General features: G+C 45.5%; 1 protein-coding gene across 1 annotated transcript; it reads left to right on the top strand.

Annotated features, from left to right (window-relative positions):
* The first annotated feature begins 31,025 nt into the window (after window positions 1-31,025).
* On the top strand, window positions 31,026-57,588 carry LOC147100297 (uncharacterized). Its single transcript, XM_085967849.1, has 11 exons — window positions 31,026-32,386; window positions 34,688-34,812; window positions 39,436-39,463; window positions 39,559-39,623; window positions 40,509-41,182; window positions 42,368-42,473; window positions 43,972-44,118; window positions 44,250-44,310; window positions 44,775-44,941; window positions 48,398-48,505; window positions 56,608-57,588. Exons 1-11 carry the CDS (start codon window positions 31,975-31,977, stop codon window positions 56,641-56,643), a joined length of 1,929 nt encoding a protein of 642 aa, XP_085823975.1. The 5' UTR covers window positions 31,026-31,974; the 3' UTR covers window positions 56,644-57,588.
* Window positions 57,589-72,089: the final 14,501 nt, after the last annotated feature.

Below are 72,089 nucleotides of genomic sequence, written 5' to 3'. Positions count from 1 at the left end.
TCAGGGGTACGGTAGCACAGTGGTTATGTTACTAGACTAGTAATCCAGAGGCCTGGACTATTGATTCAGCCTAGTTCAAAATCCCACCATGGGTAGCTGGGAAATTATCTAATTCAATGAATTAAATAAAAATCTGGAATAAAAACCTGGAATTTGTAATGGTCACCATGAAATTACCAGATTGTTGTAAAAATCCATCTGGTTCACTAATGTCCTTTCGGGAAGGAAATCTGCCATCCTTACCCGGTCTGGCCTATCTTGAGTATTGTGTGCAGTTTTGGTCGCCTTATCTGAGGAAGGATGTTCTTGCCATGGAGGGAGTGCAGTGAAGATTCACCAGACTGATACCTGGGATGGCAGGAATAACGTATGAGGAGAGATTGGGTCGATTGGGCTTGTACTCGCTGGAGTTTAGAAGGATGAGAGGGGATCTCATTGAAACTTATAAAATTCTAACAGGACTAGACAGACTAGATGCAGGAAGGATGTTCCCGATGGTCGGGGGAGTCCAGAACCAGGGGTCACAGTCTAAGGATAAGGGGTAGGCCATTTAGGACAGAGATGAGGAGTAATTTCTTTACCCAGAGATTGGTGAACCTGTGGAATTCTCTACCACAGAAGGCAGTTGAGGCCAATTGATTAAATATATTCAAGAAGGAGTTAGATATATTTCTTAAGGCTAAAGGGATCAAGGGATATGGGGAGAAGGCAGGGACAGGGTACTGAGTTTGGATGATCAGCCATGATCGCATTGAATTGCGGAGCAGGCTCGAGCGGCCGAACGGCCTACTCCTGCTCCTATCTTCTATGTTTCTATGTTTCTATCTATATGTGACTCCAGACCCACAGCAATGTGATTGACTCTTAACTGCCCTCTGAAATGGCCCAGTGAGCCACTCAGTTGTATTCAAGGAGGCGGCTCACCACCACCTTCTTGAGGGCAATTAGGGATGGGCAATAAATGCTAGCCTTGCCAGCGACGCCCACATCCAATGAATGAATTAAAAGAACAAGAACCAGGTCCCATGCCAAACTTCACCCCCCACCCCGGACAGAGATGTGTCCTTGTTGCATCCACTTAAGAGTAGGAATTTCAGGACTGATGTTTGATCTTCGATAGCCAACTGTCTTAAAGTTGATTTAGTTTCAGAGTAGACAGGATGTGGTCAGCATTAATACCTGTACTAAGTCCTTACCCTCCACCACATCAATTTTAAAATCCCTGTCCTTTAAACCTCACCTGCGGGTAATTCTCCATTCCTACCACTAGCGTTCCCCTTCCACGTGCTTCATTATCATAACTATGCAAAGTTTCAACTGCATAACTGCGATGGTGACATTAACACACAAAATTGGGTCATCGGTGAAGCTGTTTCAAACCTGTCAGGTGTAAACCACACCTATATTGGAAAGTCTAGGCCATTGAGCGATGCTTGCTTTTTAAGAGTGACACATTAAAACAGTACAGCCCAAAACTATTTTACTCCACTCCTGGCTGTCCCTTGCTGGGAGCGAGTGTAGGCCGGAAAACTGGGAGCAGCGTTCGGTTCACCTGATGTGCTGTGCGACCAATTTTCCACCTCCTGCAAAGTCGGGAGCCCCACAAATAAAAGACATTGGGCCGGATATTCCGATCTCTACAGGTGTGTACGAGCTGTGTACACACCCGTAGGAGCCTCGCAAGTGCCGGTTTCAGGCGCGCGAAGCACACGCGCTAAAACCCGGCCCTTCCGATCTGTCAAGAATCCTCTGGACAGATTCTCCGTCTGCCTGGGAGAAGGGCCTCCGCGGGGGGAGAGTTCCGCTTTCTGCACAACCTCCGCCCGCTGAAAACCTTTAAAAATCTCACACCTGGTAAAAGCAGGCGTAAGGCCTGCTTTTACCGGCATAAGAGTTTTTAAAAAATGTAAGAAAACATTTTTTTCATTCATTTATAATTTTAAAATACTTTTAAAAAAGGTATGTTTATTTTTAGCCCTAATTATTTTTTTTCAAAAAATAAAATTTTTGTTTAAAATATTTAATGTAATGTAATTTTAACTAATTTTAAATATGTCATTAAAAAAAAATTATTTAATGTTTTAGTGTGTTTTTTAAGTGATCCCCATTCATACTTTTGACAGATCCGTGCGGAGAGACCTGTCAAAAGTGTGCAGGGGGATTCCCCTCTTTGTTTGGTTCCCCATGGCCCACTTGATCCCAGGGACGCTTGCGAACCGCCTGCGCCCCTGGGATACCTGGGCCTCTGCCCGCGCGCACCAGGAGAGGCCCAGGATCGGAAGTCTCGGGACCCACGGAGCCAGTGCGTAGGTTTTCCCCGATCGAAGGCATCCGCCCGCAGGAAGCCTCCGATCAGAAATTAAGATAATGGCCCGGAATTTGCAGTCAGCGGCGAAGCAAAGGCATTCGCCACTGGCCCTGAAGTCAGCTTCCCGCAAAGATAGTTCGGCTTCTCCGACGTTCAGTTGAGACCAGTGTAAGTTCATGGGGAATCCCCTAGTGCGAGCTGCTGGGATGTCAACAAGCTGTCTAAGCAGCCAATCAAAACACAAAATTCTCACAGACAGCGATCAAGGAAGTGAGTGAGCTCTTAATAGTCTAACTTTTTAAAAATGTTAGAGAGAGCAAAACAAAGATTGGGGCTCTCACATGGGGAAAAGGCAAACCTGTTTAAAGTTTCTTAAAAATTTTAATTTTTATTAAAATGGATAAATTTGACACTGCACAAAATTAAAATTAGTCTTCCAGACCCATAACATTTGTTTTGCAGTCAGTACGCTGTTAAAACACCGAATCACTTTGGGTCTAACTTTTAATGGGGTATTTACGGCGGTATTACTGCGGAAGAACCAAAGTTTTCGTCAGTTTCCCTGAGATTTCACTAATTGTCGGCTCTGTGGGGGGGGAGGGGGTTTAGTGGGGGGTCGCACAGCGCAGCCTGTGGGGGAGCAGTGAATGACTGACCGCAACTTCAGGATTTCCGCGTTAGGCTGCGCATGCGCTAAATCCTGAAGTTGCGGTCAGTTTCAAAGGCGAACTGACGGCGAATGCTGCCAGTTCACCGTTAACGGGACCGCAAATTCCGGGCTATTACTGACATGAATCAGTCATTCATGAAAGAAAGACTTATGAAATAATACTGAGCGGCCTGCGGGTGGCGCTGTCCAGGGAGAGTATAAATACTCGGGCACGGGCCCAGCTTGCGCAGGAAATTCTTAACAGGAACTAGTGAAGGACACAACTAGACCCCCATGTTGTAAAACAGTTGATTAAAGCTTTGTTTAACGCTTAAACCAAGTGCCTAGTAGTTTTCTTACGTCAATTACCTTGTATCAAAATGGATGGATGATAAAAGGCGGGCTCCTGATCACAATTGTGAATAATTCCCAGCAGAGGAGAACCAGCGTGGCTGAATGTTTAAAATCACCTACAATAATCTAGAAAGCAGATATAATCGACATAAATTAATTGGAAGCTCTAGAAAAGCGACAGTGGGTGTACCAGCTCATCCCAGAGGCAGAACCATAAAACCAAGCTATAATTTATGTGCCTTCTCTCGATGGTTAAGAGTATACGCACAGTACTGAATGCTCTGCCATAGTTGACCAGGAGAGGGAGCTCTAGGACAAAGCACAGAGATCTTCAGACTGGAATGCGACTGTGCAACTCCTCAGCGACCCAACCTGCATTTACACTGTAACTCTAGTGTCGGGGCAAAGCCTTTTCAGTAAGATGTTGTCATGTAAATCCAGAGTCAGAACCTGATCCGACTCTGGGCTGAAATGCAGCGAGAGTACCTGCTCCAGTGAAACCACTTCACACTGATGCTGCAATTGTATAAATGAGCTTTAAACGGGCAGAATTATATAAGATTTACTGCACAGAACAGGCCATTCAGCCCCACAGGTCCTTGCCAGTGTTTATGTTCCTCCCACCCTTCTTCATCTCACCCTATCTGCATATCCTTCTATTCCTTTCTCCCCCATCTGTTTATCGAGCTTCCCCTTAAATCAATCTATACTACTCACCTCAACTACACCATGTGGCAGCGAGTTTCACATTCTCACCACTCTGGGTAAAGAAAGACTTGCATTTCTATAGCGCCTTTCATGACCACCAGACGTCTCAAAGCACTTTACAGCCAATGAAGTACTTTTTGAAGTGTAGTCACTGTTGTAATGTGGGAAACGCAGCAGCCAATTTGCACACAGCAAGCTCCCACAAACAGCAATGTGATAATGACCAGATAATCTGTATTAGTGATGTTGATTGAGGGATAAAAATTGGCCCAGGACACGGGGGGAGAACTCCCCTGCTGTTCTTCGAAATAGAGCCGTGAGATCTTTTTCGTCCACCTGAGAGAGCAGACGGGGCCTCGGTTTAACGTCTCATCTGAAAGACGGCACCTCCGACAATGCAGTGCTCCCTCAGTACTGCACTGGAGTGTCAGCCTAGATTTTTCTGCTCATGTCCCTGAACCCACAACTTTCTGACTCAGAGGCGAGGGTGTTACCCACTGAGCCACAGCCGACACAAAGAAGTTCTCCTAAATTCCCTCGTGACGATCTTATATTTATGGTCTCTAGTTCTGGTCTCCCCCACAAGTGGAAACATCTTCTCTACGTCTACCCTGTCAAACGAGTAAAACTTCCAGCAATTTACAAAAATGACCCGGCTGGATTTCCATAAGGGAAAGGAATATTTTTATCTAAAGTTGGGTAAACTTGCAGAAAGGTGGAAATGGTAGTCTTCACCTGCTTGGAAAACAAAAGTAAATATTATCTCTTTTACATCATCACAGTTGGCCTAATTTATTCAGATATTGGGCCAGTAATTCCGGTCCCAATGCGTGAGTACGGACGGGGTACTCACGCGTGGGCCGGTTGGAAGTGCCGGATTTCAGCATGCACAGCGCATGCGCGGGAAACCGCATTTCCTCTCCATCGAACCAAGGGGTTAAGAGGCCGGCACATCGCACTAACTACGCCGCTGGATCAGGCAAGCACATCGCGCCGTCATCGGAACCGGGCCAGTGACAGGAAATGCAAGCAGGCCCGGGCTTCAGATGTCGGCGCGCAGGGTGAGTGCACATCGGGGGCTTGCACGCGCGGCAAGCACCCGATCCTAATTTCTGGCCCATTGAGTGCGGAGGTGACAGGCAGACTGAACGAGGTGGGCCGTGTCCCCTAAAACTCCATATTATCTGATGTATGGGGTTGAGATGCATAAACCGCTTACCCATAGCTCTGTAAGTTTTTAACTTTGAGTCTCGGGTATTCAAAGTATTTGATTTTGGTGGATATTCTGGATTAAGAATAAGTAGAAGAGTGGAAATGCAACGAAGTTAAGATTTGAGAATAAGGATCTCTGAGAATAAGATTGTGTAAGCTAATTGTATTTTGAACTATAAAAGTTGCGATTGAATCAACAGCTGTTAACTGAATGTCGGCTCTTAAATAAAACTATATATTTTTAGAATTGTCTCACAGAGTATTTCTGTATCAACCTCGTGAACCCACATTTCTGTACACTCTTTTGTAAGGAGTTGCAGAATTCTGGGGGGTATTCCGGACCCTCATAATATCCGGAAGGTTACAGTCTAGTTAAACTTATTAAAAGTGCTATCCGGAGGATGGTAGAAGCCCACACTCCAGTCTAGAAAGAAGGGGGATGAAGGGGGCAACCTCAATAAGGTACAGAAAATATCAAATGGTACAGTTAAGGTAAACCCAGAATATCAGTTCAAATTAAGCCACGAAGGTAGGAGCAGAGGACATAAATTTAAATGTGTGAAAAGTACATTTAGAACAAATATTTGGAAGATCTTCTTTATTCAAAGATTAATCTCCTCAGCGCAATGTTGTAGGACCGTGATTGCAATTTTCAAGGAGAAATGGACAAACCATGCACAGCCAGTCCTACTTTCTCCAACTGTTAAGAGGCCGATACAATGGTCCTTAAAGAGACCACTGGCGGCCTCTCCCAAAAGGTACGTTTCTTTTTAAGTTCTCCTCTAGGCCCCACAAAAATCTTCCAGCTCACTGCCACACAGCCGAACCTACTCGCCAGCACCAACCCCCCCCCCCTCCCGCCCACCCCACAACTCCCCAACAGGCCTTCCCTGGTGGCTTGATAGGTGCAGAAGCCAGCCCGGCGACTTACAGCATTTGGTGTCTGCAGCTCCCCGATAAAATGTTAATGAGACCCCAAACCTCATGCTTTACATTGGAATAAAGAAAACGTTAAGGTTTGGGGTGAAGTTTTTGTCAATTCTGATGACGATTCTTTCCAGTTATTGCTGGAGCTTGCAATGTACATCCAATTATTTTATGCTATTTTTTATACAATGCAATTAAGTAATGTCTTGTGACATTGGAGACGTCTTAGTCGCTTAGGTGCACGTTTATGATGTTTGCGAACTTCTGCTATTTTGCACTGTAAGGAATAAAAAAGTGACAAAGTTTACAAGTATTCCTGAATGAGCAATAGAAGCAGCCCTGTGCTGCGATCAGTTCAGAGAGACCCTTTTGACAAATCACAGCCTATAAATATATCTACTGCACAGGCATCACCAATAAAGCAGGGTCCGTGTGCAGATGCATGACATCCGTTTATTTCCGGGAGCAATATTTTGGAACGTGGGCAAAAATCAATGCCCCACTCCATTAGTACCGAATTAGCACACGGACTAGCTCTAACGCACCGAGGAAATGAAAGCCACCCCTAGGGCTGCTAAAGATTTGGGGCTAGAAGTTCATCTCAGGGCGGTGGCACAAAAACTGGGCGGTAGTGGATTGACCGCCCGTTGCACGCAACGTCTGATATTCAGTTCCATTGACTGCAAGAATATCAAGCGCTGCGTGTAATGGGCGGCCGATTTGTTACCACTCGTTTATGCGCCACCGCCCCGAGACTAGTTTCTAGCCCTGAGGCTAGTCTGTTGGGTGGATAGTGAGGGCAAAAACTTTGAAGGATGTTCATTGGATGCTACAGGGGGAGTTTAGTTGGATAAGCTTGAACGTTCTTTTCCGGCCCTTGACTTTCCTTATATTCTGATGAGAACTACTTCATGGGGAGGCAGAATCATTTACGTTGGATAAACAGTTACCTTGGGGAAGACAGTTTTCATAATGTAAATAAGTCTGCTGTGGATTTGTTTGTGTTTTGCATTGATTGCATGTTCACTCAGACACAGTACACTGTACCTTTTGTTTGGTATCCTAAACTGGATTTTATTACCACCACTTTCTATTTGTAAGTTGTAACCAGATAACTTGCTCTTTGGAAGTCAATGAATCAAGTGCCAAAGAACGACATTGTTGGCTGATACAGCAATTCAACCACCCAAAGAAGAACCATTCACCTTTAATCTAAAGAGCAATCATGAAATTCGACTGAAAAACACCTGGATCTGGGCCAGGACCATCATTTTGTCTGACGGCATTTCAGGGAGCAGCACTTGTGTGTTGGCACCGTAACAGGCTGTTCCCATCCCTTAGGTACGGAGTACAGGGAAAGACGTACTAGGCTCATTGTTTTATCCATCATTGTGTAGGTCTGTCTTTTTGTACAGGTCTGACGGGCTTGCTGTATATTTCCAGCTTTTCTATGTTTTTACTTAATAAAACTAAAGTTTTTCTTATTATCCTTGGATTATAATAGGGACATAGCAACAGGAGTAGGCCATTCAGCCCCTCGAGCCTGAATTCAATTAGATCATGGCTAATCTATATCTTAACTCTATTTATCTGCCTTGGTTCCATATCCCTTAACACAATTGCCAAACAAAAATCTATCAATCTCAGTTTTGAAACTTTCAATTGACCCCCAGCCTCAGCTTTTCGGGGGAAAGATTTTCAGACTTCTTCTACCCTGATTTCACCCCTGAATGGCCTAACTCTAATTTTAAGGTTAGACCCTTGTCCTGGGCTCCCCCACCAGAGGAAACAGTTTCTCTCTCTCTACCCTTTCAAATCCTTTAATCATCGTTAACACCTCAATTAGATCGCCCCTTAATCTTCTATATTCAAGGGAATACAAGCCCAGTCTATGCAACTTGCCCTCATAATTTAACCCTTTTAGCCCCGGTATCATTCTGAGCCTTTGAATGAAATGTATCATGTGTCTGGCCACCAGTATGTCAAAGATAGATACGCACTAGTCTTTGAAGTGGAATAAGTCACGTACAATTAAAGCAACTTATTTGCCATATGTTCCTGGCAATGTGCCTTGACATTCAGTTTGTCTGATGAATCAACTTCTCAAATTATTAAGCTATTTCTAAGTACTGGCTTGTAACCACACCCTGTCCATTTCCTGCTTCACATTTACAACAAAAATTGCATATACATAATGCCCTTAACATAGATAAACACCCTGAGGTATTTCACCGAGGCATAAGCAGACAAAAATAGACCTGGAACCTATGAGGACAAGTGAGCTTAGACAAGAGGTAGGTTTTAAGGAGGGTTTTAAAGGAGGAAAGAGAGGTGGCAGGGTATAGGGAGGGCATTTCAGAGCATGGGGCCTAGACAGCTGAAGGCAGAACCGCTAATGTTGGGGCAAAGGGAGGGAGGGCTGGAGAAGGTTACAGAGGTAGAGAGGGAAGAGAATGTTAAAGTTGAGACACTGGGTGACTAGGAGCTAATCAGGTCAGCATGGACAAGGGTGTTGGGATAGGATACAGGCAACATAGTTTTGGATGAGCTGGTTTACAGAAGGTGGAGGATGGGAAGCCTGAAAGGATATTTACTAGTCCGCCCCTCTGGGGCTATCCCGGATCAGGTGTATTTCTCAGATGTTCACTTTCAACTAAAGTTTGAGGTAGCCGAATCCTAAAGACGCGTAATTGGGTCTAAAGGTCTGAGCTATCTCTCCCTAAAGGAAAGGAACAACCCGAGAATGTTACCGTCCTCCAGATAGCGCTTTTAATAAGTTTAGCCAGACTGTAACGTCCCGGATATTATGAGGGTCCGGAGATCTCCTTCAGAATTGTAACTCTTCACCAAAAAGTGTACAGAGATTGAGTTCACAAGTTATTGATACAGAAGACTTGTGAGACAATTCTAAAAATATAGGGATTTATTAAAAGAACCAACATGCAATTTACAGTTGCTGAATCAGTCGATCGCAACGTTAACAGTTCTAAAAAGAGAAAAAATATGATCTTATTTTTAACAGAGAATCTTACTTTTAAACCTTAACTTTGCTACAGTATTACAGTTCTTAAAGTTTTCTATACAGGATATCCATCAATATCAAAATACCTTTGATCCCCGAGGTACAAAGAGTGGAAGGCCACAGAGCCACCTCTGTAGTCGAGAATCGGTTTGCCCGATTAAAACAACTCTGCTATCTCATCTGAGACTTCAATATTTATACCCCTTTTCAGTTGTATTTCCTTTAAGGTTTCTGCTGATGCAAGTTAATTATCACTGCTCATCGTTCTGTTGACCTCTGCAATTCTTTACTGCCACATCAGCTTGTAATATTCCAGAATCTGCCGCATCTCCAGGTGTTCTGGGTTCACCATATAAAAAGATGTGAAAAGCAGGTGTCCCTTATCTTATGTGCCATCTTTACGAAGTTTAATTTATACCACATAGCCAGGGTTGATCATTGTGTTGTTCTCACTCGGAACCATCGCATTCTTCTGTTTCAATAAGGTTATTTATTCAGGGTCAACAACTTATCCTGTTTCAACAAGGCCAGAATTCTTTCATAAGATAGTGTATTTTTCTAAAAAGGCTATAGTATATTCCTTCACAAGCCAACCAGGAGAACATTGGAATAGTCGATTCTGGGGGTGACAAAGGCATTTCAGCAACAGATGGGCAGGTTTACAGAAGGTTGGAGGATGGGAAGCCTGAAAGGATATTTACTAGTCCGCCCCTCTGGGGCTATCCTGGATCAGGCGTATTTCTCAGACGTTCACTTTCAACTAAAGTTTGAGGTAGCTGAATCCTAAAGACGCTTAACTGGGTCTAAAGGTCTGGACTATCTTTCCCTAAAGGAAAGGAACAACCAGAGAATATTACCATCCTCCAGATAGCGCTTTTAATAAGTTTAGCCAGATTGTAACGTCCCGGATATTATGAGGGTCCAGAGATCTCCTTCAGAATTGTAACTCTTCACCAAAAAGTGTACAGAGATTGAGTTCATGAGTTATTGATACAGAAAACTTGTGAGACAATTCTAAAAATATAGGGATTTATTAAAAGAACCAACATGCAATTTACAGTTGGCGAATCAGTCGATCGCAACGTTAACAGGCAGGGTGGAGTTAGAAGATGTTACGTTTATTGTGCAATCAAAGTTAATATTTGGCACTACTTTACATCTGACATAATTTGACATCCATTAACCCAAACCCATTCAAACTGAAAAATGTGCTGGCTGCCCATTTCAAATCCCGCTCAAATATTAAGTCAGGCCGGTCTTGGGTGGCCAGTGAGCGGTAGGTCTATAAAAAATGTTTGTCTACCTACCGCCCCATTTTTCAGTGTGAATGGGGCGGAAGGCAGATGAAAATCCCCACCCTACCCACTCCCCCATAGACCTGTGATCTGCATCTGCCTTGCATCCGTCAAAAAAACCACTAGATTTGTTTGCAAAGATTATGGAGAGTATTTTCCCAGCCCTGGGGAGGCGGGTATGGAGGCGGGACTTGCAGGAAAATGGCAGAAACTGAGAGCGGGTACCGACCCCGCTCCCAACCCGCCTCTGTGCCATCTTCCCAGGAAGCGGGTCCCCGAGTCGCGCAGGGACCTGTCTCCTCGAGGCGGGAAGGGGATTAGAGCCAATTAATTGCCTGTTAATAGGTAGTTAACAGGCAGTTTTGAGGCTTTTCCCCATTTTACGCCTACAATTGCGGGCTTCCCAGCGGCTGTGAACCTCGCCAGGGTCAGCGAGACAAGCAGTGGGTCTGCGGGGGTGAGGGGGGTCGAAATGTCAGCTGTAGTGGTGAGTGATGGGTGCAAGTGTGGACAGGTAAGTATGAGAGGTGAGTGTAAAGTGTTGGAAAAAGTTTCCTTACCTTTGCTTCTTTCTGCAGGCTTCAACCTTTGAGGATCCGGAGGTGCCTCATCTCAACGGCAGAGATGACAGAATGGCTGCTGCATTCTCAGATGTAGCAGCCATCTGCTTTCTGCTGAGGAGAAAGGTCTTGATGAGCCTGTGTGCAAGGGCTCACCTTAGAACAGAGATTGTCAGTGTTTGACAGCTTCTCAAAGCTGTCAAACGCTGACAATTCATCTGTCGAAAAATTATCGACAGATGAAGCGTCATACGCTGACGTCATCTGTCACCGGCTTTCCCTTAATTGGCCGGTAACAAGGCTAATCAAGGTAAAATAGCATGGGTTGGTCAGACGTCACTGGGGGCGGGACTGAAACCAGAAGTCCCGCCTCCAGCACGTCTCCATTGAGAAAATCCAGCCCTTAGTGTTAGTAAAGATAAACTCCTGATCGTAAGGGACATCGGGGATGAAATTGGGCATAGGCCTGTTTGGGATGCTTACTTTTGAAATTTTAAAAATTTAGCGGCAGGCGCTAAGAATTCTGAACTTCTACTGGATTGGGTGTTAGCGCCCCAGGAAGGAAGTGGGGCGCTGAATCAAGCTCTAATGACCTCAGTGGGGCGCTACAGGGGCACTACCAGCAGAGCGCTAATGAATTTCAGGTGCAATGCATTCAGCAATGATCCTTCACACTGGTTCCTTCCAGCTCTTAAAGGGAAGGTTGCATCATTGTGCAGATGCTTATTTTCAGCATTGCTGGCATTGAGGTGACCTGCGAGCAGCTGAATCCCCCGATGGCTATGGCTGTTCCCACTCCCATGGAGAGAGCTCGTCAGTTCACAGACGTGGCATTGGAGGCACTGGTGGCTGGAGTGGAGCGAAGGAGGGCAGTGCTGTTCCCGGCCACTGGAAGGAGGCCATTGTTGTGTATGTACCTTTAAGGGAATAACTGGTCTTAGACTGCAGTACCGGCAGTGACCACCCCTGTATTAAAGGCCCTAGCAGGCTTCTGTAGTTTCAGTTTCAAGCTGCCTCTTGTTCAGTAAAGTACCTGTTAAACTGTTCTCCCGAAGTCCGTGTATTATTGAGGCGCGGACTTTACAGTGGCGACGAGTAAGTTCGAACTCACCTGCAGTGTGGCATCATCTCACGGGGATCTCGCCTGAAAGGAAGGTCCTGGAAGGTCGTAGTCTGAGCAATGGGCGTCGACCGAGGGCAACCGCCCAAAGAATCCATCGGTGTTTGGAGAATTGCGGGAGAGACTGTGGTTCCAGCGAATCGTGCTGGTAGCAGGTAGCGCGCTGACCCTTCCAGACTGCGGCGGGCTCAAACTCGATCAAGCGGCTCTACAAATCGGGCCACGCAGCGTCGCCGGGAAAAGAAAACAAGAGAGAGAGGGTGGAGTGCACAGGGCGCGGTCGGTGCTCGAGAACAGGATAGCGGAGAGAAACTAAACGGGGGGAAGGAAAGCGAGATGCGCCGAAGCTGCGGGTCGCCGCCATTACCCCGTAGAACGCTAGGAGCAACGTGGCAGTAAGGGGAAGAAGCAAAAGCGCGGGAGGCGCCTGTAAAGTCTGTGGGTTGTGCAGTTAATAAATACACAGACTTCAGAAGTAACAAACAAAACAGGTCTTTACTATTCGAAGGTCCGGGCGAATCTGCCCCAGCAATCCTGCTACAACACTTATATACTGGTGTGGTCACTATCGGTATTACAGTATACAGAAGCCAAACAAATAGTGCCACACCGAAAGTAGTTCCCTTAAAGGTGAACGGTTACATTCAATAGTTCCCTTAAAGATAGACGGGTACATACACTACAGCGCCATTTTATCCCATTGGGGAAGAAGCAAAAGCGCGGGAGGCGCCATTTTATTCCATTGGGGAAGAAGCAAAAGCGCGGGAGGCGCCATTTTAAATCGCCCAAGATGCCGAAAAGTGGCAGTATCACTGCTTTCGACAACGAGGTAGAAGACTGGACCACGCATGTAGAAAGAATCGAAGTGTACTGCAAGGCAAATGAAGTGGCCGATGGAAAGAGGGCATCGGTATTATTAAATCTGATGGGTGCGAATACGTACGGCCTATTGCGGAATTTAATTACCCCAGCTAAACCAATGGAGAAAAGTTTTGAGGAGATTGTTCATATCTTACAGGAACACCTAAGCCCTACACCACTGCTGATAGCAGAAAGATTCAAGTTCCATAAAAGAAACCAGCACAAAGATGAGAGCAATGCTGACTATCTTACGGAACTACGCAAGTTATCGAAGCACTGCCAGTTCGGAGCAGGACTGGCAGACACCTTACGGGATAAGTTTGTCTGCGGGCTCCAGAGTGAAGGAACCCAGAAACGACTACTTTCAAAAAAGGACCTGACACTAGAACAGGCTTTCAGCGTGGCAGTATCCTACGAAGCAGCAACACGGGGAGCTGTGGAAATACAACAGAAACCACAAGAATACAGTGCTAACGAAATGGCGTATGGAGCCGAAAAAGTGCTATCGCTGCGGCAGAACAACCGATGAGCAGAAGGACTGCTGGTTTAAAGACAAAATATGCAGGCAATGCGGGAAGATGGGACATATAGCAAGAGTCTGCAGGTCGGGAAAGAAGACCAACACGACAAGAACTACTAAGGAACAGTACAGGAAAGTAAAGAAACTGACAGATAGTAGTTCAGAAGATCAGGAGAGTGATAAGGACTCCGGGAGCAGGCGACTAAGTTGTTTAAAGTTACACAACGTGATCGCATTTGGGTCACCCTCATGATAGCAGGGTCCCCAGTGAAGATGGAATTGGACACAGGATCAGCCCTAACTCTCATGAATCGACGAGACTATGAGCGGCTATTCTCACACATACCCTTAAAGGACACGTCCATTGTATTGAAGACATACACGGGGCAAAAGGTCTACCCCAGAGGAAAAATAAGGGTGCCAGTTGAATATAACGGAAAGGAAACACAGAAACTATATATGTATATACTACAAGATGGAGGACCACCATTATTGGGACGTGAATGGATCCGAAGACTACAATTGGATTGGCATTCCATTCTGGCCCTAACTGTGACTGACAAAAAAGATGATGACGTCGCACCTGGACGTCTGTCACAAATTCTATCTGACGTGGAAGTGGTGTTCCAACAAGGACTTAGGACTCTAAAAGGAGTAAAGGCAACCATAAAGATTGAGGATAACGCAACCCCAAAATTTTTCAAGGCCAGACCGGTGCCATACGCGATACGCCCAGCTGTGGAAGCTGAACTGGAGAGTCTGGAGCGTTCGGCGGTGCTGTCTAAGGTGGACTGGAGCGAGTGGGCCACACCCATCATTCCTGTAATGAAGAAAGCATTGAGCAGCACGCCTGGGGAGCCAAGGAAGGTTCGCATCTGTGGGGACTTCAAGGTGACTGTGAACCCAGTCCTGCACACAGTACAGTATCCGCTTCCGCGGATAGAAGATATTTTCGCCTCACTATCTGGAGGGAAACGTTTTACAAAGATTGACCTGGCTCAAGCGTATCTACAAATGGAGGTGGAAGAAGCATCTAGGAAATACCTCACGATAAACACTCACAAAGGCCTTTACCAGTACAATCGACTGGTATCTGGGGTAGCATCGGCCACGGCTATGTGGCAGAGGGCAATGGAACAAGTCCTGCAAGGGATCCCGGGGACCCAGTGTTATTTGGACGACATCCTGGTTACGGGCGAAAATGACAATGAACACCTTGCCAACCTGGAACAGGTGCTCACGAGATTGCAGGAATATGGGCTACGAGCCAACCGTCCCAAATGCGAGTTCTTCAGGAGACAAATCTTGTATTGTGGCCACATGATTGATGAGGAAGGGTTGCATAAGTCGCCGGACAAGATTGAGGCTGTAGTCAAGGCTCCAGCACCAGAAAATGTGTCGCAACTGAGGTCATTCCTCGGGTTGGTGAACTACTACCATAAGTTCTTGCCGAATTTATCTACAATTCTGCACCCACTGAACGCCCTCCTTCAAACTGGTGTAACATGGAAATGGAGTGATGAGTGTAAGCGTGCCTTTCAGGAATGTAAATGCCAAATCACTTCAAAAGAAGTATTGGCCCACTACAACCCAACACTACCGATTCGGTTGGCATGTGATGCGTCACCTTACGGCATTGGAGCGGTGCTGTCACACAAATTCCGTGACGGTTCAGAGAGGCCAATAGCCTTTGCATCGCGCTCGCTAACCTCAGCCGAGCGTAACTACGCCCAGATTGACAGGGAGGCCCTCAGCCTGGTGTGGGGGGTGAAGAAGTTCAATCACTATCTGCACGGGCAGAAATTCACCCTACTGACTGATCATCAACCCCTGGTCTCAATTTTTAACCCAAAGAAGGGCGTTCCGGTGATGACGGCACAACGGCTGCAAAGATGGTCACTTTTTCTAGGGGCACATCAGTACGACATAGAGTACAAAGGTACGAAACAACATGGAAACGCTGATGGGCTGTCGCGCCTACCGTTGCCTACGGCGGAAGAAGCACCTGCAGTGGACCCTGTGGAGATATTCCATGCGACCATAGTCGAATGTTTGCCTGTTACAAACGCAAGTATTGAGAAGGAAACCCGAAATGACCCGACACTCTCTCGGGTCTATGATTTGACGGTGAAGGGATGGCCAGCATATGGCGACTCACTGTTGCCAGCATTCTCGCCAAGGAGGGAACAGCTGTCAGCGTGCCGGGGAACCTTGATGTGTGGATCCCGAGTGGTAATTCCACCCAAGTTGAGAGATAGAGTACTCAACGAGCTTCACGAGGGTCATCTGGGAGGGGTAAAAATGAAGAGCCTAGCCAGGGCGTTTGTGTGGTGGCCGGGAATCGATAAAGAAATCGAGGATATGACCAAGAGAGGCACAGGATGCCAGAAGGTCCAAAACGTTCCACCACAGGCCCCGCTACATCCATGGGAGTGGCCCTCATCTCCATGGCAAAGGGTACACATTGATTTCGCTGGTCCATTTATGGACTCAATGTTTCTAATCGCTGTGGACGCCCATTCGAAATGGCCAGAGGTCATTAAAATGTCCTCCACCACCACGGAGAAAACTATTGCAGTCCTAAGGACCATCTTCGCCAGGAATGGGTTGCCAGAACAGATCTGTTCCGACAATGGGCCACAGTTTGTGTCTGAGGATTTCCGGAGGTTCCTGAAGAATAATGGGGTGAAACATTACACATCTGCCCCATATCATCCAGCCACAAATGGATTGGCTGAGAGGTTTGTTCAGACCTTTAAAAAGGCCATAAAGGCAATGTATAATGACGACATACCACTGCAACACAAGGTGGATAACTTCCTGTTTGCTTACCGGAATGCGACACATGCAGTAACTAACCAAACTCCAGCCGTACTGTTTTTCAACCGGAGACTAAGATGTCGCTTGGATTTGCTCAAACCAAACATAAGACGAGATGTTGAGGATAAGCAGTTTCAGCACATAAATGAGAAGCCAACCAGGAGCTTCAAGATAGGGCAACCAGTCTTGGCCCGCGACTACCGAACAGAAAAATGGCAGCCAGGCACGATATGCACACAGCAGGGACCACTAATGTACACAGTGGACGTTGGAGAGAGCATCGTGAGACGCCATGCTGACCAGATTCTAGAGTCACAGGAACAAGCCAAGCCTGTACCACAAGCATGTGCACCTGGTAATGAGCCTGAAGTACAGATTGCGTCTACCTCAGAAGCAGGGGTATTGGAAGCTGACGAACCAACCAATGACAATGAGCCAGAATTGACTCCACCACCAGAACAGGATACTCGAGAAAGGCGCTATCCAGTCCGGATCAGGAAGCCTCCTCAAAGACTGAACTTATAAATGATTATTTCAGTTGATGTATATATTACTGAGAAAATTGTAATTGTAATTAGTTATTATTTAGTTGTTAAATGAATGTTATGTACTGTTTAGCTAAAAGGGGAGGAATTGTTGTGTATGTACCTTTAAGGGAATAACTGGTCTTAGACTGCAGTACCGGCAGTGACCACCCCTGTATAAAAGGCCCTAGCAGGCTTCTGTAGTTTCAGTTTCAAGCTGCCTCTTGTTCAGTAAAGTACCTGTTAAACTGTTCTCCCGAAGTCCGTGTATTATTGAGGCGCGGACTTTACAGCCATCACCTCAGGTGTTCAGGGCAATGTGGAGGGAAGTGGCCCAGGAGGTCTCGGCCAGTAGTGTGGTTGTACGCAACCTTACACAGTGCTGGAAGAAATTCATCGACCTTGCTCGGGTGGTCAAGGTGAGTACATGCTTCAACAGCTCCTACATAGCAGCATCTGACCCTCAGTCTGTGCACACTGCGCAAACCACCACACCCCCACCACTCACCCACCAAGCATCTGCACCTACTCAAACTCACATCCATATCTCACGCCTTGCGTACAATCACAGCTATACAACGACGGCAGGCATATCTCCCAAACACATAGCTGGGCTCTGACTCACACATTGGTTCTTGGTTCAGCCAAGGGAAACAATCTCCCAGCATCCATCCTATCAAGCCCTGTAATCATTTTGTATGCTTCAATGAGATCCCCTCTCATTCTTCTGAATTCAAGAGAATACAGGCCTAGTTTATTCAATCTCTTCTCATACGACAGTCCCGCCATCCCAGGAATCAATCTCGTGAACCTTCATTGCACTCCCTCTATGGCAAGTATATCCTTCCTTAGGTAAGGAGACCAACATTGTACCCAGTACTCCAGGTGTGGTCTCACCAAGGCCCTATATAATTGGAGTAAGACTTCTTTACTCCTGTACTCAAATCCTCTTGTAATGAAGGCCAGCATACCATTTGCCTTCCTAATGGCTTGCTGCACCTGCACATTCACTTTCAGTGACTCATGTACAAGGACACCCAGGTCCCTTTGAGCATCTGCATTCCCCAATCTTTCACCATTTAGGAAATACTCTGCCTTTCTGTTTTTTCTACCAAAGTGGATAACTTCACATTTATCCACATTATATTCCATTTGCCATGTTCTCGCCCACTCACTGAGCCGGTTGAGATCCCCTTGAAGCCTCTTCACATCCTCTTCACAACTGACACTGCCACCTAGCTTTGTATCAGCAGCAAATTTGGAAATATTACATTTAGTCCCCTCATCCAAATCATTGATATAGATTGTGAATAGCTGGGGCCTAAGCACCGATCCTTGTGGTACCCCACTAGTCACAGCCTCTCATCCTGAAAAAGACCTGTTTATCCCTACTCTTTATTTTCTGTCTGTTAACCAATTCTCAATCCATGCTACGTGTAGTATATTATCCTCAATTCCATGTGCCCTAATTTTGTTCACCAACCTCTTGTGCGGGACCTTATCGAAGACCTTCTGAAAATCCAGATACACCACATCTACCGGTTCCCCTTTGTCTACTCCACTAGTTACATCCTCAAAGAACTCCAATAGGTTTGTCAAACAGGATTTCCCTTTTATAAATCCATGTTGACTCTGCCCAATCTTACTATTAGTTTCTAAGTGCCCAGTTATTGCATCCTTTATAATAGATTCCAACATTTTCTCAACTACAGATGTGAGGCTAACAGGTCTGTAGTTCCCCATTTTCTCTCTCCCTCCTTTCTTAAATAACAGGGTTACATTTGCTATCCTCCAATCTGCAGGAACCGTTCTAGAATCTATAGAATTTTGGAAGATGACAACCAATGCGTCCCAATGGCCACCTCTTTCAAAACCCTAGGATATAGGTCATCCGGTCCTTGGGATTTATTGACTTTTAGCCCCATTAATTTTGCTAGTAGTTTTTTTACTAATAATAATTTCTTTAAGTTCCTCATTGTCATCACACCCTTGGTTTTTCTCGTATTTCTGGGAGGTTTTTTCTGTCTTCCTCCGTGAAGACAGAAACAAAGTATTTATTTAATTTCTCTGCCATTTCCTCATTCCCCATTATAAATTCTCCCATCTCTGACTGTAAAGGACCGACATTTACCTTCGCCAGTCTTTTCCTTTTCACAGAAGATTTTACAATCCATTTTTATATTTTTCGCTATATGTGCTCATATTCCATTTTCCCTTTCTCTATCAATTTCTTGGTCCCCCTTTGCTGATTTCTAAAAAGATCCCAATCGCTGACCGCTTTTTCTGGCAACATTATAAGCTTCCTCTATTGACTTAATACTAGCTTTAATTTCTTTTGTTAGCCATGGTTGGATCACTTTTCCTTTTGGGTTTTTATGCCCTAGAGGAATATATGTTTGTTGCAAATTATGCATTATTTCCTTGAATGTTAGCCATTGTATGTCCACCTTGTAGTCTTCCAATCTACCATGGCCAACTTGTCCCTCATACCCTTGTAGTTTCCTCTGTTTAGATTGAAGACCTTAGTTTCAGATTGGACTACATCACTCTCAAACTTAATGTAAAATTCAATCATATTATGGTCACTTGTCCCTAAAGGCCCCTTTACCACAAGATTATTGATTAGCCCTTTCTCATTACACAATACCAGATCCAGAATAGCCTGTTCCCTGGTTGGTTCCTCCACATAAACCTCCAGGTTTGGTTCCTCCAGGAAACCATCTCGCATGCATTCCAAGAATTCGTCCTCCACACCATTAGTGGTAATTTGATTTGCCCAGTCAATATGTAGATTAAAGTCCCTCATGACCTTGTTACATGCACTTCTAATCTCTTGATTGATACTGTGCCCTACATTACCATTACTGTTTGGTGGCCTATACACAACTCCCACCAATGTTTTCTGCCCTTTGCTGTTTCTTAGCTCCAACCAAACTGATTCCAGTTCTACATCACGATCTGCCAAGCCAAGATCTTTTATCTCTACCGTACCGATCTCATCCCTTATTAACAGCGCTATGCCACCTCCTTTTCCTTTTGTCTGTCCTTCCTAAATGTTGAGTACCCCGGAACATTCAGTTCCCAGCTTTGGTTACCCTGCAACCATGTCTCTGTAATGGCAATTACATCATACCCATTTACTTCTATTAGTGCCATTAATTCATCCACCTTGTTGCGAATGCTACGTGCATTTAGATAAAGTGCCTTCAACTTTGCCTGTTTAATATTTTTCTGCACTTTGACCCTCTTTACTGTTGGCCTTTGTTTCTGCTCCCTACTAGTTTTGCTGTCTACTTTTCTAACTTGCACTCTCAGCTTTGTTTCTCTCCGTTCTGGGCCCACACTTAGGTTCCCAGCAGCCCCCTGACAAACTAGTTTAAATCCTTCCCAACAGCACTAACAAACCCCCCTGCGAGGATGTTGGTCCCGTTTCTGCCGAGGTGTAACCCGTCCAGCTTATACAATGTTATGGCTTGAGGGTACAAGCATGAGTGTGTCTGCCCTATACAGAAGAACAATTCCAAGGTGGTGTGTTCTCTTTTAATTTTAGTTGTAATCTAAAGACTTGATAAACAAAGTCAGATGTGGAATATTTTGACCAGTTCCCACTGGAGTGACATTTGGCCATATGTCTTCAGCGCTTGTGCAAAGGTAATAGTGGCAGTGGAAACAGATTCAGTAATAACTTTCAAAAGAGAACTGCATGAATACTTGAAGGGGAAAGTTATTGCAGAGCAAGGCGTTATCAGCAAAATGTCAACAGAAATTATTTATTATTCTTGATAAAGTGCACACAAAGTGTCTGAGTTAAGTATTTCAGTCTGAGCTGATTACTCTTATCTGCCCATTTCAGGCATTATCAGTATCATTTTGGTGGAAGCGAATTTTGCATTCCAACCACCATTTGAGATCAGTCTATCACATCGCAGAATGATACAGCGAATGATATGGGAGGCCATTCGGCCCATCGTGCCTGGACTGACTCTTTGAAAGAGCCATCCAATTAGGCCCACTCCCCTTGCTCTGCAATAACTTTCCCCTTCAAGTATTCATCCAGTTCTCTTTTGAAAGTTATTATTGAATCTGCTTCCACTGCCCTTTCAGACAGAGTGTTCCCGATCACATAAAGTGACCTTTAAAAATCACCTGGAATAGAAATATCTTTACTTCAAAATCCAGGAACAAATAATGCAAAACAATGCACTTCATTTCTAGGAACTAATCACAATAGATGAAAGGAGAGATCTGATGAAAAGGGTTCTGTAATTCCTTAACTCTTTCTCTGCCCTATTTTGTTTACAGAAACATTTTGAGCCCTGTGTTGGGAAGATTGTATTTTATTGGGTGTGGCGGGGGGGTGGGGGGGGGGAGGGGGGAAGAAGGAGAGAACATGCACAATTATTTTTATTTGGCGTGGAAACTGTATATCAAGACCATTTTCAGAAGCACTAAGTGCGTGGGTAAATGAGGAAGCGGTTCAATTTAAAAAATGGGTACAAAATGTTGGCCCTGAAATTACGGAGCTGGGTGAGGCAGTTTAGTGGCATAATGCCCATGGAGGGCAGGGGTCATACAATCATAGATTCATAGAATCATAGGATGGTTACAGCACAGAAGGAAGCCATTTGGCCCGTCGAGCCCGTGCCAGCTCTCTGCAAGAGCCCTTCAGCTAGTCCCACTCCCCTGGCCTTTCCCCATAGCCCTGCACATTTATTTCTTTCAGATAGTCACCAAGAAATCCAATAGGGAATTCAGAAGAAACTTCTTTGCCCAGAGAGTGGTGAGAATGTGGAACTCGCTACCACAGGGAGTGGTTGAAGTAAATAGTATAGATGTATTTAAGGGAAGGCTAGATAAGCATATGAGGGAGAAGGGAATAGAGGGTGATGCTGATAGGGTTAGATGAGGAAAGACGAGAGGAGGTTCCAGTGAAGCATAAACACCGGCATGGACTGGTTGGGTGAATGGCATGTTTCTGTGCCGTATATCCTATGTAATCATATGTAATAATATTCCACTCCTCTTGAGCAGGTACTCTCATTGGCAGGATGTGACTAGTGGTGTCCCACGAGATCTGTGTTGGGTCCTCAACTATTCACTGTATTTATTAATGACTTAGATGATGGGATAGGAAGCCATATATCCAAATTTGCCGATGACACAAAGATAGGTGGCATTGTAAGCAGTATAGATGGAAACATAAAATTACAAAGAGATATTAATAGATTAAGTGAATGGGCAAAACTGTGGCAAATGGATTTCAATGTAGACAAGTGTGAGGTCATCCACTTTGGACCTAAAAAGGATAGAACAGGGTACTTTCTAAATGGTGAAAAGCTAGAAACAGTGGAGGTCCAAAATGACTTTGGGGTCCGTGTATATAGATCATTAAAATGTCATGGAGAGGTACAGAAAATAATCAAAAAGGCTAATGAAATATTGGGCTTTATATCTAGAGGACTAGAATACAAGGGGTAGAAGTTATGCTACAGCTATACAAAGCCTTGGTTAGACCACACCTGGAGTACGATGTTCAGTTCTGGGCACCACACCTTAGAAAGAATATATTGGCTTTGGAGGGAGTGCAGCGCAGGTTTACCAGAATGATACCTGGACTCCAAGGGTTAAATTACGAGGAGAGATTACACAAACTAGGGTTGAATTCCCTGGAATTTAGAAGGTTAAGGGGTGATTTGATCGAAGTTTTCAGGATATTAAGGGGAACAGATAGGGTAGATAGAGAGAAACTATTTCTGCTGGTTGGGGAGTCTAGGACTAGGGGGCATCGTCTAAAAATTAGAGCCAGACCTTTCAGGAGTGAAGTTAGGAAACACTTCTACACACAAAGGGTGGTAGAAGTTTGGAACTCTCTTCCGCAAACGGCAATTGATGCTAGATCAATTGTTAATTTTAAATCTGAGATTGATAGATTTTTGTTAACCAAAGGTATTAAGGTACAGTATATGGGGCAAAGTTGGTATATGGAGTTAGGTCACAGATCAGCCATGACCTCATTGAGTGGCGGAACAGGCTCGAGGGGCTAAATGGTGTTGTGTATGTACCTTTAAGAGAGAACTGATTTTATACTGTAGTACCGGCAGTGACCACACCTGTATATAAAGCTATAGCAGGCTTCTATACTTTCAGTTTAAGCTTACCCTCTGTTCAGTAAATACCTGTTATTATTGTTCTCCTGCAGTCCGTGTATTATTGATACTCGGACACTACACTGGCGAGGAGCAGGTTCGAACTCACCTGCAGTACTGCATCACCTCATGGGGATCTTTCCCTGAAAAGAAGCTTCTTGGAGGTCGAAGTCAGAGCAACGGGCGTCGACCGCGGGCAACCGCCCAGGGATCCATCGGAGTTCGGAGAATTGCAGGGGAGGCTGTGGAGAGCTGGGCTTGGCTCCCCAGTCGAGGTGTTCCAGCAAATCGTGCTGGAGCAGATAGTGCGCTGACCCTTCCGGACTGCGGCGGGCTCGAGCTCGATTGAGCGGCTCTGCAAAGGGGCCGTGCAGCGTCGTCAGGAGGAAAAGAGAGAGAGAGAGGGTGGAGCGCACAGGGCACGGTCGGTGCTCAAGAACCGGGCAGCATAGAGAAAATAAAACGAGGGGAAGGAAAAGTGAAATGCGCCGAAGCCGCGGGTCGCCGCCATTACCCTGTAGAACGCTAGGAGCAGCGTGGCAGCAAGGGGAAGAAGGAAAAGCGCGGGAGGCGCCATTTTATTCCATTGGGGAAGAAGGAAAAGCGCGGGAGGCGCCATTTTATTCCATTGGGGAAGAAGAAAAAGCGCGGGAGGCGCCATTTTAATCCATTGGGGAAGAAGAAAAAGCGCGGGAGGCACCATTTTAAACCACCCAAGATGCCGAAGAGTGGCAGTATCACTGCTTTCGACAACGAGGTAGAAGGCTGGGCCATGTATGTGGAAAGAATTGAAGTGTACTGCAAGGCAAATGAGGTGGCCGATGGAAAGAAGGCGTCGGTATTATTAAATTTGATGGGCGCGAGAACGTACGGCCTATTGCGGAATTTAATTACCCCAGCTAAACCAATGGAGAAAAGTTTTGAAGAGATTGTTAATATCTTACAGGAACACCTAAACCCCACACCGCTGCTGATAGCAGAAAGATTCAAGCTCCATAAAAGAAACCAGCACAAAGATGAGAGCAATGCTGGCTATCTTACGGAACTACGCAAGTTATCGAAGCACTGCCAGTTCGGAGCAGGACTGGCAGACACCTTAAGGGATAAGTTTGTCTGCGGGCTCCAGAGTGAAGGAACCCAGAAACAACTACTTTCGGAAAAGGACCTGACGCTAGAACAGGCTTTCAGCATGGCAGTATCCTGTGAAGCAGCAGCACGGGGAGCTGCGGAAATACAACAGAAACCACAAGAATACAGCGCTAACGAAATGGCATATGGAGCAGAAAAGTGCTATCGCTGCGGCAGAACAACCCATGATCAGAAGGACTGCTGGTTTAAGGACAAAGTATGCAGGCAATGTGGGAAAATGGGACACATAGCAAGAGTCTGCAGGTCGGGAAAGAAAACCAACACTAAAAGAACTACTAAAGAAAAGTTCAAGAAAGTAAAAAAAATGACAGACAGTAGTTCAGATGATCAGGAGAGTGATAATGACTCCGGGAACAGGAGACTAAGTTGTCTAAAGTTACACAATGTAATCGCAAAGGAGGATCACCGAACCATTTGGGTCACCCTCATGATAGCAGGGTCCCAAGTAAAGATGGAATTGGACACATGATCAGCCCTAACTGTCATGAATCGACGAGACTATGAGCGGCTATTCACACACATACCCTTGAAGGACACATCCATTGTATTGAAGACATACACGGGGCAAAATGTCTACCCCAGAGGAAAAATAAGGGTGCCAGTTAAATACAACGGCAAGGAAACACAGAAACTGTATCTATATATACTACAAGATGGAGGACCACCATTATTGGGATGTGAATGGATCCGAAAAATACAATTGGATTGGCATTCCATTCAGGCGCTAACTGTGACTGGCAAAAAGGATGACGACGTCACACCTGGACGACTGTCAAAAATTCTAACTGACGCGAAAGAGGTGTTCCAACAAGGACTTGGGACTCTAAAAGGAGTAACGGCAATGATAAAAATCAAAGATAACGCAAACCCAACATTTTTTAAGGCCAGACCGGTACCGTACGCGATCCGCCCAGCCGTTGAAGCAGAGCTGGAGAGTCTGGAGCGTTCGGGTGTGCTGTCCAAGGTGGACTGGAGCGAGTGGGCCACACCCATCATTCCTGTAATGAAGAAATCATTGAGCAGCACGCCTGGGGAGCCGAAGAAGGTTCGCATCTGTGGGGACTTCAAGGTAACTGTGAACCCAGCCCTGCACACAGTACAATATCCACTGCCACGGATAGAAGGTATTTTCGCCTCACTGTCTGGAGGGAAACGCTTTATGAAGATTGATCTGGCCCAAGCGTATCTGTTGTGTATGTACCTTTAAGAGAGAACTGATTTTATACTGTAGTACCGGCAGTGACCACACCTGTATATAAAGCCACTACACTGGCGACGAGCAGGTTCAAACTCACCTGCAGTGCTGCATCACCTCACGGGGATCTTTCCCTGAAAAGAAGCTTCTTGGAGGTTGAAGTCAGAGCAACGGGCGTCGACCGCAGGCAACCGTCCAGGGATCCATCGGAGTTCGGAGAATTGCAGGGGAGGCTGTGGAGAGCTGGGCTTGGCTCCCCAGTCGAGGTGTTCCAGCAAATCATGATCCCCTTGGGAACAACAATGGTTTGTTCATCCCTACTCCTTTTTCTCACATCCCACTTCCCCCTCACCCCACAAGCATTTCGCACTTTCCAGCTAATCATGCTGTATGCATGCATTTCTCCCTTCCTGCTCCCCTCCCCTCACCTTAAACTGATTCTCATGCCTTTGTGCTTTCAAATAATCAGCAAGTACCTGAGCAGCCTGTCCCTGAGGGCATGGTAGAAGAGGAGGAGGAAGAACACCTCAATGGGGAGGCCTTTAGAAGAAGGGTGATGGGCATGCACACGGAGATGATAGGTGCAATGGCAAGGGAGCCCGAGAGCCTCTCAGCAATGATAAAGAGCGTGGAGGAGTCCGCCTCCAACATTGCACAATGCTCTGCGCACACCATGGAGCCCATCATTTACTGTCTGCAAAGGATGGTGGACTCCTAGAGAGACCGTGACGACCCAGACCTGATGCTGCATGTGATGGGCAATCTGGCAGCTTCCATTGCAGCACTGGCGGAAGCGACGCAACGTTTTAGTGCTGTAATGCAGTCTATGCTTGGTGGCATCAATTCTCAGACTGCTCTCATGCAGTCTCAGCTTGATGCCACGCAAGCTCTGACTGCTGCCATCGTGGCTGGGTCTACCACCGTCAACCGGGGTTTCACGCTGACGCAGCAGGCCAGCAATCTGTGCTCCAGCAGATTGGTAGTGATGCTGAGGTGGTGACCTGGGGGAGTGGCAGTAGGTCAGTGGAGCAGGAACCTGCTGTCCTCTCTCAGGATGACAGCATTCCTGCGCCCACCACTGCCACTCCGCCATTGCCCTTGTCGCTGCCTGTCATCCAGCCAGCCCAGACTGCTGCCGCCCATACTGAGGTGGTGCAGTCTAGAGCCGGGCCTTCCAGGTCCAGAGCTGGTCGAGGACGTGTGCAAGGCCATCTGCATGGACACTCAGCAGCCTTCCACCAGCCGTGCTGCAGCCACTGGGCCAACACTTCATAGGAGCACTAGAGCAGGTAAAAGCACTGTAACGACAGGCACTAAGGAATTGCACTAGGGAGAAAAGTAAAGTGTAAATATGTGTCCACTACTTTTTGATAAAATGTTTTGCTCTATACTTACCATTCTTTTGTGGTGTCTCTCATTTCAGCTTTGCGCTGCGATATGGCCTGTGAGAGGGATGGAATTATGGGGATGTGGTGAGCAAAGGGGATCTGGGCTTTAAGTCATCCTGGTGTGAGGCTGGAGGTCTGTTTGGAGGAGGTGGCAGAGTTCTGTGACCACCTCCTTGGTGAAGCGGAGCCATCTAATATGCTACTGCTTGCTTAATTGAAGGCAGGAGAAGTGCTCTCGGAATACCCTCGGAGGGTAAGGCCTCCTGCTGAGAGCCCTGATGTCCCTCCTCCTCCCTCTGCGCACACGTGTCCGTTTTTCTCACTGCCTACGCTCCCTCTGCTGTAGATCCTGGAGGGTGAGGTGGCATGCCAGTATAGCCCCCATTAATGTCACCAAGTGCAGCAATTTGAATCTTTGAAGAATAAATATAGCTACTTTTTAGTAGCCAGAAGACTCCTGATACAACAGAACTTTGAAGGATTTTCTTTGACTAAAGTTCAGGGATAGGTTTTGAGGGTTTGGCTGATGCAAGGATCCTCGTACCTAATATTCGAAACCAGCTAAACTCCAACAAAGTTTCTACGCTGAAGATGGCTACAAAAATCCTACCTGAAATGGCCTTTGGCAATCTCAGTTCATTTTTCCCTAGGTGTGACTGTATAGTAGATAATCACCCATAATTTGACATTATTTGCCAATTACACTCAGAGAGAGAGACACACTAAGTGTCTTAGTGTGGTTATGCGTGCTCTTCTCAGGCTGTAGCAGCTAAAGAATGTCGATGAGGCAGAATAGCGTGAGCTTTATATATCTAAGCATGTAATTAACTTTTTCCAATGAAATACAAATGGGTGTTTACATTTGCCAATTGCCTGCCTTGCATTTTTAAAGATCTTTTTGGTTTGTGTCTATGACAGTAGGGGGCACAGTATTCCTTCCTATCTGGCATCAGATAGAAAATAATCTGCATGAAATTCCATAGTGTGATGCGCAATTTGCAAAAGATTTACATACTTTTTGAGCTAATGCTTAAAAGGAGTCTTCTCCACTGCCCTACTGCAGTGGTTGACTATTATGCTAATGCTGAGCTTTGTACTTATCACTCTGAAGGAAGGTCTACAGATATTTAAGGCACACCAAAGACAGATATTGGGGTCAGTAACTCCTCCATATCAAGTCACATTCTAACAGTCCTTCCTCCAGTGTGACTGAATGCAGTGTTTTGCTAAACATAGCACCGTAGATGAAAAACAAAGGTCTAGGCAAATCATTTTCAACCATTATCCTCATAGCGTAACCACAAGTGCTTTGTATTTTTGCTTCATATGTAAAGCTATCAACACCTCTGCCGTGCAAGTTTATCAGTTGTGCCTGTGTAAGATACTACATTACAACCAGCCATCCAACTAAATCACACATCAGTGTTGAGAAATTTCCCTGGTATTTAATGATTTTTTTTCTTCCAATAATTTTTTTAAAATTTAAATTTAAATGTAGGCATCTGTTTCCACAAAGGCAATGTGGTATCCTATACTGCTTCAGTCAAGGGTGGAAAATTCCTCTTGCCCACTAGACTGAGACTGAGATCGAGTGAGCCGCAAAACACAGCCAACCTTTCATCTTGCGACTAACGTCCTTCCGTTTATTGTTCAATTGCAAATCCTTTACATTCCTTCTCCACCATCTTGGCATATCTGATCTTACGTTAGTTGTTTCGGCACAGTGCTACTGCTTAGCAAAAGTCAATTCCGTTCTCTTCTGAGGAAGCATCTCCTTGGTTTAAAGTTCAAGTCATAAGGTATTGGGAGCCTGAGTGATGCAGTTGTGGTTGATCTTCTGAGGCCATAGTGAAGAAACATTGATGGGACAGAGTAGAATGAACCTGATTCTCTATCTGGCAATCCAGCACCTATCTTGGGAGAGCTGATCTGAACATTCATGGGGGAAATTTTAAGGCCTCCCGCTCGGTGGTAGCGCCCTAACAATGGCGTGAAAGGACTTAGCACCCCCACTGCCGCCATCGCTGTGGCCACATCCATTTTGCTGGAGTCCTTCAAATAGGCGGTCTGGGCAGGTACCTGAAAAGGGCGCACAGTTAATTTAAATATTTAAATCCGGATCCTATGCCAACAATGAGACCCTGAAGCCATTTTAGGACTGAATGGGGCGGAGCTCTGCCCAGTATCAGCTGAAGATTACTAAACCTGCCACAAAAAGACCATCTCACTAAATAATTGCACAGTGCTGTGCGCAGTGCATTCAGTTGCACGATCAGGTCCTAGCTTAAAGGTTCTGCTCTAAATGTTTTTGATCAGTGAGAAGTTCATCTGGATGAGTTTTTAAAATAAAAACAAGCTCAACTCAGAAATTAAAGAACTTTTCAAACAATTTGCCAGCCTTCACTTTGATACAGTGATTCGCGACACAGCATTTCAGTGTCTAGAAATAAAAACTTACATTTATATAGTTCCTTTCATGACCTCAGGACACCCCAAAATGCTTTACAACCAATTAAGTACTTTTGAAGTATAGGCTCTGTTGTAATATAGGAAACGCGGCGACCAATCTGCGCACAGCGAGACCCACAAACTGCAATGAAATAACTGACCAGATAATCTGTTTTAGGTATTGGTTGTGGGATAAATGTTGGCCAGGACACTGGGAAAACTCCCACGCTCTTCTTTCAATAATTCCGTGGGATCTTTTAGATCCACCTGAGAGGGCAGTCGGCTTAACGTCTCCTCTGGAAACGGCACATCCAACAGTGCAGCGCTCCCTCAGTACTGCACCAAAATGTCAGCTTAAATTATGTGTCCAAGTCTCTGACATGGGACTTCAACCCACGACCTTATGCCTCAGCGGTGAGAGTGCTACCTGAGGCAAGACTGACAACTTCTAGTAAGTTATGTAACTTCCAGTGAACTGTTTAACACTATTGCATAATTCATCTAACGCCCAACATTTGGCTATGTTTAACAACAACAGCATGCATTTCTATAGTGCCTTTAACATAGGAAATGGAGCGGGCCTTTGGCGTAGCGGTGGCATCCCCACCGCTGGGCCAGAAGGCGTAGGGTTTCGAACCCCGCTCCAGACAGTCCCGGCAAGTGGAGTCGAAGCTCCGGCTCTAAATTCTGGGTTGACATCCAGCGGGATACTTGCGTCCGTGGGTGTGGGTGGCCCCCCCCCCCTCGTATGGGTTGTGGGAGCCCGTTAAACCCTCCCACCATAGGACTAACCACCCTAATGGCTGGTATGAAGATGGTTACGGTCACGGAAGGAGCATTAATCACGGCCAGAAATCCTTCCACCACTTCATACAGTTCCCCAAAGGGAACAGTGTGAAGACACGTACGACGACGAACATAGGAAATCATAGAATGTACACCACAGGAACGGGCCATTCGGTCCAACTAGTCCATGCCGATGTTTACGTTCCACACAAGCCTAATAAACAATACCTCTATACAGTTACACAGTGACTAACCCTTACTCTGAATTAACAGTCCCAAGGTGCTTCGCTGGAGCGTTATCAGATAAAAATTGACACCAGGCTTTAGTATAAAGACTGATATAGCACCTTATTGTGTCATCAATAGGTCTCAAAGTGCTACACACCATGGGCCAGAAATTAGGATCGGGTGCTTGCCGTGCGTGCAAGCCCCCGATGTGCACTCACCCTGCGCGCCGACATCTGAAGCCCGGGCCTGCTTGCATTTCCTGTCACTGGCCCAGTTCAGCTGTCGGCGCGATGTGCTTGCCTGATCCAGCGGCGTAGTTAGTGTGATGTGCCAGCTGGGATCAGGTGAGCACTCTCCAGCCAATCAGGGGAGGGGAAACTCATTCATGAGTTTGATAGTAAAGACTGTCAAACTCATGAAAAGTACGGGCACCCAAAAGACTAGTTTAACTTTAATTAAAATTTAAAAAAAATCCCAATAATTAAATAAACTATAAATAACTTTTAAAAACTATTTAAAGCAATTAATAAAATTTTTGAAAAAATATTTTTTTACGAAATCAGGTCTAAAAATAAACTTACCTTACTGTAAAGTCCTTATAAACAATGAATCTGTGGAAAAAATGTAATAATTTTAAATAATAGACCACTTACCTTCAAGAATCCACTCCTTACGGTTCCTTTTTTCATTTCTAAAAAGTTCAGGCCCTTGCACACGCGCAAACCTGTCAAAAAGAAGAAAGTTCAACTCTGCGCGCACGTGTTGGACCTCTTATAACCCCTTGGTTCGATGGAGAGGAAATGCCGGTTTCCCGCGCATGCGCTGTGCATGCTGAAATCCGGCACTTCCAACGGGCCCACGCGTGAGTACACCGTCCGTACTCATGCGTTGGGACCGGAATTACTGGCCCCATAAGTTAATTTGAGTAGAGTGACTCTGTAATGGAAGCTGCTGGGGCTTGAGTTGTACGTGAAGTAGGAGATAGTTAGTTGTAAACTACATACGTTCAGAGTAGAAAGTCTTGCATTTCTATAGCGCCTTTCATGACCACTGGATAACCCAGAGTGCTTTATAGCCAATGAAGTAGTTTTGAAGAGTAGTCACTGTTGTAATGTAGGAAACGCCGGCAGCCAATGTGTGGACAGCAAGGTCCCACAAACAACAATGTGATAATGACCAGATAGTCTGTTTTTAGTGATGTTGATTGAGGGATAAATATCGATTGGGACACGGGGAGAACTCCCCTGCTGTAGCATCACTGTGCAAGTAAAGTTGTATGTAAATACTGGTGAAGATTTCTTCTAAGTGACAAAATGAAAGCTCATTCCCTATAAATGGGTTTATGATTCTATGACACCTGAAACAAAGGAAATATTTAGCCCCAATTCTTGTGCAGCATAAGTTTAACTTAAGTGATAATATTGCACAACCAACCGGATGAAAATAATAGTCTATGAACAGGTTTGTAATAAAGTTGATTATGATGAGATTTTACTGTCAAAAAGTGTGCATTTATCGTGGTTTTAGTAAAGGGCATATGTGCGTCTCGGAAAATACTGCATTAGGAATCCTCTTGTATTTATACGCCAGAAATTGATTTCCTTTGAAAGGTGATCAAAACTGCGTCACGTTCAGTGCAAGTCAATCGCTGCAACCAAATATTTGGGCTAAATTCGAATGACAGGTGCAGAAATCAGCAGGAAGCTGACGCAGGTGTTGGCGTCAATGATCATATTTCAGATCCCTCCCCTTAAATGAGCCTGTTTATATATAAAAAACGGGAAAGAAGACATCAGTCAAGAGTCAGGGTTTACAGTTTCCCCTCCTCAGTGGATTGCTACAGTAGGGAGGATTCACCTGGTTCTTACCTGTCCAGGTGTGGTCCAGGTGTTTGCAGTGTGCATCGCTTCTTACTGGGTGCATCAGCATACAACATGCTCTACAAGGTGTTAAGCCCGGATAGCCTATACGATCAGAGCAGCAATGACAGTGGCATCGATGATTGCTTGCGAGGGAGCAACCGCTCTCCTCTGGTCGGGGAAGTGCCAAGTACTCCCGGCTACAGCTCGCAGCCAAGCCCCTCCTCTCCCACCGAGGGAATGAGCGAGCTCTGCAACCTGGAACAGAACAAGACCACGCCAGAAGCTGCAAACGAGACCCTCGCTGGTAAGATACCTGCACAAAGTTATCAATGCAACCACTGCCTCTTAAGCACAAGTGGAGTGTAAAAATATGATTTCTAATTGTAGCACTAAAATGTTGCATCAGCCGCAGGTTTAAAATATAGCAACAAACTGCAATGTGATATTGGAGTGCTGGAATTTTTTTTAACGACAAGCACAACGGGTCCTTGGCTAGGGATGGGTTTTAATCCGATTTTATCATTCTCGAGTGAAAATTGCAAATAAACCAGTACTTTCCGTAAATGAATAGTGAAACGAGGATATGTAAACTGCACATGGACAGGGACTGATTGGAAAGCAAGTTATTACAGTGTTTATATACACAGTAAAATTATGAACTAGAAACTGATATCCAACCAAACAGAAGCAGAATTCAGCAAACGAGACTTTTTTTAGATGCTAGTCCAGTGTCCTGGCCAATACTTGTCCCTCAACCAACATCACTAAAACAAATTATCTGGTCATTTATTTAATTGCTGTTTGTGGGAGCTTGCTGTGCGCAAATTGACTGACGCATTCCTTACATTACAACAGTGACTACACTTCAAAAGTATTTCACTTGCTGTAAAGCGCTTTGGGACGTCCTGATGTTGTGAAAGGCGCGCGATATAAAATGCAAGTCTTTTTTCTTTCTAGTTGTATGTACCAGAGATCAGAGTTTTATGCAGGCGTTGCTTCATTATTTGCAATAGTATAGACACATTTTTGCTTTGAAGTGATCTGAATAGTGGCCGTACCAATGAGCAGTAGATGGCTATTGCTGTGCGCAGTGCATTCAGTTGCACGATCAGGTCCTAGCTTAAAGGTTCCGCTGTAAATGTTTTTGATCAGTGAGAAGTTCATCTGGATGAGTTTTTAAAATAAAAACAAGCTCAACTCAGAAATTGAAGAACTTTTCAAACAATTTGCCAGCCTCCACTTTGATACAGTGATGCGCGACAGCATTTCAGTGTCTAGAAATAAAAACTTACATTTATATAGTTCCTTTCATGACCTCAGGACACCCCAAAATGCTTTACAACCAATGAAGTACTTTTGAAGTATAGGCTCTGTAGTAACATAGGAAACGCGGCGACCAATCTGCGCACAGCGAGACCCACAAACTGCAATGAAATAACTGACCAGATAATCTGTTTTAGGTATTGGTTGCGGGATAAATGTTGGCCAGGACACTGGGAGAACTCCCACGCTCTTCTTTCAATAATTCCGTGGGATCTTTTAGGTCCACCTGAGAGGGCAGTCGGCTTAACGTCTCCTCCGGATAGGGCACCTCCAACAGTGCAGCGCTCCCTCAGTACTGCAACAAAATGTCAGCTTAAATTATGTGTCCAAGTCTCTGACATGGGACTTCAACCCACGACCTTATGCCTCAGAGGTGAGAGTGCTACCTGAGGCAAGACTGACAACTTCTAGTGAGTTATGTAACTTCTAGTGAACTGTTTGACACTATTACATAAATCATCTAACGCCCAACATTTGGCTATGTTTAACAACAACAGCATGCATTTCTATAGTGCCTTTAACATAGGAAATCATAGAATGTATGCCACAGGAACAGGCCATTCGGTCCAACTGGTCCAGCCGGTGTTTACGTTCCGCACAAGCCTTGTGTCTCCTTGGATTCCCTTTTCAGATTTCACAGTTGGGTAAGAGTGTCCTCAGTTAAGTGTTCAATGCTCTTCTGTAATTACTGGGGACGATTTCTTTGCTGATACAACCTCTTGGTAAATACAGAACAAGTTGTATAACATAAGGTGCTACGCTGTGTAAAATGTGGAACACCGAAATCCTGCAAAACATTTGGAATTGGCCCAACATACATATCTTTGAGCAGCTACGTCAGGGAGAATTTTAACTCTGCTAAATTTCAAGACATTTTCAGTAAGGTTAGCGTCTCCTTGGATTCCCTTTTCAGATTTCATAGTTGGGGAAGAGTCTGTCCTCAGTCAAGTGTTCACTGCTGTACTATAATTACTGGGGAAGATTTATTTGCTGAATCAACTTCTTTAATTAATATTACGGCTACAATATGGGGAAAGTCATTTTATTGTAACATTCAGTGCACCTTAACAAGGTGCGAACTGATGAGTAAGTACAGCTATTTCTGCCTGAAATAAACGGAGCGCTTAAGATGCTCAAACCAGCAAATTTGACGTTAATGCAAATGGATAATGGTTATCGTTTTTTGGGCTAATATAATCAGCTGACCATTTAAAACATTTTAGGCGGTGGGGACTGTGCCAAATTCTTGTACTGGTTTTTAATCAAACTTTATTTTTCTTAGGCTCAAAGAATCATATAAAGGCAGAGACTCAGAAGAAGTACTTGGGAGTAAGAGTCCGTCAGCCAGTGCGAGATCTCCTTCGCAATTATCGCATAGCCAGAGGTGAAGATCCCAATGACATCCAGGTATGAGGATTAAGTCCACTGCACCTGCACAGAGAGAAAAAAATCAATTTTCAGTCTTGTAACTATTAAACTCCACATGAAACATGATGTTAGGAGGGTGTGGTAAACCACTGTATTGTATATTGCCACCTCTGGGTGGCGCTGTGTATGGAGGTATGCCTCAGCTGACTCCACCCACCACTGTGTGGGTTTCGTTCAGACTTGTTCAGTCACTCACGAAGAAGCATGGTCTCTTCTTAGCTAATAAAAGCCTTATTCATCTCTTCTTTCGACTCATCATCTCTTCTTCGACTCATCACCTTTTATGAAGTAATTGATAAGCGTATCAATTTTATTAGCTAAAAGTTAAATGGCGACACCTGAGGAGCAACAACAGCAATGGATACAGCAGACATTGCTGAGAGCCCTCAGACCACCACGCCTGGACCTCGACCCTCAAGATGTGGGTGCATCAGCCAAGTTTGAACACTGGCTGAGCTGCTTTGAATCCTTCCTCGCAATCTCACAGGTTACAGAGGAGGATCACAAACTGAAAATTTTGACCGCCCAGGTGAGCCATCAAGTATATATGCTAATCCGGGACTCTAATACGTACGTGGCGGCCCTCGAGCTACTAAAAGGGCAATATACGCGCCCAGTGAACACAATTTACGCCCGACACCTCTTGGAATCCCGCAGGCAGCAACCGGGAGAATCGGTAGGGGCATTTGCACGGGCGCTACTGGCACTCTGCAGAGACTGCGATTGTAAAGCGGTAACGGCTGTGGAGCACGCGCAGGGACTCGCCTGTGATGCCTTCGTCAGGGGCCTCCAGTCAGACCACACCCGGCAGAGACTGCTAGAAAGCAAGGAACCCGACCTGAAGACGGCCATTGCCCTTGCGCTCTCGTTAGAGGAGGCCCACCGAAACCTCGAGGCATACCCCCGTAACGGCGCCGAGACATGGCAATCGAAACCGTGGGACACGGGACCGCCGCCCCCGGCACCAACCGCTGCAGCGACCCAACCGAGACAGCAGCCTCCGGTAAGAACTGCTTCGATGCCCAGTAACCAGGCCCAAAAATGCTATTTCTGTGGCCAGTTAAAACATCCCAGAGCGCACTGCCCAGCTAAGACAGCTACCTGCTCGGGCTGCGGGAAGAAAGGCCATTACGCTAACGCCTGCAAGGGGAAGCCAGCCAGCAGCGCAGCGTGCGGGCCGTGGGAGCAGCCATCTTATCCGCCATTTTGTGTACCCCCGGCCGCATGGCATCCGCCGCCATCGTATCCAACGCACTCAACCGCCATTTCGTCACCGGAACCGACCACCGTCTCGGCGGATGACTATAGTGACTCACTAAGCCACATACTGGCCTCCGTGACGCTGGATCAAGGCCACCCTCACCATCTATCCAGCTCCATGATGGATATCGCGGTAAACGGCCGCGCCACCAGTTGCCTGATCGACAGCGGGAGCACAGAGAGTTTCGTCCACCCCGACACGGTACGTAGCCACTCCCTCACGATTCTGCCAACGCACCATCGCATTTCTATGGCGTCCAAGTCCCAGTCAATGGACATCAGCGGCTACTGTGTGGTGACCCTGTCAGTAGGGGGCACTGAATATCAAAAATTTAAACTGCTAGTCCTGCCCCGTCTTTGCGCTGCCGTCCTGCTAGGGTTGGATTTTCAGTGCCACCTTAAGAGTGTCACACTAGCATACGGTGGACCCCTCCCCCCACTCACAGTCTGCAACCAACAACTTTTAAATCGCCCGCTGCAAACCACCTGCAGCCTTTCCACATTAAAAGTCCCCCCCCCTCCCCTGTTCGCTAACCTCACCCGCGACTATAAACCCATCGCTACCAAAAGCAGGCGGTACAGTGCCGGGGACCGAGCTTTTATCAGCTCTGAGGTGGAGCGGCTCTTGAAGGAGGGCATTATCGAAGGTAGCACTAGCCCCTGGCGAGCCCAGGTTGTAGTCGTTAAAACCACTGCAAAACGCCGCATGGTAATCGACTACAGCCAAACCATAAACCGGTACACCCAGCTGGACGCGTACCCCCTCCCTCGCATATCTGATATGGTCAATCAGATTGCGCAATACAAAGTATTCTCCACCATCGACCTTAAGTCAGCGTACCACCAGCTGCCCATCCGCCATGAGGACCGCCAGTATACTGCCTTCGAGGCAAACGGCCGCCTCTACCACTTCCTTAGGGTCCCCTTCGGCGTCACCAACGGGGTTTCGGTCTTCCAAAGGGAGATGGACCGAATGGTTGACCAGAACGCGCTGCGGGCAACCTTCCCCTATTTGGATAACGTCACCATCTGCGGCCACGACCAGCAGGACCACGACGTTAATCTAGCAAATTTCCTCCGTACGGCCCAACGGCTGAACCTAACGTACAATAAGGAAAAATGTATGTTTCACACCAAGCGCCTGGCCATCCTCGGCTGCGTGGTGGAGAACGGAGTCATCGGGCCCGACCCCGACAGAATGCGCCCCCTAATGGAGCTACCCCTTCCCCACTGCCAAAAAGCACTGAAGAGATGCCTGGGGTTTTTCTCCTACGCCCAGTGGGTGCCCCTCTATGCAGACAAAGCCAGGCCCCTCATCAAAGCCACCTCCTTCCCCCTGACACCAGAGGCGTGTGCAGCCTTCACTCTTATCAAGAACGATATCGCGAAGGCCGCAATGCACGCGGTGGATGAGTCCATCCCCTTCCAAGTGGAGAGCGATGCCTCCGACTTCGCCCTAGCCGCGACCCTTAACCAGGCGGGCAGACCCGTGGCCTTTTTCTCAAGGACCCTCCAGGGCCCCGAGACGAGACACTCCTCCGTCGAAAAGGAGGCCCAGGCTATTGTAGAAGCGGTGCGTCACTGGAGGCATTACCTGGCCGGGAAACGATTTACCCTGCTCACTGACCAGCGTTCAGTAGCTTTTATGTTTAATAATAAGCAGAGGGGTAAAATCAAGAACGACAAGATCTTGAGGTGGAGAATCGAACTCTCCACCTACAATTATGATATCTTGTATCGGCCAGGGAAACTCAATGAGCCCCCAGATGCCCTATCACGTGGTACATGCGCCAACGCGCAGAGTGATAGGCTGCAGTCCCTCCACAATGACCTCTGCCACCCGGGGGTCACCAGGTTTTTCCATTTTATCAAATCCCGTAACCTGCCCTACTCCATCGAGGAGGTCAGGACCATGACCAAGAGCTGCCAAATCTGCGCCGAGTGCAAACCGCACTTCTATAGGCCGGACAGAGCAAGCCTGATCAAGGCCACCCGCCCCTTCGAACGCCTGAGCGTCGATTTTAAAGGGCCCCTCCCCTCCGCTGACCGCAATGTGTACTTCCTCAACATAGTTGATGAGTACTCCCGTTTCCCCTTTGCCATCCCTTGCCCAGACATGACCAGTACCACGGTCATCAAGTGTCTGAATGACATCTTCGCTCTGTTCGGGTTCCCCAGCTATATACATAGCGACAGGGGCTCATCGTTCATGAGCGACGAACTTCGGCAGTACCTGCTAACAAGAGGTATCGCCACGAGCAGGACCACCAGTTACAACCCCCGGGGGAACGGCCAGGTGGAAAGGGAGAACGCGACGGTTTGGAAGGCAGTCCTCTTAGCACTAAAATCTAAGGGCCTTCCGACCTCCCGCTGGCAGGAGGTCCTCCCTGCAGCGCTTCACTCCATTCGGTCACTGCTTTGTACTGCCACTAATGCGACCCCTCATGAGAAAATGTTCGTTTTCCCCCGGAAGTCTACATCGGGAACCTCGCTACCGGCATGGTTGACTTCTCCTGGGCCCGTCCTACTGCGGAGGCACGTGAGGATGCATAAAACGGACCCCCTGGTCGAGCGGGTGCACCTCCTACACGCCAACCCCCAGTATGCCTGGGTGACATACCCAGACGGGCGGGAGGACACGGTCTCCATACGAGATCTCGCACCCTCGGGTACCCCTGAATTACCACCGTTATCCCCCTTACCACCGTTATCCCCCTTACCACTGTTATCCCCCACCACCCCTCCCAACCCAACCCCTGCAGACGGCATGCCAAAGCCCCAGGAATCTTCGCCAACCACCCAGACACCAGACCCGACGTCGGATGCTGCAACACCACCGCCGCCACCACGACGATCAGGACGTCAGACAAGGCCTCCTGATAGACTTAACTTGTAGTACCCTTCACCCCGCCGGACTTCACATTAAACAAGGGGTGAATGTGGTAAACCACTGTATTGTATATTGCCACCTCTGGGTGGCGCTGTGTATGGAGGCATGCCTCAGCTGACTCCACCCACCACTGTGTGGGTTTCGTTCAGACTTGTTCAGTCACTCACGAAGAAGCATGGTCTCTTCTTAGCTAATAAAAGCCTTATTCATCTCTTCTTTCGACTCATCATCTCTTCTTCGACTCATCACCTTTTATGAAGTAATTGATAAGCGTATCAGAGGGTCAGGGGAGAATTGCATAATCAGATCAGATTCTCTGGGGGGGAAAAAAAAGTTTCCCTGATAGTGACAAGGTTGAAAGTTGAAAGGTGGAAATTCAAACTTTAATATTTGTTGGAAAACTGGTTTGAAATGAGGATTTTAAAGATATTTTTAATTGTATTTTCTCGCAGGTGGATGTGGCCTGGAAATCAAATAATGGTAAGCGACTCAGGAGGAATATATTACTTTAAATTGTCCTTTTTTTTTACTGTATCTAATTGTGTCCAACGTGTTTGTTGGTGGCTCTATTCTAGTGAGAAGACGTGCAGTCCGGGAGGGATTCAATGTTCATCCTTATGCTTCTAAACGGACCATACAGGTAAGCTCCTAGAACTTAGAGGCTTGGAAATGACAGCAAGGCCAGCATTGATTGGCCATCCCTAGTTACCTGAGAAGGTGGTGGGCTTGGGCTTGGGCTTGTTTCTTCTTGAGGGGGATATAATACAACTGAGTGGCTCGCTTAGCTTGACTTCAGAGGGCAGTTAAGAGACAACCATGTTGCCGTGGGATTGGAGTCACAGATAGGCTAAACTGACCGGGTAAGGACAACAGGTTTCCTTCCCTAAAGGCCGTGAGCGAACCAGTTGGGTTTTGATGTCAATCCGACAGTTTCATGGTAACTTTAAAAAAAATGAATACCATCTTTTTATTTCCAGATTTTTTCAAGCTGAATTCAAATGCTTAAATTACCATAAATAAAAAAAACAGAAAATGCTGGCAATACTCAGCAGGCCAGGCAGCATCTGTGGAGAGAGAAACAGAGTTAACGTTTCAGGTCGATGACCCTTCGTCAGAACGGGCGCCAGTTCTGACGAAGGGTCATCGACCTGAAACGTTAACACTGATTCTCTCTCCACAGATGTTGCCTGACCTGCTGAGAATTTCCAGCATTTTCCGTTTTTTTTATTTCAGATTTCCAGCTTCCGCAGTATTTTGTTTTTACTTAAATGACCATGGTGGAATTTGAACTCAAATTCCACGTCTGCTGTTTTAATGGAGTGCTGAACCCAGGCTACTTGTTCGTGTGATAATATTGCATAGTGTAATTTTCAGTTTCATGTTTACAATATCATTTGCATCACTTAAGACCTATTTTCCTGCTGAATTTAAGGATGCAAAGGAGGTCTCCAAATCAGCGGTTGATTGTGACAGCTATGAATCAATGAAATGCAATAACAGTTTCCTATTTTGTTCTCCTTTTCAGATAAAAAAATCTAATGCTTACCCACGAAAGAATTTTGAAGAACTGTTGGAAGATTTAGTCGAGGTTTTGGAGACAGATCTGAAGCAAAAGGAAACGTGTTCCTACCAGACAGTGCAGATCCCGATTGAAACGGATTTCCAGCCAGGCTGCCACATTGGCTTCCCAGTCAGTTTCTGGGGGTTACACTACAGCAACCAACAGCTGCAAGCTGACCAAGGAGCCTTACACTGCCGTATGAGTCACTTCTCCGAGGATGACCCAACTCTTCCTGATCTGGGCTCTGCATCTCCCGACCCTTACTCGTACTCGGAATCAGAGTTGAGCCTTTCACCCGTTCAGCGGGCAGTCTCTGCAGCTGAACACTGCGGGAACACCTCCGATGAAGACGGGGCATTCTGTCGTCGACCCCGCTACTCTCAGAATGTCATGGAACAATCCCTTCCTCGTTGCCCATCACCCGGGGCTAAACGGCTTAGTCAAGCTGCATTGAACAATATCCAGAGCAGCAAATCTTCTCACGTTGAATGTAAGGGCCCTCCAGTCACCGTTCAGCAGCAACCTTCTCCAGACATTTCAGCCTTCTCTTTCTTCCAATTTCAACTGCGACATGTGGAGGGTAGCCTTCGCACCCTATCTACTCAGGAAATACTTTCAGTGGACAAGAACGGCAACACGCAAGTGTAACACCTATAATAATTGTAGAGTACGGACCTAAGTGTGGCCCTTAAAATGTCTAGAAGAGATTGAATGATAGAATCACACAGCACAGAAGGAGGCCATTTGGCCCACTGTGCCCGCTCGTTGAAAGAACTAACCAATTAGTCCCACTCCCACCCTCTTTCCCCATAGCCAAAAAAAATTGCTTCAATAAATATACAGTAGATGGATGGAGAGCAGCGAATCACTAAGAGATGCAGCCTAGTGCAAAAGTTAGGTTAACAAATATTACAATTTTATGCGTATACTTAGTTCCATATGTTGCAACATTACTGTTGTAGTAATCAGCGCTAAATGACTAAAACAAGTTTCCAGTGGCTGTCAAAACCTCCTTTTTTGTTATTGTATTTAGATTAAGGTAATGGTCAGCCACCTCATTCTAGTGTTTCCTAATGAAATGCGGTTTTGTCGATTTTTTTCATCTGAGAAGCGCCTTGGGCTGTCCTGCTACATCAAATCCACTGTCTAAACGCAAACTGTTGCTGCGCCATATGTTAAGATTTTCTGAAGGAGCTGATGGCGAGGAGCCTAGCTCACCACTAGCCTATAGCAGGCAATGATGGGCAGAGCGCCTCGGGCAAGGGCCTCACCTCCTGTGCACACTCCCCATAAAATGAATAACACCAAAGACAATCCATGTTTTTGTTTTTGTTTGTTAAATTCAAATATTTTCTTCAAGTTTAAATGTAGCGCTAGTGATTACAACTGCTTATTGTACGATTTTTTTTCCATTAGGTGTGGTTCAGAGTTTTGTAAATGAACACGCACTAGGTGTATGCCATTTCTTTCCAGGAAATCCTGCTGCGTGCTTTTGCGTATTTGGCCGTTAAACAGTAGAGTTAAATCCACGCAAACAGTTCAGATTAACGTCACATGCAATGTATTGCCCTTCAGTTGAATCACCCAAACCTATTACAAATTGCTGGTTTCTTGAGATGAATTTAATGCCTTTATTACAAAAAAAAACTCAATTAATTTTGATTGCAATTATGAAATTAGGATAATTACTGAAATTAACACGTAGGTTGTAGAAAGAAGGACTAGCTTAATTCAGAGCATTGAATTGCCTGTTTCTGTTCTATGCTTTGCTGCCTTGTTTAATTATCAGTAACAGGGTGTCTTATTTTTCTATATTTTGACAGAATGCTACATAATGCTGTTATTCAGGGAAAGAGAGCCTTGGCTTATGGCTTAGCCTGTAGGATGGCAAACATGGGTAGGATTGATGCAAAGGACACCAGAGGCCGAGTAAGTAATTAGAAGTCTTTGAAGAAAATTCCTGCTATTTTGTACTTTTCAAAAATGATTTTCTGGACTTTCTTGTGTTAATGGGCTAGAAATTATGTTGCTTTGCGCCCCCAGGGGGCGGGGGGCGGGGGGGTGCTAACGGGTTGCAAATGCCCCGGCCGCAAACATCCCTTGCGCCCCCTGACCTATCGCCGGGACAGGATCAGGGGGCAGCGCAGTTTAAAGGGCAGGTGTCGGCGGCCATTTTTATTTTGGCTGACTGCCAGCACCTGCCCCCTTTCGCGCGTGTGTATGCGGGGTGCCGGCCGCGATCGCTTAGCCCCGGCACTCCTCTCGAGTGTTTCCATGGCACCCCGCTCCCCAGAGGAGGCCTGCAATGCTGCTGCTGCACGTAGCGCCCCAAGTAGGAGGTGGAACGCTTCCAGGAGCACGCCGCCTCCTTCTTGGGGTGCTACTACTGAATTTACGGGGTAGGGGCCGCTAACTGTTTTGGGGCACTAAAACTAGCCCTGGCGTGATTAGTGCCCCAAAATGGGCGCCACCCAATCTTTCCCCCATGTCTTTTACATTTTTTTTAGAAGTCATAAGCAAATAAAAAATTAATTAACCTGCAACAGTCACATTTGTTCTCCGCTGTATCATGGGTTTTTATTCATTAAGTTAACCTTCACTGTATACCTGCAGTAACTTGTGTAGGCTAGAGTGGGACAATCTACTTCAAACTCTACTGACAATCCGTTTAAAAAGTGTTGTGCACTTTTTGTAAAGCACAATTAAAATTGCTCATAAGACAAAGTGAGCAAGAGTATATATCTATTTATACTATTACATAGGATTACAGAGGATATACGGCACAGAAACAGGCCATTCGGCCCAACCAGTCCATGCCGGCTCCACTCGAGCCTCCTCCCGTCTTTCCTCATCTAAATCTATCAGCATAACCATCTATTCCCTTCTCCCTCATATGCTTGTCTAGCCTCCCCTTAAATGCATCTATACTATTCGCCTCAACCACTCCCTGTGGTAGCGAGTTCCACATTCTCACCACTCTCTGGGTAAAGAAGTTTCTTCTGAATTCCCTATTTTATTTTTCGGTGACTATCTTAAATTGATGGCCGCTAGTTTTGCTCTTCCCCACAAGTGGAAACACTCTCTCTGTATCCACTCTATCAAAACCTCTCATAATTTTAAAGACCTCTATTAGGTCACCTCCTCAACCTTCTCTTTTCCAGAGAAAAGGGACCCAGCCTGTTCATCCTTTCCTGGTTGGTGTACCCTCGCATTTCCATAAAGAAAAATGTCCACTTCACCTCAAAGTACCTGTCAGTATTTTCACTTAATGGTAAAAATATTTTGTTTGTTAAAATTCTCCGTATGAGAGGACATTATGATCATGATATTGAAGTCATTAAAAAGAGAAAGCCATTGAGATTTTTTTGAGGGGGCATTTAGAGCCTTAAGGTACTCTATAGTGATATCACTACTTTTGGTTCCACAGGCTGCGCTGCACTTAGCCGCAGAAAGAAACCAGCACTTGATAGTGAATGACCTCATTTCGCTTGGCGCTCAGATCAACAATAGAGACTATTTGGGAAAAACTCCAGTCCATTTGTGTGCGGAAAATGGGTTCCTCAGAGTATTACAAGTAAGCAGAGTGCAAATGTATAGTTCACTGCCACTTGTGGGCAAGCCTCAACCTTGAACACCTCAGATTATGAATAGTTACCACTCTTGTCACATTTATCCATCAATAACATCATTATTGATCATTTGCAGATATTAGAGAAAACCTTGATGAATGGAACAGATGTGGACATTGATGCCATGGACAATAATCGTAAGCATCTCTTGATATCAAAATAATTTTTCTTTCATTGATATAATGTGACGTTAGTTATATATACTCCTCTAATAGTTTAAAACTTCATTGACTCTAATTTTCAATTGGACTGGATTGCGCATACCCACTGATGTAAGAAAACTACTAGGCACTTGGTCTAAGCGTTAAACAAAGCTTTAATCAACTGTTTTACAACATGGAGGTCTAGTTGTGTCCTTCACTAGTTCCTGTTAAGAATGTCCTGCGCAAGCTGGGTCCGTGCCCGAGTATTTATACTCTCCCTGGACAGCGCCACCCGCAGGCCGCTCAGTATTATTTCATAAGTCTTTCTTTCATGAACGACTGATTCATGTCACCCACTGTTTTTTGAAAATGACGTGTCAATTGGTATAATTCATGTGCGTTTGATCTTTACAGCTTCCAACAAATGTGAATAACAAGCCTTTGCCTTTGCTCTAAAGATCTGACCCCATTACACTGTGCGGTGTTGGCTCACAGTGCAACAGTGAAGGAGTTTGAGACCTCAGACATGGATGGTGACGTGGAGAAGTTCCTCACCTTGAGGAAGGAGCAGCTCCAGGATGGAATGAGATGCTTGCTGAGGATGGGATCTTCCCTCTCCATGCAGGTACGACCGTTGCTTCAGTTCCAGACCGTTACATCTTATTTCACTGGGTTCTGTGGGAGCAGTTTGTCACTGAATAAATGCCAGGGTCAGAACAAGAAGCGGTATTGGATTATTTTAAAGTTTTAGGGCTAGATTTTCAGTTGCTTGCGCCAGCAGTTAGCGCCTTAAGAGAAGTGATTTTCGGGCGCTATGCGTGTAGCGCCCGGGCGCAGCGCAGTTTGCGCCCCGCCCCAAATTAAGTTGCCCGTTAGCGCCGGCGCAAAGTTTAGCGGCCGCCCGGATGCGCGCGCAGAAAATGACGTCACATCCTCGTGCAACGCCCTTTGGCCGCCCTGAATCCAAACTTCAGTCGGACCGCCCCATTGTGCGGCTGGCGTTCAGAGCGTTTGTAAAATGGAACGCAACACACCCTGGGGAGCGCAAATTAAAGGGCACTCCTCCTGCACTATAAAAGGCAGTCTGCATGTGTTGTGTGGAAGGATCCAGTGTGTTGTTGTGAACGGTGTATTTATGTTTCCGGCCACCACCACCACCACCACCACCACCACCTCCTCCTCCTGTTTTCCCCCCCAGACTCTGCCTTTGAAAAAAACACATGCACCCTTCCCCTTTAAGAGCTCACTGGCACCAGAGTGTCTGCCGTGCGCTGCGCCCGAGCTCGGGTGTTGCGCTCTGCACCGCCGGCTTAGCGCCTAAAGATAGTAGTGGAACGCCTCTTTTAGCGCTCCACCAACCTCTTAGGGCGAAGCCACTGAATTTCCGGCAACGGGGCGCTACTTTGGGGCGGGCGCTAACTTCGGGCGGGCGCTAAGGTTAGCGCCCCAAAACTGTCTATACTGAAAATCTAGCCCATAGAGACTTATTGTGACTGTTAATTAGCAATACTTTTGTGGGTGCACCGCCTGTGATTTTTCAAGTTATGTTTGTAGCAGGCCAGGTACAACAACAACAACGTGTATTTATATGGCGCCTTTAATGCAGTAAAACATCTCGAGCCGCTTTATAGGGGCGTTATCAAACAAAATTTGACACCCGAGCCACGTAAAGAGATGACCAAAAGTTTGGTCAAAGAAATAGGTTTTAAGGAACGACTTAAAGGAGGAGAGAGAGGTGGAGAGGTTTAGGGAGGGAATTCCGGAGCTTAGGGCCTCAGCAGCTGAAGACACGGCCACCAAGGGTTGGGTGAAGGAAATCAGGGATGCTCAAAAGGCCAGATTTGGAGAAGCGCATTGTTATTGTACCTCGCTCTGTTTGAGAATTTAGAAAAGCTACCCTTTGATTTTAAAATTTAGCAGCACAGTAGTATTCGAAGTTTGTCTTATGAGGAAAGGTTGAGCAGGTTGGGCCTACACTCATTGGAGTTTGAGGGGGGATCTTATTGAAACATAAGGTTCTGAGGGGGTTGGACAGGGTAGATGCTGAGAGGATGTTTCCCCTCGTCAGGAAATCTAGAACGAGGGGACATAGTCTCAGAATAAGGGGTCGCCCATTTAAGACCTGGATGAGGAGGAATTTCTTCTCTCAGAGGGTCGTGAATCTTTGGAATTCTTTACCCCAGAGAGCTGTGGAGGTGGAGTCATTGAATATATTCAAGGCTGAGATAGACAGATTTTTGAGCAAGAGGGGAGTCAAAGGTTATGGGGAGCGGGCAGGAAAGTGGAGTTGAGGCCAAAATCAGATCAGCCATGATCTCATTGAATGGCAGAGCAGGCTCAAGGGGCAGAATGGCCTGCTCCTGCTTCTGCTCCTATTTCTTATACCTCACATTCTATTTTAATTCACTCTGAAGCAATTTATAGATCCCACAAATGGAGATGGTATTGAGTCAAATGTGGTTCAAAATGAAGAATGTAACTGCGGTGAATAAAACAGATCTGCACCAGTGATCCAGATCACGATCTAGTGACCTTTACCGACAGCGTGCGTGGTTTTATGAAGGGGAAGTCATGTTTGACAAATTTGCTCGAATTCTTTGAGGATGTAACGTACAGGGTGGATAAAGGGGAACCAGCGGATGTAGTGTATTTGGACTTCCAAAAGGCATTTGACAAGGTTCCACACAAAAGATTACTGATCAAGATAAGAAATCACGGGATTGGGGGTAATATACTGGCATGGGTGGAAGATTGGCTATCTAACAGAAAACAAAGAGTTGGGATAAATGGTTCATTCTCGGGCTGGCAATCAGTAACTAGTGGTGTTCTGCAGGGGTCAGTGCTGGGAGCCCAACTCTTTACAATCTATATTAACGATTTGGAGGAAGGGACCGAGTGCAACATATCCAAGTTTGCCGACGATACAAAGATGGGAGGGAAAGCAATGAGTGAGGAGGACATAAAAAACCTGCAAAAGGACATAGACAGGCTAAGTGAGTGGGCAGAGATTTGGCAGATGCAATATAATGTTGGAAAGTGTGAGGTTATGCACTTTGGCAGAAAAAATCAAACAGCAAGTTATTATCTAAATGGAGAGAAACTGCAAAGTGCTACAATACAAAGGGATCTGGGGGTCCTGGTGCATGAAACACAAAAAGTTAGTATGCAGGTGCAGCAGGTGATCAGGAAGGCCAATGGAATCTTGGCTTTCATTGCAAGGGGGGTGGAGTATAAAAACAGGGAAGTCTTGCTGCAGTTATACAGGGTATTGGTGAGGCCACACCTGGAATACTGCGTGCAGTTTTGGTTTCCATATTTAAGAAAAGATATACTTGCTCTCGAGGCGGTTCAGAGAAGGTTCACTCGGTTGATTCCGGAGATGAGGGGGTTGACGTATGAGGAAAGGTTGAGTAGGTTGGGACTCTACTCATTGGAGTTCAGAAGAATGAGAGGCGATCGTATTGAAACATATAAGATTGTGAGGGGGCTTGATCGGGTGGATGCGGGGAGGATGTTTCCACTGATGGGTGAGACTAGAACTAGGGGGCATAATCTAAGAATAAGGGGCTGCGCTTTCAAAACTGAGATGAGGAGAAACTTCTTCACTCAGAGGGTAGTAAATCTGTGGAATTTGCTACCCCAGAGAGCTGTGGAAGCTGCAACATTAAATAAATTTAAAATGGAGATAGACAGTTTCCTAGCAGATAAGGGAATTAGGGGTTACGGGGAGAGGGCAGGGAAGTGGACGTGAGTCTAGATTCGGATCAGCCATGATACTATTGAATGGCGGAGCAGGCCCGAGGGGCCGTATGGCCTACTCCTGCTCCTACTTCTTATTATGTGATGTTGGGCAAGGGCAGGACCGGGCTTGACGTTAATGCTACCTCAGTTGAGTAGCCTGCCAACACTCTGCCCAGCCTGGGGCACATGAAGGGCAGTTTCATGGGCGAAGTGCCAGCGAATGAATGATACCCATGGAACATCAGTCAGCACTTTCTGCGAGAGGAGGGGATGGGATAAAGGGAGAAGATTGAGGAATGTCTCCCCAAACGTGTAATACGACCTGTTCTTCCCTTAAAAGGACATGAATGGCCGAAGTGCCATTCACTTTGCGGAGGAAGAAAATGACACTGAAGTTCTGAGTTTTCTTCATGGCCAAGTTGATGAAATGAAAACCGTCCACCACAAGGTACATTCCATCAAGTAAAACCAAATGAGAAACACTTGATGTATTTAATGTCTTCATTTTAGTGAGAATTTCTGTTGATCCAAAGAGTAAAATTTTAATAATTTGCCTTATTTGCAAAAGCATTTTTTAAAAATTCAATAAGGGTTACTTAGTCTGATGACCAAACTTAAAAATGAAATACACACGGAAAAATACCACACAAACCCCAAATCATAGAGCACAGAAGGAGGCCATTCGGCCCATCGTGCTTGTGCCGACTTGTTGAAAGAGCTCCCCAATTAGTCCCACTCCCCTGCTCTTCACCCAGAGAGTGGTGAACCTGTGGAATTCTCTACCACAGAAGGCAGTGGAGGCCAATTCATTAAATATATTCAAGAAGGAGTTAGATATATTTCTTAAGGCTAAAGGGATCAAGGGATATGGGGAGAAGGCAGGGACAGGGTACTGAATTTGGATGATCAGCCATGATCTCATTGAATGGCGGAGTAGGCTCGAGGGGCCGAATGGCCTACTCCTGCTCCTATCTTCTATGTTTCATAGCCCTGCAAATAACAAATATAATTAACAAATTAAGGACTCCTTCAACACTTTTGATTATTTATATATGAACAGAATTGTATAAACTGTTTATCTGTTCCTAAACCTGGCCCTTATTTTTCTATTATATTGAACAAGATTAGAATGCTTTTTCCCCCAAACAATAGAGTCATGAAGACACATACCTTCCATATTCCCAGTCTTTCACTTAGGGCTGCTTTTCCCCCTTTTCTTACCCTAAACAGAAGGATTGATTTCCCAGCTTTCAGTGAGCTGGATTAAGGTGAAAGCACATGCAGTTCTGTCGTGGATAACTATGTGCAACACGAATCAGAAGGCCAAACAAAAGTAAACCAGGCCATCATAATGCACCTGTAGTAACTGTCTTTTCCAACATCCCAAGCCACTTAAATGACGAATAATTCGTTTCACCCTGCCCTGGATTGTGCAAGAGTTTTGAATATGCCACAACAGCATTTTCCGAAAGCCCGTTCAATAGACTGGGACGCAGAACCCGTGCCTTGGGACAGTTTATTCTTTGAGTGGTGCACTCATGGACCATGGTAAATGGTATGTTGACCTTCGTAGCGAGAGGGTTCGAGTACAAGGACAAGGATGTCTTGCTGCAGTTGTACAGGGCCTTGGTGAGACCACACCTTGAGTATTGTGTGCAGTTTTGGTCGCCTTATCTGAGGAAGGATGTTCTTGCCATGGAGGGAGTGCAGCGAAGATTCACCAGGCTGATACCTGGGATGGCAGGAATGACGTACGAGGAGAGATTGTGTCAATTGGGCTTATACTCACTGGAGTTTAGAAGATTGAGAGGGGATCTCATCGAAACCTATAAAATTCTGTCAGGTCTGGACAGACTAGATGCAGAAAGGATGTTTCTGATGGCCGGGGAGTCCAGAACCAGGGGTCATAGTCTAAGGATAAGGGGTAAGCCATTTAGGACTGAAATGAGAAGGAATTTCTTCACCCAGAGAGTGGTGAACCTGTGGAATTCTCTGCCACAGAGGGCGGTGGAGGCCAGTTCATTAAATATATTCAAGAAAGAGTTGGATATATTTCTTGAGGCTAAAGGGATCAAGGGATATGGGGAGAAGGCAGGGACAGGGTACCGAATTCGGATGATCAGCCATGATCTCATTGAATGGCAGAGCAGGCTCGAAGGGCCGAATGGCCTACTCCTGCTCCTATCTTCTATGTTTCTATCCCTATTCCTGGACTGCCCTCTCCACAACCTCCTGCTGCACTGCGTAATAACCAGCACACTATGGATAAAAACTTTGTGGCAGTACTCAGTTCTGTCAGTGTTGCTGTGAGTTAGATGTCTTACCTTTCCTGCATATAAGCATCAGAATCATGGAATCATAGAATGGTTACAGCACAGAAGGAGGCCATTTGGCCCATTAAGCCCGTGCCGGCTCTCTGCAAGAGCACTTCAGCTAGTCCCACTCCCCCGCCCTTTCCCCATAGCCCTGCAAATTTTTTTCCTTCAGGTACTTATCCAATTCCCTTTTGAAAGCCATGATTGAGTCTGCCTCCACCACCCTTTCAGGCAGTGCATTCCCGATCCTAACCACTCGCTGCATAAAAATGTTTTTCCTCATGTCGCCTTTGGTTCTTCTGCCAATCACCTTAAATCTGTGTCCTCTGGTTCTCGACCCTTCTGCCAATGGGAACAGTTTCCCTCTATCTACTCTGTCCAGACCACTCATGATTTTGAACACCTCTATCAAACCTCCTCTCAATCTTCTCTGCTCCAAGGAGAACAACCCCAGCTTCTCCAGTCTATCCGTGTAACTGAAGTCCCTCATCCCTGGAACTATTCTCAAATCTTTTCTGCACCCTCTCGAAGGCCTTCACATCCTTCCTAAAGTGCGGTGCCCAGAATTGGACACAATACTCCAGTTGAGGTCGAACCAGTATTTTATAAAGATTCATCATAACTTCCTTGCTTTTGTACTCTATGGGCTGGATTTTCCTAAGCCCCTGGAGTCGGGTTGGAGGCGTGCGGGCGATAAAAATCAGAGATCCGGGGGTCCCAACCCCATCCCGCCTCCATGTCAATTTCATAGGAGTCGGGTTGCCGACAAGTGCTGGAACCCGACTCCCAGAGGCGGGAAGGGATTAAAGGCAATTAAACTGCCTGTTAACAGGTAGTTTTTTGCCTATTCGCGATTTTTATTGCTGGTTTGTGGGCTTCCCGACAGCTCCAAACCACGAAAAGTTTTCGAGGCGGGACGTGGGTCTGAGGTCTTGGAGGGGTCGAGATGCCCAGTGTTCAGGTGAGTGAGGGGTGCAGGAGTGCAAAGGTAAGTGTTTTGCAAGTGTTTAAAGTGTTTAAATAAGTTTAACTTACTTTTACTTACCTTTACAGGAGTCCTGCATTCCGGTGTCGGGAGTCGGCTGCAAGAACCACAGAAGCTCCGATTTTTAAAAAAAAATCAGCTTCTTGGTTTCTGCAGCAAAATGATTTTAAAGTTATCCTGAGAAAGGACTGAGGCTGAATTAGCAGTTTTTCAGTGCTTGACAGCTTCAAACAGCTGTTAAACACTGATATTCCATCTGCCAAAAGCTTTTGACAGATGAAATGTCAATCTCTGACGTCACCTGTTGCCGGGTGGCCCTTAATTGGCCTGCTGAGCCCACAGGGCGGGCTCAACAAGGTCAATCAGAGGAAAATCCAGTGGGTTGGCCACATCTCCATGGAGGCGGGACAACAAGCCCGAATGTGGGTTTCCCACCTCCAACCCGCCCCCGTAGCAAAATCCAGCCCTATGCCTCTATTTCTGAAGCCCAGGATCCCGAATTCTCAGTGCGAATGTGAGCTGTGAGCAATGCTCCCTCTAAGCTGCGTGCGTGCAGGGCCGCGCAGTAATCCGCAAGGTCCCACGCAGGCCGCTGACCAGCTTTTACATCGGAAATACCGCACACGCGCAGAAATTTAAAGGGACCACGTGTTGAAAGAAAGAGGCCGCGCGGAGCAAAGTGCAGCCTACAGGGAACATTGGCTGTGAGCGCAGTTTTCCTACCTATCCTACCCTGCACAAGAATGCATGATTTTTTTCTTGGTTACTCTTCAACAAAGAATTAAAAGTCCTTAACAAGCTTCTTTTCTTTTATAGCTAACTTGCATAAGAGCGGGAATCAGTAACAACACAGATGACGTCTGTTATCATTTCCCGCGGGTTTTACTCCTGTGTCTGCTTTTTTGTAAAACTTTACACAGAAAAGGAAAATAAGGACCCTAATTTTTTTTTTAAACAGAAGACTTTTTATTCTGGAAGTTATACTTTGCAGCTTTTAACAAATTAATAAAGTCTTAAATAATACTTTATTTTGTTTCTGATATTACTTTTATGAGGCCTAGCTTTTAAACCAGGCCTTTATTTATATATAATATATATTTAAATCAGTGAAACATAGAAACGTAGAAGATAGGAGCAGGAGTAGGCCATTCGGCCCCTCGAGCCTGCTCCGCCATTTAATGAGATCATGGCTGATCATCCAAATTCAGTACCCTGTCCCTGCTTTCTCCCCATATCCCTTGATCCCCTTAGCCTTAAGAAATATATCCAACTCCTTCTTGAATATATTTAATGAATTGGCCTCAACTGTCTTCTGTGGTAGAGAATTCCACAGGTTCACCACTCTCTGGGTGAAGAAATTCCTCCTCTGTCCTAAATGGCTTACCCCTTATCCTTAGACTGTGACCCCTGGTTCTGGACTCCCCCACCATTGGGAACATCCTTCCTGCATCTAGTATGTCTAGTCCTGTTAGAATTTTATAAGTTTCAATGAGATCCCCTCTCATTCTTCTAAACTCTAGCAAATATAAGCCTAATTGACCCAATCTCTCCTCATACGTCATTCCTGCCATCCCAGGTATCAGTCTGGTGAATCTTCGCTGCACTCCCTCCATGGCAAGAACATCCTTTCTCAGATAAGGCGACCAAAGCTGCACACAATACTCAAGGTGTGGTCTCACCAAGGCCCTGTACAACTGCAGCAAGACAACCTTGCTCCTGTACTCGAATCCTCTCGCTATGAAGTCCAGCATACCATTTGCCTTCTTAACCGCCTGCTGCACCTGCATGCTTACCTTCAGTGACTGGTGCACAAGGACACCCAGGTCTCGTTGCACTTGCCCTTTTCCCAATCTATTGCCGTTCAGATAATAATCTGCCTTCCTGTTTTTGCCACCAAAGTGGATAACCTCCCATTTATCCACATTATACTGCATCTGCCATGCATCTGCCCAATCGCCCAACCTGTCTAAATCGTACTGGAGTTTCTCTGCATCCTCCTCACAGCACACATGCCCACCCAGCTTTGTGTCATCTGCAAACTTGGAGATATTACATCTAGTTCCCTCATCTAGATCATTAATATATATTGTGAATAACTGGCGCCCTAGCACCGATCCCTGCGGTACCCCACTAGTCACTGCCTTCCACTCGGAAAAAGATCCGTTTATTCCAACTCTTTGCTTCCTGTCTGCCAACCAGTTTTCTGTCCAAGTCAGTACCTTACCCCAAATCCCATGTGCTTTAACTTTGCACGCTAGTCTCTTATGCGGGACCTTATTGAAAGCCTTCTGAAATTCCAAATACACCACATCCGCTGGCTCTCCCTTATCTATTCTACCAGTTACTTCCTCAAAGAATTCCAGTAGATTAGTCAAGCATGATTTACCTTTTGTAAATCCATGTTGACTTTGTCTGATCCTGTCACTGTTTTCCAAGTGCTCTGCTATTACATCTTTTATAATGGACTCTAGCATTTTCCCCACTACCGATGTCAGACTTACCAGTCTATAATTACCCGTTTTTTCTCTACCACCTTTTTTAAACAGTGGGGTAACATTAGCTACCCTCCAATCCATGGGAACTGTTCCAGAGCCTATAGAATTTTGGAAGATGACCAGCAATGCACCTACTATTTCTAGGGCCACTTCTTTAAGTACCCTATGATGTAGATTCTCAGGCCCTGGGGATTTATCGGCCTTCAATCCTGTCAATTTCCCTAACACCATTTCCCTACAAATACTGATTTCATTCAGTTCCTCCCTTTCATCAGACCCTATGTTCCCCGACATCTCTGGAACTTTATTTGTGGCCTTCTTTGTGAAGACAGAAGCAAAGTATGTATTTAATTGGTCTGCCATGTCTTGTTCCCCATTATAAATTCCCCTGATTCTGACTGCAAGGGACTTTACCAATCTTTTTCTCTTCACATATAGAAGCTTTTACAGCCAGTTTTTATGCTCCCTGAAAGCTTACTCTCATACTCCCCCTCTTAATTAATCCCTTTGTCCTCCTTTGCTGAATCCTAAATTGCTCCCAATCCTAGGTTTGCTGCTTTTTCTGGCCAATTTATATGTCCTCTCCTTGGATCTTATGCTATCCCAAATTTCCCTTATTAGCCAATGTTGAGTCACCTTTTTTGTTTTATTTTTATGCCAAACAGGGATGAACAAATTCTGTAGTTCATCCATGCAATCTTTAAATGTTTCCCATTGCCTATTCACCGTCAACCCTTTAAGTAACATTCCCCAATCCATCTTAGCCAACTCGCGCCTCATACCATCGTAGTTTCCTTTATTTAAATTCAGTACCCAAGTCTCTGAGTCAACTACTTCACTCTCCATCTTAATGAAGAATTCTGTCATATTATGATGGCTCCTCCCCAAGGGGCCTCGCACAACAAGATTGCTAATTAATCCTTTCTCATTACATAATACCCAGTCTAAGATGGCCTGATCTCTAGTTGGTTCCTCGACATATACTCTAGGAATTCTTCTTCCACAGTATTGTTACTAATTTGGTTAGACTAATCTATATATAGATTAAAGTCACCCATGATAACTGCTGTGCCCTTATTGCACGCATCACTAATTTCCCATTTAATTAATGAAATTACTAATGTTCTACTTCCTTTGTATCTCTAAAGGAATTTACCTCACATGCATTATTTGATGTGATGGACCAAAAATCTGATTTACAAAAAGTGGCTCCTGAACTGCTTTCTTGTGACATTTTCATGCAGACCAGCCATGTGCTGTGAGGTCGGTTAAAATCTAAAAGAGTTTTTGGGCTGCAAAAATATTTAAAGAAAGAAAGAAAGACTGGCATTTATATAGTGCCTTTCACGACCACCAGACATCCCAAAGCGCTTTACAGCCTATGAAGTACTTTAGAAGTTTAGTCACTGTTGTAACACAGTAACATATATCTGAAAATCGTTTTCTTTTTAAGACAATGGCCCGTATTTTCCGATGCCTACGGGCGTGTACGAGCTGTGTACACACCCGTAGGAACATCGGAAATGCCGGTTTCAGGCTAGTGAAGCGCAGGCGCTGAAAACCAGTATTTCCAATCTGCGGGGGGGGGGGGGGGGGGAGAGTTCCGCTTTCAGAGAACCTCCACCCACTGAAATCCCTTAATCTTACGCCTGGTAAAAGCAAGCGTAAGGGCTGCTTTTACCAGCATAAGAATTGAAAAAAGTAAAAAAATGAATTTTTTTTCCACTCATTTATAATTTAAAAATACTTTTAAAAATGTAAGTTTATTTTTAGCCCTGTAAAAAACGAATTCTTTTTTCAAAAAATGTAATTTGTTTAAAATATTAAATTTAATGCAATTTTAAAAACGTGATTTTTAAAAAATTTATTGAATGTTTTAGTGTCTTTTTTCAGTGATCCCCATTCATACTTTTGACAGGTCTATCTGTCAAAAGTATGAAGGGGGATTCCCTTCTTTCATTGGCTCCCCATGGCCCATGTGATCCCAGGGATGCTTGCGAACTGCCTGCGCCCCTGGGATACCTGGGCCCTGCGCATTTCGTCGTGGAGAGGCCCAGGAGCGGAAATGTCCGGACCTCGGGAGCCCTCGGGTAAGGGGGGTCGATTTTTTTCCCCAATAGGAGGCCTCCGTACGCAGGAAGCCTCCTATCGGAAATTAAGGGCCAGTGTGTCAGCTCGTGGCTCAGTGGGTAGCACACTCGCTTCTGAGTCAAAAGGTTGTGGGTTCACAGTCCCACTCCAGGGACTTGAGCACATTAAAGCTAGCCTGACGCTCCCAGTGCCAGTACTGAGGGAGCGCCGCACTGTCGGAGGTGCCGTCTTTCGGATAAGACGTTAAACCGAGGGCCCCATCTGCCCTCTCAGGTGGACATAAAAGACCCCATGGCACTATTTCGAAGAAGAGCAGGGGAGTTCATCCCGGTGTCCTGGGCCAATATCCCTCAACCAACATAATGAAAACAGATTATCTGGTCATTATCACATTGCTGTTTGTGGGAGCTTGCTGTGTGCAAATTGGCTGCCGTGTTTCCCACATTACAACAGTGACCACACTTCAAAAAAGACTTCATTGGCTGTAAAGCGCTTTGGGACATCTGATGGTCGTGAAAGGTGCTATAGAAATGCAAGTCTTTCATTCTTTCAAAAGAAATCCTAGAAACCACATTTTAAATCGATTTTCATGTCTAAAGCATTTATACTCATGTCCCCCCTGCCCAAAATATTAAAATAAATTATGTGTTATTTTTCTTTCTAGGAACTCGGCAAGAGACTCGGCATCGGCTGTCAGTGAGACGGTCCAGGAATTGACAAGTAAAAGTCAACAAATTGTGAAGACTGAGCTGGAGTTGAAAGCAAAGCCTATGTTTTTTTCCCATAAATCGATCACACCCGAGCCATTTATTAAATACTGTCGCGTGCTAGAAATCGATTTTTCAGCAACGTGTTGCAAACAACGAACAACTTGCAATAAAATCATTTAATGAATGCCGTTGAATAAAATCATAAATGATGGCAAATCCATAATCAGTGCAGCCTGGTGAGAGCTCTGAAGCTTGAGTCGCACATTCTGTGCAATTTATACAAAATGTATTTTATTTCTGAGGGAGTACAAGGCTTTGCTTCACACAGCTCAGGCTATTAAAAAAAATGCAACCAGCGTTAAAAGGGTTACCAACATTGCAGCAAAGAAAAGTAAATAAGGTCTAATAAAAAGAGTCCTATGGCAATCTAAAGTTGAAATTGTTATTTTCAAGATTACTTGATTAAAACAGCTCGAATGATCTGGATTAAATGCGTTACTGTGCAGCAGCTGTATATAGCACATATATATATATATATATACACAGGTGTTTTGGGTACCTGCGGAATGCGCGCTCATTGCTAATACACGTAACCCGCTCAAACTAAATTATGAGGAAGTGTTGATCTTAATGGTGATGGGAGTTTGACATTCTCTTGTAATCACTAAGTGTAGTGCATCAAATAACCACCGAATCGCAATGAGATGAAAGGAAGTCGAGCTGCTTCCAAAGACACTTTAAAAGGAAGCTCTTCCACCCACACTGTTAACCAGTAATGCAGACAATTTCAACTTTAGTTTCTGGTCTACGACCGTTAGTTATACGGGAGCCCATGGTTGCAAATTAGCTGGTTTCTGTGAAACTTCCATTGTTGGCTACATTGTTTAGCAAACTGTATTGTATATATTGTTTCAGTAAAAAAGCACTTCTGATTATTCCCTTTGTTTCCTGTCTACAATCTATTTTTATTGACTTGTTTTTAAAACTGTATATAGATGTCTGCTGATGGCTGTTCCTTCGGTCGTTTGGCCTATTTTTGGATTGAAAATTAAGCTTGTTCATATGACACTGATGATTTGGAGGGCAGTGACAGATTGCTTATTGATGTACTGAGAGAATGACATAGAAATGTTTGATCATTTTGAATAGCTGAAATATTGGTTGCAAGGCATTAAGAGGTGGCTTGATAATCAACCATTGACATTGGCTGATTATCTTTTAATTTTTTCAAAACCTAACACAATTGTTCTCACCCCTACATGCCCACAGTTATCTTGGTCTCTCCAGATTATGTATATTCTGCAGCCAAGGGAGCAGGCAACTAATCTGGCTGGGCCCAATTTTATCTCTCACTCTCTTTCAGTGTGTCTTTTAGCACTAGCAGGAAACCAACAGTGTGTGGGAGTTAACCTATGTTTTGAAACTTCATCTGGGAGGTTACTTATTCTTAATTCATTTTCACGCTTTTTTTTTAATTAACTGAATTTAAATTCCTCCACCACCGTGGTGAGATTTGAACAACATGTTCCCAGATCATTTGGCCAGCACTCTCGATTATTAGCTCAGCAACATAACCACTGTGCTACCGTCACCTTCTTGTTCAAACATGCTCTATTGTACCCAGTAACTAACAAAAACAAACAGGTCTACATTTGATAATGTGCTGGGAAACTTCATTACTAATTACCTTGAATCACCCTCTTGGCAGATTTTAATATATCTTCGTCAACAAATCTAAGAATACTCCTGAGAAAGCATTAATGCTGTATGTTCCACTTGCACTATAACAATAAATCCCGGGATTACATTTAACCATTGAATGAAATGTGAATTGCAAAGATGCAAACTCCTAACCTTAAGGGTCTGGAAATTAATCGGTTGACAATTGCAACTGAGTAGAGGGGTTTTAACACTGACAGTGAACTGGGGAACTTGGCACAGTCACACAACTATCATTCCACTGGCCAATATACCTATCATTCCTGCAGTGATTGCCGTCCTGAAGTTGTAATATTTTCAGAAGTATTTCTAAGAAAGGAGACTGGGAGCGCAGTGCGTTGCCACACTGTCTTTTAACTTCTGGCCTCTGGGCTTGGAATCTAGCCCGACTATGGAGATGAGCCATTGCTGCTGGATCCTAAAAGATCCTGGCAGGAGTGTGTGGTCTTCATCGTCGCTGGGCCAAAGGCCTGGAACTCCCCACCTAACAGCAATGTGGGAGTACCTTCACCACCTGGTCTCCCGCAGTTCAAGATGAAAGCCCTCCGCTACCTTGTCAAGGGGCAATTAGGGATGGGCAAGAAATGCCGGCCTTGCCAGTGATGACCCATATCCCGAGAATTAATTTAAAAAAAAGTTCTTAAACTATTTTCCATTGGCACAAGTTCAAAAGACAGAACTAATTCAGTATAAATTGGCACAAAATTATCTTGGCTAGTGCGGGAAATGGAAATGTGACATTGGTGCAGCAAGGGTTACTCTAACGAGCGTGGGGTTAATCACGCTTCATTGAAACAGTTGAGGGCATTTTACTCCGCACCTGCCCCATACTACACCCAAACCTGACGCCAATGGTAGAAAAGTGTTTGAGGCTCCAGTCATAACAGCCCGTCAATGAGCAGTTAAACAATTAAAAAAAATCCATGATCAGTAAAGGAAATAAACTGATAATTTAGCAAAAATGCATTTTATTGTATCCTAAAACCAGGAATGCTGTCCAATATTTCCTTTAAATTATTCAAGTGAATGTTTTCTAAGTTCTACCATCATGATCTGCGTGTGGGGCCCTGCAATTGGTAATCTTTCCTTCTTTAGAAACTTGATGCTGGTGTGCATCATGTGATGTTCAGTTTGACTGGAATATGCTTGAGCAGTATTGGGAAAAAGTTCCACATCAGCGGTAGGATTTCTCCTTAAATCAACCAAAACCCTGCCTTCATTATGGATTCAGTTGGCTCTTTGCCATTCTGGTGGGAGCATTGCTAGCATTCAGCTTGATCCAACGCAAAAGATAATAGGAAAATCGAGGCCAAATGTTTTTCTAAAAGTTGGTCAATAAGCCAGTAGAGTTTTGCCTAAAGAAGGGAATAAATGTTGGTGAAATGTTGATGCATTTATCTAGCCACCGCTGTTTTCCTGTAAACAACATAAGGTTTCCTAAAAATAAAATGGAGGGGCTAAATGATCATGGCAGGTAGAAGGTCATTTTCATAGGACCATATCTTATTTTTGCCTTGCTTTTATGAGCATATGGATTACATGCATGAACATATTTTATATAAGTGATGGTGAGCTGATAGTATATCATATATGGTGATTTATTACAATGTGGAATTCTGGTTTATGTAGAATCAGATTCATAGATAATTGCTGTGCTTGAAAGGATTGTATTTATAGGATGTTTGGTAGTGGAATACATTTTAAAAGTTAAAGTGGGTTGTTTCATCCTGACTATTAAGCAAATGACTATATAAAACATTCCCCTGTGTTCTGGGTAAACCTGGTGTAAAGCTTGAAATTTGTATGTAATTTTTACACTTTGTGCCTTAACAAGAATAAAGGTAGTTTTATTACAAAATATACCATTATGTTTCTTTGATTCTCTTTTTGTAATTAATAAACTAGGTGTAAGAATTCCTCTGATCACTGTGTGAAGTTGTGCATGTGTTTGTATAGATATGCTCGGTTCTGTATTTCTAGTGAAACTTTAACATCGCCCGACTCCGCCCCTGCCTCAGCTCATCTGCTGCTGAAACCCTCTAGACTTGACTATTCCAACGCACTCCTGGCCGGCCTCCCATCTTCCACCCTCCGTAAACTTGAGCTTGTAGCGGTTCGTGTAGATCGCCACTAAATAAGACAGTTTGACTTCGACGAACTATAAATAAGTTGTTTATTTACAGGAACAGGCTAATTACAGCAGGTAAGATAGCAGGTAAGATGGCTGACTGTAGGAGCACCGTGGTGTAGGTCTTGTCCCAGCGGGGACTCCATGAGGACTGAGTTCGCAGTCCTGTGGGGAGCGTGATGATGTCATCGCATTTGTGTTGTGACGTCATCACGTTGTTCGCGTTTCCCGCGCTTAGGGCGTCACGTGATGCGCGTCGTTGCGTCGCTGGCCGTTGAAGCCGAGGTTGCGAGGCCGAGCTGTGCCGGTGCTTGCCGCGGGAGCGGAAGATCGCGTCGCTCCCGTCGGCTGGCCGTTGAGGCCGAAGACGCTAGGCTGGGCTGTGCCGGCGGCCGTCCTGGAAGGCCGAGTCGGGCCGGCCGCCGCCGCACGCACGTCACGTCGTACGTGATGTGACGTCAGCGCGCTAGGGCGTGTCTTAAAGGGGCAATGGCCCCAACAGGTAAGTTAAAAGGGCAACAGCCCCAAAAGGTAAGTTAAACATACAGTAAGGTAAGTAAAAGGGAATTATGTGTCTTTATGTAAGGTACAACCGGTGGTACCACCACAAGCTCATCCAAAACTCTGCTGCCCAAACTCGCAACAAGTCCCGTTCACCCATCTCCCCTGTGCTCGCTGACTTACATTGTCTCCCAGTTAAGCAACTCCTTGATTTTTAAATTTTTATTCTGGTTTTCAAATCTCTCCATGGCCCCGCCCCGCCATCAGCCCTTACAACCCTCCGAAATATCTGCGCTTCTCCAATTCTGCCCTCTTGAGCATCCCCGATTTTAATTGCTCCACCATTGGCGGCCGTGCCTTGAGTTGCCTGGGCCCTAAGCTCTGGAATTCCCTCCCTAAACCTCTCCGCCTCTCTACCTCACTTTCCTCCTTTAAGACGCTCCTTAAAACCGACCTTATTGACCAAGCTTTTGGTCACCTGCCCTAATATCTCCTTATGTGGCTCGGTGTCAAATTTTGTTTGATAATGCTCCCGTGAAACGCCTTGGGACGTTTTACTATGTTAGAGGCGCTATATAAATACAGGTTATTGTTGGGTTGGTAGCGCCGGCGCTGAGCGCCTAAAGAGACCTAGAATTGGGGCGAAGCGCTATGTTGGGGCGGATGCTATGAAGATAGCGCCAACTCAGATATTGACTAGACATTTAGCGCCTGCGCTAAGTGTTTGCGCGCGCCGGCGAGCGCAAGCAGCTCATGACGTCATTTCAGTGTGCAACGCCTTTTAGGAGCGCCTGAGCGCATATTGGGTGGCGCCCGGAGCCTTAGCGCCCAGCGCTATTAGTGACAGTTCGAGGGAGGGCTAACAGGCCCTTCTCCGAGTAGGGGGGCGCTATTTAAAGGGGACAGCTCTACTGCAGAATCTTCTGCCACTTGGCCTGCTCATTGCGCTCGCTGCTAGAGAGAGTTGGCGAGCTAATGTGGAGCGGAGTTCTGGGATTTGAGCTTTACAGTACTTGGTACCTTCAACCCTGTCCGAAGCACTTGCACCACTGCACCTAAAAGCCTTTTGACCAACTGGCATCGGAATGGGAGCTTGTTTGGAGGGCGACGGACTTCATCTGCACTCTGTGCAGCAGTCATGACGACCTGCCTTGCCCTGCGGGGAGACGGTGGCCGAACTTGCCTATCCCCCCTGCGTTGCTCCATGCCACTTGGTCCGGCAACTGGTTCATCCTCAGAGCCAACCCCCCTCCCCTCCAGGGGACTACTATCCCCAGTTTGCAGATGTCTCCGCTCCCCGGATTCTGCAACGGCTGGTCCGGATTCCTCCTGGTCCTCGCCTCCGGTGGCACTGGCACTGGCAGCTTCAGTGCGTTGAGCCCAAGTTGGTGCTGCTTCATCTGAAAGTGGGAGGTGGAAGAGTGGCTTTAGCAAAAGGACAGGTTTGCTGAAAGGCATGCCAGATTGCGGCAAGGCTCTGACATGGCTGCACACTGAGGATGCATGCTGGTGGGGGGACCAAGTGGAAGGCAACAGGTGGAAAAGGTGAGAGTCTTACCCTCGCTGTCGGTAATGGGGTCGGCAGATGCAGTGGTCACAGGACCAGACAGACGTCCTCCAAGTATCTGGTGCACTCTCTCCTCCAGATCCGTGAGAGTGACCACTTGTGCAGGTCCGCCACCGGTTCGACGCTGCTCCTTTCTAATCTGTGCCATCTTGGACTGCAGGGGAAAGAAGGGGAGGTTCTGTTACATGAGGCCTTGAGACCTCATCGCATGCCCCCCATGGTGCAAGAGCCCTTACATGAGGCCTTGAGACATCTGTCCATGTGTGTGGCCAGAAAGGGCCATGGGTGCATACTGACAGATGGCCATTGGCGCATCATTGCAGCAGGGTGCCCGAAGTCAGCTGCAGATGGAGGGAAGCACAAGTTTGGTAAACCATCACTCACCCTAACGATCCATGTGAGGTCGTTGAATTTCTTCCTGCACTGAACAGGGGTCCTGGTCGCCATGCTGCTGGAATTCACCCTCACAGCAACCTCCCTCCAAGATCGTCGATAAGCCTTCTGATTTGGCCTCTTGCCATTATCCGGATACAGGACCTCTCGACGGTGTTCAACTGCAGCCACCAAGTGGTCCAGAGCCTCAGTGCTGAAGCGCTCTGCTTTCTGCCTAACCTTCTCCATAATGCACAAGTTTCTAATGCCAGACAAGGGCGAGCGCCGAATCTGAGGCCTTCAGGGCATTGGGTGTTTAAGCTCAGTCTGACTGACCCGCCCCTTTAAGAGCTGGCCGGCGCCTGTAGGTCTCGTGCTTTCCCGTAATTGAGTTCACCTGCGCTGCGCCCGTCCGCGTCGATATTGAGTAGCGCCTGACCTTTTGCGCCTTAAGAGCACCGTGCAACGGCTGAGTTAGCGCCTCAATCCCCTTTGGGGGCGATGCAACCCAATATCGCGCCAGGCGGCGATAAGTTTCGTCTGGCTATAAACTTTGCGCATCGCCAGTTCTAACGCCTCAAGCGGGGCTATACCCAATTTCTAGGCCATACAACCTCACTAGAAATACCGAACATTGGACTTTTTCACCAGTGCATCTATAATGTTGCGACAAATACCAGAAGAGGTTTTACTCCCCATTTTGTTAATGAATTACGATACTCAATTCTGCTGCAGAAATTTAGAGCATTTCTGTGCTGTGAATCTCTAGATAGTAGGAGACTGTGGCCACTGCATCATGACAATGTGCATTTATATAGCATCCTTAATATAGCAAAATGTCCCAAGGTGTTTCACTGTTGGACCTGAGTGGAAGGGAGGGTTAGAGGAGAGGCCACGAATGCAGTCAAAGTGATAGGGAGGCTTTTGAAGGCGGGGAAGAGACGTAGCACAACAAAGGAAGTTCCAGTGTGTGGAACCAAGATGCCTGGTGGCTCTGCGGCTAATGGTATGATGAAGGGAGGGGTTGAAAGTGCAGTAGACAAAGGAAATCTTATTAGGCAGACTGAGGTTGCCTTTGAACCCTACCGTGATTGGCATTCTTTGATCAGCCATAATCGCATTGAATTGCGGAGCAGGCTTGAGGGGCCGAATGGCCTACTCCTGCTCCTATCTTCTATGTTTATCTTTCTATTCTTATGATTTATCCCAGTTCGATCTTCGAAGTTAGGCGGGAGTACAATTGGGATTCGGAATCTCATGAATATTTGTTTTTCCGGGTAGTTGATGAGCTGGGTGAATATTCAACTTCACCTATAAGCTTTGCTTTGCAGACATTGGTCCAAACTGAGAGATCCATGTGAACTTTGAAAGAAAGAAAGAAAGACAGACTTGCATTTCTATAGCGCCTTTCACGACCACCGGATGCCTCAAAGCGCTTTACAGCCAATGAAGTACTTTTGGAGTGTAGTCACTGTTGTAATGTGGGAAACGCGGCAGCCAATTTGCGCACAGCAAGCTCCCACAAACAGCAATGCGATAATGACTGGATAATCTGTTTTTTGTTATGTTGGTTTGAGACACGCTTTTATTTTTGAAGTCGATCAAATAACCGCCCCCCCCCCCGTGATTTATCTATCTGCCGTTGTTTGACTTTTGTTTCTGTTAATTTTATTTATTAATACATTTAATTTGCAATCAATAGCCTGAGATTGAGGTCCTGTTATTTATTTCATCAGCTGGAGAGACCAGCAGAGTTTGGGGCATTGTTTAGTATTTCCACTAAACTTATCAGTTTAAAGTTTTTATTATTCACTTCAGGCATTCTAAATCATCAAAAACTTTGCCCAAAAATCACGCCACTGCTTCTTAGGAAATGGTGGTTTGGTAATTGCCCTTTTCGTTAAACACACAAATGTATTTGGAAAGCGCAAGGTTATATAACAATAAATAGAATCTGACAACTAAACTAGAGGAAACCCTTGAGTAGAGGCACAACTTGAAATGAGACCATACCAGACCAACCAACATAGTGCTTCAATGTAGTCATGATGAGGCAGAGGTTTCTGCTTTGATCAACTGAGCAAGCTCCTTCCATTCCCCACAACAGAGGTGGAATTTTGTAGAACACAAGAATGGAAATCAATCACCTGCCAGAGAGACGGATTGTGTCCTGACAACTCTACAAAGCTTAACAGGAAATGTTGATACCTTGATACGGTTAGAAGAATAACACAGCTCAAAGACATCCCATTAAGGCTGCGCCACCGAACCCAGCTCCAGGTAAGTGATCATGGAAAGAGTAGCTTTTTCAAGGAGCCGTTGAATGAATTGAATGTATTCTACTCAGCCTGTATTGGGTAGCTGTGAATGAAAAGGATTCTGATCTCTTCTGGCAACGAGAGTGCTTGCTGACTGATCCCCAGGCAATGCCAATCGAGGGGGTGGTTCGGCCCGACTGCCTGCCTCTCCCCCGTGGCTATGTTCACACCCGGGTATCCCTGGAGATGGAGCACGCGGTCTCCGCCGGTACGCTTGAGGCCCTCCATGACCGGTGGGCAACGGAGGGACTGGAGTGCATCTTCGACCCCCGGGACCAAATTTTTATTCAATTTGTGACAGTTCAATTAGCTTATTAATAATTTATTTTATTGGTTGTGCCCCTTTAAAATGCTAACTCATTGATGACAATTGTTATCTTAATTGGTAATTAATATAAAAGCGTTCGCTGACCAATCCGGAGACCAAAATCAGCTGGACCTGTCGCCGAGTATGTGGAAATTCACTTGCATTTAACCAATGAAAAAGTGACTGCTCATTGATGACTGACTTGGAGTTAGTGCAATTATGATGGAATACTTTTCAGCTGCATTATTCTTTTAATCCTGCCACATGTTCTACATTTCCTCCTGAGCTATTTGGGATTGCAGGGTAGTGATATAGACAGAGTTTCTCCGAATAGATGGGAGATTTGAGACTTTACATGGTATACCAGCCTTGGCAGTACCCTCACCTCTGGAATCAGATGGTTGTGGGTTCAAGCCCCACCCCAGAGACTTAAACACATAGGCCCAGAAATTCAGGTCCCCACGGGTGAGTACGCACGGGGTACTCACGCGTAGGCCCAACGAAAGTGCCGGTTTCCTGCATGCACTGCGCATGCGCAGGAAACCGGCACTTCCGTTCCCCTGAAAGAAGGGGTTAAGAGGTGGAACGCGTGCGCGGGAGAGGCAGCGCGTGCGCATCGAACTTACATTTTTTTTGCAGGTTTCTCCGGGAGGGTAAGTCTCCAGGAGTTAGACATATAAAAAGCAGTCGCAAGGCCTGCTTTTAACAAGGTAAGTGGTGAATTAATTAAAATTAAAACATTTTTTCCACAGGTTTATTATTTTTAAATACTTTAAAGAAAGGTAAGTTTATTTTTAGCCCCGTTAGAAAATGTAATTAATTTTTTCAAAAATTTAAATTATTGTTTAAAATAGTTATTTCATGTAATTTATAGTTTATTTTAAAAATGTGATATTTTTTAAAATTTATTTGAGGTTTTAGTGATGTTTTGGGTGTTACAGTATTTATAGGTTTGACAGCCCTTCCTGCCAAACTTATGATTGAAGCATTCCCTGCTTCCATTGGCTCTCCATGGCCCGCGTGATCCCAGGGGGCACATCGAACTAACTGCGCTCCTGGGATACGCAAGCACTGCGCATCGGCAGTTGAAGGAGGCTCAGGATCGGAATCCCACGCAGGCCCACAGCTCAACGGCCGGCGCGCAAGGTAAGTGCAGGTGGGAGGCTTGCAGCCGCGGGAAGCCTCCAACCTGAATTTCTGGGCCATAACCTAGTTTGACATTTCAATGTGGTACTTGAGGGAGTGCTGCACTGTCAGAGCTGCTGTCTTTCTGAATTACATTTTAATCCAAGGCCCTGTTTGCCCTCTCAGGTGGATGTAGAAGAAGATACCATGGAACTAAGATCAGGAGGCTTCTTCATCCCTCAACCAACCCGCGTAATATAGATTATCTGGTCATTTTTCTTTTTGCTGCTTGTGGGTCCTTGCTGTGCACCAATTGGTTGCTGCCTTTTCCTACATTACAACTCTGACTACATTTCAAAAGTGCTTTATTGGCTGTGAAGTGCTTAGGGATGTCTTGAGGATGTGAAAGGTGTTATAGAAGGCAGCTCACCACCACCTTCTCAAGGGCAATAAATGCTGGCCTTGCCAGCAACGCCCACATCCCATGAAAGAATTGAAAAAATATATAAATGCAAGTTCTATCTTTCTATGATGGACATAAGTACTTCAATGCAAAGGACTGAGTTTGGTGGAATCAAGCTATAGAGTGCTCATGACTTGCTCAAGGTAAGTGATATCACTAAGACACTTGAGCCATGCCTACGTGTGCTTCTTTTGTTCCATAACTACGTGTGTGTGTGTGTGTGTGTGTGTGTGTGTGTGTGTATACCTGTAGTGTAAGGACTCTGGGGTTGAATCTCTATGCAGTTAGATGACCTGCAGACCTAGGGGTGCAACTTGTACTGCAGCACGAAAAACCATTTGCTATCTGATGTAGAATATCCCTTTTTGTTTAAACTGGCATGACTTACACTAGTTTATACAGTACTGGGTTATACATTTGCAATCTTGTTTGTAGAGCTCCACCCCTGCTAATGTGCGGCCGTTTGTTTAGCGCACTGCCAAGTTGAGCCCTAGCTTCTGTACAAAAAGAAAACTACAAATGCTAGAAAGCTGAAATAAAAGCAGAAAATGCTGGAAACCCAAAGCATCTGTATTGAGAAAAGGGCAGGTTGACATTTCAAGTGTAAATGCTTTGTGCTGACTGAAAAATAAGTAAGCACCTTAGTTTAAAAAGGGAGGAAACAATATTGTAGGGTTTTTTAAATCTTAAGCAATGCTTGTGACACCCAAGGTACTGGGTAATGATGGAATGTAATATGGCTCAATGGCTATTAAATCTGTTAGTTTGATTTCTGCTGTCTTACTTTAACCTAGTTAATAATTTACAATGTAGTTAAGTCCTACACTTTTATTGATTATATACACAGACACTCATATTGTTTTCTGCTTTGGCTTAATTCCAAAAACACTTTCTAAATCTTTATGTAACTTATCTATTATTTAAAGAATATAGTTTGACTCTAACATCATGCTGGTGATCGCTGCACTTCTCCAACTCTGGTCTCTTGTGCATCCCCGATTTTCATCGCTCCACCATTGGTGGCCGTGCCTTCAGCTGCCGGGGCCCCGAGCTCTGGAATTCCCTCCCTGAGCCTCTCCGCCTGTCTCTCCTCCTTTTTAAGACGCTCTTTAAAACCTACCTTTTTGACCAAGCTTTTGGTCACCTGCCCTAATATCTCCTTCTGTGGTTCAGTGTCTTTTTTTTTGATAATCGCTCCTGTGAAGTGCCTTACTATGTTAAAGGCGCTATATAAATGCAAGTAGTTGTTGTTGCGATAAAGTTAAGGATGTTTCAATACTTTTCTTACTCAACATCATTAATGACTCAGAAAACAAGTGATCGGAATTCCCCTGATCACCATCAACAGTGATATGGTAAATACTTGAACATATTGAATGGGACAAACCTTGATTCTTAGTATTGTAATTCACATTTTGGGATTAATTGGTTCTTTCAGACATGTTTAGAATGTTGTCAGAATCACTGAACAGAGGAAATCTTCATCAACACATTTACAATGTCACTACGCCAAAGGAACTCTTACCCCATGATTGCAATTCCATCTTTTATGTATAGGGTGGCATAGCAATTGGGATGCAGGGCCAGGCACCTGCAGTGAAGACACAAGCTCACAAAATTTGACCCTGAAAATAATTTTTATAAAGACCTAGATATCTTGTATCGGAATGCGAAGAGACAGACACTTTCACTAGAAAGAGAAAGAAACTTGCATTTTATAGCGCCTTTCATGACCACCGGACATCCCAAAGCGCTTTACAGCCAGTATTTTTTCAAGTGTAGTCACTGTTGTAATATAGGAAACGCGGCAGCCAATTTGTGCACAGCAAGCTCCCATAAACAGCAATGTGACAATGACCAGATAATCTGCTTTAGTGACGTTGATTGAGGGATAAATATTGGCCAGGACACTGGGGATAACTCCCCCGCTCTTCTTCGAAATAGTGCCATGGGATCTTTTACACCCACCTGAGAGAGCAGGCGGGGCCTCGGTTTAATGTCTCATTTGAAAGACGGCACCTCCGACAGTGCAGCACTCCCTCAGCACTGCACTGGGAGTGTCAGCCTAGGTTTTTGTGCTCACGTCTCTGGAGTGGGACTTGAACCCACTTATGAACGGTCCAAAAATGTAGGCTCGGTCAGTGAAGATAAATAAACAACTGCACAAAGACTGGGGTGGGGGGGCAATTCTGACCTAACTCGCCTGTCAGGGAAACTGACTAGATCAAGTGTAACGTTTGTTTTACACCCCATTCAAGTCAACGGAGAGTAATATTGGGCGGGGTGTAAAACCGGCATTTCACCTGGGTTTCCCACCTGGCGTATTAGGTTACAATTGTCTCCAGAGTTTCAAGGAACAACATTGCCTGAGACAGTTTCACTGGCAGAAGTGATGTGTTGATGCTTCACCGCTAGTCTTGGCTTTCCAAATTGATGCAGAATGTTGAGGTGTAGCTCCAGGATCTTGTGCACCCGATATAACGTCAAGATGAGGGTTTGTCACTAAGATCCCCCGTGCTATTGCTACAGTTCTAATTTTGAAAACGACTGACAGCCCAGTGTCATTACTAGACCTTGAAACAGATGCACCTCTTCTCACGAGTTCAAAGTAGGAGTTACACTAATTATTGTAATACTTCATCCACGTAATGGCCGTGCCAAATTAGATTTTTCTTTAACAATGCTTATGTAAAGTTCTGTGGGAAAGCTGCTGTTGCCGCGCTTGCAGGTTTTGCTGGCCAGTCGAGTGCCAAACGCGTATGGATCCCATCACCGTGCATTACAGTCTCCAAAAACAAGCTGAGCAATCCAGAGGTAGAGCTTCTGGTCGTCCAGTGTGGAGTGCACATTCTCTTTTCCCCTCCCACTGGGACACACCCCATTTCTCCAAGTCCAGAGACCTTGAGATCACGTTGGCAGGATCACTGCTGGAACTTAACAAGCTAAAAGTGCAAAGCCTACAAGAAGAGAGTACTGATGAGCTTCTCGCTGCTTGTCCAGCCAGGATGACCAGATAAGTATGAAAAATACCAGCCTCCTGCTGCATGTTTAACCTCTGTAGATCCCACTGATGATCCAGACTGGTTGATCCACCGTCAACAGTGCCTTGGAGTACTCCAGACCTCCCTGGCTCAGGTGTTGGATCATCAAAACTGCCACAGAGGATGGACTTGTTTCCAATATTCCATCTTGGAGCTACCTTCCCTCCAAGGTGGAATAGTCATTCTTTGGTCTAGACAACTGACAAATGAGGATTTGAGAGGGTAAACAGCAGCTACGAGAAGCTCCTCATTCATGGGTGTGGTGTGCAACACATAGTCACCATGAAGTCTGTGGGAATGCATTGCCACCATCCTCATGAGCAGTGCAAGGACACACTCCCTAACCCATCAGACAGTGGTTTCACCAGTTGGAGCTGGGGAGTTTCAATGATAGCTGCTTGTCTCTCTGCCAATCATGGTAGACTTCAAACTCTGGATGAGTGCATATTCTCATAATAAAGCTCCAGGTACGGTAGCATAGTGGTTATGTTACTGGACCAGTAGTCCAGAGGCCTAGACTACTGATCTGGCAACAAGAGTTTAAATCCCACCACAGCAGCTGGGGAATTTAAAATCGGTTAATTAAATAAATCTGGAATAAAAAGCTAGTATCAGTAATGGTGACCATGAAACTACTGGATTGTCATAAAAACCCATCTGGTTCATTAATGTCCTTTCATAGAATCATAGAAATTTACGGCACAGAAGGAGGCCATTCAGCCCATCGTGTCTGCGCTGGTCGAAAAAGAGCTCTCCAGCCTAATCTCACTTTCCAGCATTTGGACCATAGCCTTGTAAGTTATGGCACTTCCAGTGCATATCCAAGTACTTATTAAATGTGATGAGGGTTTCTGCCTCTACCACCCTTTCAGGCAGTGAGTTCCAGACCCCCACCACACTCAGGTTTAGAGGAGACATTTTTTCACCCAATGACCAATTACTTTAAATCCATGCCCCCTGGTTATTGACCTCTCTGCTCCGGGAAATAGGTCCTTCCTGTCCACTCTATCTCGGCCCCTCATAATTAACTACACCTCAATTAGGTCTCCCCTCAGCCTCCTCTGTTCCAAAGAAAACAACCCCAGCCTATCCAATCTTTCCTCATAGCTAAAATTCCCCAGCCCAGGCAACATCCTCGTAAATCTCCTCTGCACCCCCTCTAGTGCAATCGCATCCTTCCCGTAATGTGGTGACCAGAACTGCACGCAGTACTCTAGCTGTGGCCTAACTAGTGTTTTATACAGTTCAAGCATAACCTCCCTGCTCTTATATTCTATGCCTCGGCTAATAAAGGCAATGATCCCGTATGCCTTCTCAACCACCTTATCTCCCTGTCCTGCTACCTTCAGGGATCTGTGGACATGCACTCCAAGGTCCCTCTGATCTTCTGCACTTCTCAGTGTCCTACCATTTATAGTGCATTCCCTTGCCCTGTTCACCCTCCCCAACTGCATTACCTCCCACTTCTCCAGATTGAATTCCATTTACCACTGTTCTGCCCACTTGACCAGTCCATTGATATGTTCCTTTTAGAGAAGGAAATCTGCTGGTCTGGCCTATAGGTGACTCCAGACCCACAGCAATGTGCTTGACTCTTAACTGCCCTCTGAAATGGCCGAGCAAGTCACTCAGTTGTACCAAACTGCTACAAAGAAGTATCATATCATGGACTGCAGCAGCTCACAAGAAGGTTCCTTCTCAAGGACAACTAGTGATTCCAATTGATGATTTAATCATCCTAATTGATAGCCAAAAAGAGTAGAGTATTGCTGGTACAGTATTATGATTTTCTACTTATTATTTCCCCACTTGAAGTCCAACTTCCTTGATTAGGTTCCTATTCACTCTGGTAATACCAACTATTTTGCCCTAATTTTATACTAGGACCCCAGTAG

This window comes from Somniosus microcephalus, chromosome 26, assembly GCF_052327205.1.
Source record: "Somniosus microcephalus isolate GS21.2 chromosome 26, FLI_Smic_1.0, whole genome shotgun sequence".
NCBI classification, from domain to species: Eukaryota; Metazoa; Chordata; class Chondrichthyes; order Squaliformes; family Somniosidae; genus Somniosus; species Somniosus microcephalus.
Note: the sequence above shows the minus strand (reverse complement) of the source record. Positions and strands in the feature narration are given on the sequence as shown.

What these genes read in the sequence shown, in the direction of transcription:
- LOC147100297 (XM_085967849.1), top strand. Translation starts at nt 31,975, where the DNA reads ATGAGCCTGTTTATATATAAAAAACGGGAAAGAAGACATCAGTCAAGA. An exon ending in TGCAAACGAGACCCTCGCTG is followed by an intron (nt 32,387 to 34,687) that starts GTAAGATACCTG and finishes TATTTTTCTTAG; the next exon opens with GCTCAAAGAATCATATAAAG. An exon ending in AAGATCCCAATGACATCCAG is followed by an intron (nt 34,813 to 39,435) that starts GTATGAGGATTA and finishes ATTTTCTCGCAG; the next exon opens with GTGGATGTGGCCTGGAAATC.